Source organism: Eschrichtius robustus, chromosome 16 (genome assembly GCF_028021215.1).
Source record: "Eschrichtius robustus isolate mEscRob2 chromosome 16, mEscRob2.pri, whole genome shotgun sequence".
Taxonomy (NCBI): Eukaryota; Metazoa; Chordata; class Mammalia; order Artiodactyla; family Eschrichtiidae; genus Eschrichtius; species Eschrichtius robustus.
In genome coordinates, this window is record NC_090839.1 from 89926624 (window position 1) to 89986485 (window position 59862).

Below are 59862 nucleotides of genomic sequence, written 5' to 3' on the forward strand. Positions count from 1 at the left end.
CAAAAAAAAAAAAAAATACAGGTTGGAGTGAGCAAAGGGAAGAGGCGTGTGGGGTAGAGCTCCATCCCCGTGGAGGCAGCGAGGACGTGTGACAATACATAGGGAGCACTGCCAACCAGGGAAGCTCACCCACGCCTTGGTGTCCAGGATTCTCACTGGGGGTCAGTTGCAGAGGTGTGGCTGACCACTCATGTGGCTGAACCTGGTCTCCAGTCCTTCCAGTGGTCAAGCTGATACTGTGCGGCCTGGGGTCCCACCCTAAATCACATCACTAGCATAGACTCTCTGGCACAGTTTAAGGCCCCAGATAAACAAAGGCACTCATATCAGCTAGAACATGCTAAGGGCTTAGACCACATCCCAGGAGCCAATCAAGAGCCAAACCTTTAATGTGCAAGTTTGGACAACATGGACCTGCTGATTTAACCCTTTGCTGCCCAGACTCCCTTTCACCAACAGTTACCTATTCATTTAAACTGTGATTTAAACTCTGCTGTGCCATTTGTGCCCTTGATCTGAAGTTCATTCCGGGGCTGAGATGACAAAGAAGAATGTCCTTACCTGGATTCCCTCCTGCTCAGCTGCTTCTCCTATCTTGCTCTTAAATCTAACTAAGAAACTAAGAAGGGGTTTATTTATGACAGATGGTGATGTTCTTCCTGATATGTTGACAGTGGAAAAAGAGATGGCCTAAAACGGAATGCTAGCTACATATGACAAGAAAAATCTTGGATTGTGATCAAAGTATAAGGTAACCATTCAGAATCTGATGGAACCATGTAGAACCGGTACTGTTTAGACTCCCTAGGTAATTGCATGGTTTAACGAATACAAATGTAGGATAATATTTAATAACAATGAAATTTCAGTAGATGTGAAGGAATTGTGATGGTGGTATTGGGGGATGTGACTATTTTTATCAGGATGTTATTATTTATAACTTTAGTATTACAGTGGCTCAAGTCATTATGAGGTTCTCCATAAAAACACTATTTAATAACTGTCACAAATATATTCCCTAGGGAGCTTGAAGAATTTTGCTTGACAAAAATCCTGAGAGTGAACAAAGACTCCCCCAAACCAACACACACCTTCCTAGACCACACACATGGACACACGGGCTTAAGGAATTAAGCATTCAACACCAGACTTTATTTATTTTTAAAACATCTTTATTGGAGTTTAATTGCTTTACAATGTTGTGTTAGTTTCTGCTGTATAACAAAGTGAGTCAGCTATATATATACATATATCCCCATGTCCCCTCCCTCTTGCGTCTCCCTCCCACCCTCCCTATCCCACCCCTCTAGGTGGTCATAAAGCACTGAATTGATCTCCCTGTGCAATGCAGCTGCTTCCCACTAGCTATCTATTTTACATTTGGTAGTGTATATATGTCAATGCTACTCTCTCACTTCGTCCCAGCTTACCCTTCCCCAACCCCGTGTCCTCAACTCCATTCTCTATGTCTGCGTCTTTATTCCTGTCCTGCCCCTAGGTTCATGAGAACCATTTTTTTTTAGATTCCATATATATATATGTGTTAGCATACGGTATTTGTTTTTCTCTTTCTGACTTACTTCACTCCATATGACAGACTCTAGGTCCATCCACCTCACTACAAATAACTCAATTTCGTTTCTTTTTATGGCTGAGTAATATTCCATTGTATATATGTGCCACATCTTCTTTATCCATTCATCCGACGATGGACACTTAGGTTGCTTCCATGTCCTGGATATTGCAAATAGTGCTGCAATGAACATTGTGGTGCATGACTCTTTTTGAATTATGGTTTTCTCAGGGTATATGCCCAGTAGTGGGATTGCTGGGTCACATGGTAGTTTGTTTATTTATTTATTTGTTTGTTTGTTTATTTATGGCTGTGTTGGGTCTTCGTTTCTGTGCGAGGGCTTTCTCCAGTTGCGGCAAGCGGGGGCCACTCTTCATCGCAGTGCGCGGGCCTCTCACTATCGCGGCCTCTCTTGTTGCGGAGCACAGGCTCCAGACGCGCAGGCTCAGTAGTTGTGGCTCACGGGCCCAGCTGCTCCGCGGCATGTGGGATCTTCCCAGACCAGGGCTTGAACCTGTGTCCCCTGCATTGGCAGGCAGATTCTCAACCACTGCACCACCAGGGAAGCCCCACTATTTTTAGTTTTTTAAGGAACCTCCATACTGTTCTCCATAGTGGCTGTATCAATGTACATTCCCACTAACAGTGCAAGAGGGTTCCCTTTTCTCCACACCCTCTCCAGCATTTATTGTTTCTAGATTTTTTGATAATGGCCATTCTGACTGTCGTGAGGTGATATACCTCACTGTAGTTTTGATTTGCATTTCTCTAATGATTAGTGATGTTGAGCACCCTTTCATGTGTTTGTTGGCCATCTGTATATCTTCTTCGGAAAAATGTCTATTTAGGTCTTCTGCCCATTTTTGGATTGGGTTGTTCAGTTTTTTGATATTGAGCTGCATGGGCTGCTTGTATATTTTGGAGATTAATCCTCTGTCAGTTGCTTCGTTTGCAAATATTTTCTCCCATTCTGAGGGTTGTCTTTTTGTCTTGTTTACGGTTTCCTTTGCTGTGCAAAAGCTTTTAAGTTTCCTTAGGTCCCATTTGTTTATTTTTGTTTTTATTTCCATTTCTCTAGGAGGTGGGTCAAAAAGCATCGTGCTGTGATTTATGTCAAAGAGTGTTCTTCCTATGTTTTCCTCTAAGAATTTTATAGTGTCTGGCCTTACATTTAGGTCTTTAATCCATTTTGAGTTTATTTTTGTCAACACCAGACTTTAAAAAAAAAAAAGGCATCTGCTAGACAAAAAGCATATGAAAACATGATCAACCTCATTAGTAATCATGGAAATGCAAATGAAAGCCACAGTTAACCAGGTTAGCAGTACTTAGAAAGGTTGACTCTAGGAAACGTTGGTGAGAACGTGAATCAGTAGGAATACTCGTATACTGCCAAGACGATGACAGTAAGATACAGCGATCCTGGAAAGTGATCTGGCAATATCTGGTGCTGTGACACCCACACTCTGCCAGAGAGCAATTCCAATCCCAGGTACAGATCCTAGAGAAAACTTTGCACAGATATTCACAAGGACTTGGTTGAGAATGTTCATAGCAACAGTGTCTATAAAGACAAAATGATGGGAATAACATAAACATCTGTCACCAGGAGACCAGATGAATGCACTATGCCACACAATGGATGCTGTCGGGTGGTTCTTGTGGGCATGGACCCCCAGCTTCCAACTGAACCTGTGACGGGAGCCTAATCAACCCTTGTCCAGCAAGGCTGGAAGTTCTGGGGTGTTAACTGCCCCCAGCCCCTGAGAGCCATCTTCAAACAATGACTGGTGGAAGCTGGTGGGTAACTCACTCTGGCTCCATGATCCCTCCGAGGCCTCTCCCAGAGCCAGGAGGAGAGGACACTCCCCCTCCAGGCATTCTCCCACAGTCCTCCAGTGGGATGGAGCCCCGGGGTCCACGATGTAAGCTGCTTTCCTTTCCACTGTTTATTTGGAGGTGGCCCGAAGAAGCAAAGGGATATTTATTATTATTTAATATTTATTATCTACTATTATTATTATTTTCACATTTCCTTCCAGGAAAATGATGTGTGCCCCAGTCCTTGCCTCAGGGCTAGGCTTTGGGGGAAACCAACTCTAAGACTTGGCTTGAAACAAGCTATCTTTGGGAACATTCCCCAAATTCTTTGTAAGTGCCCCAGCAGGCTTGCCATCCCTCCAGTGGTAGCAAGAAGCATGAATTGTCCCTTTAATTCACTCATTTCTCTCAGCTGACTCCCTGTAACGTCTTCTCTGTGGCTCATGGGAAAGAAAGAAAGGCTCTGATCTCTGGGATTCGTTCTCATTGGTTTCCCAATGGCTTGGCTAACTCTCACTGACCATGCTGAACAAAGTTTATCCCCATAAAATGCCTCTGCTAAATCTCAGGAGCTCCTGCTGTCCTTCTCACATAACTCATGCCAGAGGACAATGAGAGACAAGATTCCCTTTCCCACTCTCAGACTCTGAGATACCTTAGAACAAATTGGACTTGTTTCTGAACAAAATCACACAATTCTACCCAACTGTTTTGATAAAGGACTTTGTTATACACTTGTCTCCCCCATCATCGTATTCTGGAAGGTCATGCTACCCCACAAATCGGGGCAGGGTTGATTGGTAACTGCTGGGTTGATTAATTTTCAAATTAAAAATGTATAAAGTAAACTACCTGAATGGCACCTGAAGATGGACATTCTCTATGCCATATCTGTAATTTGCTTCTTGGTAGGAAGGAGTAGTCAGATAAATGATAAAATATGAAATAACATAAAAACTATTTAGTCACCCTAATTTTATTTACCATAAAAGCTAATCAAGGTAAAATTATTCTAGCTTGAAACTGGTTACTTTAACTAAAAGCAGGATAAATCCTGAAAAGAACTTTAAGTTCCCAAAATCTTTAGTGAGATTTAGTGATTTAGTAAAGTTAAAAGCTGGGATGGTTCCATATCTTTTTATGTTGCCTTAAATCTCTTCCAGAACAAGAAAGGTTACAAGATGGGGTTACCATATAGTTTTTTTTTTTTTTTGTCCCGACTGGAAAAATTTTGAAGCTAAAAAGTGATGCTAAAATATAAGTAATTTTAAAATTATTTATTTATTGACTTACAAATTGGTTTCATGATATTGGTGCAGCTCTAAAGTAATTCTTTCAAAAATAAATATTTTTAAAAAGTAACCAAAATCTACATGCATTAAAGGAAAAAGAATTTAAAAATGTTTATATTAATCATCTGAACACTAGATAGTAACATGGGAAGAATAATTATTCTTGGCAGCTATTCACGTATTTCCTCAGTTTTTTTAGCTATCTCTACTTCTAACACCATCTCATTGGTATTTTTCTGAAAAAGAAAGTTTTTCAATGTTGTTCTATTTTATTTTTTACAAAATTGCCTGCAATCTTCCTCAGAGTGGTTTTTATGACTAATGCATTTGAAATCGCTGACACCTCCCATCGATTTTTCTCAGTCAATCATAATATTTTAAGTTACAAAAACATTCCTCTCTACAGGTGCTGAGGTATCTGGTAGGCTCAGAACAATTCTGATAAATGGAGGTTATTATCAATTTTATTATTTTTGTGTTAAAATGTGTAAATATTTCAGTCCAAAATTTTACAGAGCCTGTCTTTTTTGCTTCCATTCAGAATACCTTCTGTTATTGAACGGTGAAAAGCTGAAAGCATTTCCTCTAAGATCGGGAACAAGACAAGGATGACCACCCTCACCACTTGTATGCAACCTAGTTTTGGAAGTCCTAGTCATGGCAATCAGAGAAGAAAAGGAAATAAAAGGAATCCAAATTGGAAAAGAAGAAGTAAAATTGTCACTGTTTGCAGATGACATGATACTATACATAGAAAATCCTAAAGACACTACCAGAAAACTACTAGAGTTTTCAATGAATTTGGTAAAGTTGCAGGATACAAAATTAATACACAGAAAGCTGTTGCATCTCTATACGCTAACAACAAAAGATCAGAAGGAGAAATTAAGGAAACAATCCCATTTACCATTACATCAAGAAGAATAAAAGACCTAGATATAAACCTACCTAAGGAGGCAAAAACCTATACCCTGAAAACTATAAGACGCTGATGAAAGAAATCAAAGATGACACAGATGGAGAGATATACCATGTTCTTGGATTGGAAGAATCAATATTGTCAAATGACTATTTTACCCAAGGCAATCTACAGATTCAATGCAATCCCTATCAAATTACCAATGGCCCTTTTTTTTTTTTTTTTTTTTGCAGATCTAGAACAAAAATCTTAAAATTTGTATGGAAACACAAAAGACCCTGAATAGCCAAAGCAATCCTCAGAAAGAAAAACAGAGCTGGAGGAACCAGGCTCCCTGACCTGACTATACTACAAAGCTACAGTAATCAAAACAATATGGTACTTGCACAAAGACAGACTTATAGATCAATGGACCAGGATAGAAAGCCTAGAAATAAACCCATGCACCTACGGTCAATTAATCTACAACAAAGGAGGCAAGAATGTACAGTGGAGAAAAGACAGTCTCTTCAATAAGTGGTGCTGGGAAAACTGGATAGTTACATGTAAAAGAATTAAATTAGAACATTCTCTAAAAATATACACGAAAATAAACTTGAAATGGATTAAAGACCTAAATGTAAGACCAGATACTATAAAACTCTTAGAGGAAAATACTGGCATGACACTCTTTGACATAGATCACGGCAATATCTTCTTGGATCCACTCCTAGAGGAATAAAAATAAAAGCAAAAATAAACAAATGGGACCTAATCAAGCATAAAAGCTTTTGCACAGAAAAGAAAACCATAAACAAAATGAAAAGACAACACACAGAATGGGAGCAAATATTTGCAAACTATGCAACCAACAAGGAATTCATCTCCAAAATATACAAACAGCTCATGCAGCTCAATAAAAAACAAACAAACAGACAGGGGCTTCCCTGGTGGCGCAGTGGTTGAGAGTCTGCCTGCCAATGCAGGGGACACAGGTTCGAGCCCTGGTCTGGGAAGATCCCACATGCCGCGGAGCAGCTGGGCCCGTGAGCCACAATTACTGAGCCTGCGCATCTGGAGCCTGTGCTCCGCAACAAGAGAGGCCGCGATAGTGAGAGGCCCGCGCACGGCGATGAAGAGTGGCCCCCCGCTTGCCACAACTGGAGAAAGCCCTCGCACAGAAACGAAGACCCAACACAGCCATAAATAAATAAATAAATTAATTAATTAAAAAAAAAAGACAACCCAATCAAAAAATGGGTAGAAGATCTAAATAGACATTTCTCCAAAGAAAACATACAGATGGCCAAACGGCACATGAAAAGATGCTCAGCATGGCTAATTATTAGAGAAAAGAAACTCAAAACTACAATGAGGTATCACCTCACACCAGTCAGAATAGCCATCATCAAAATGTCTACAAACAATAAATACTGGAGAGAGTGTGGAGAAAAGGGAACCCTCCTATACTGTTGGTGGGAATGTAAATTGATACAACCGTTATGAAGACAGTATGGAGGTTCCTTAAAAAACTAAAAACAGAGTTAACATACGATCCAGCAATCCCACTCCTGAGCATACATCCAGAGAAAACCATTCTTCGAAAAGATACATGCACCACAATGTTCACTGCAGCACTATTTACAATAGCCAAGACATGGAAGCAACCTAAATGCCCATCGACAGATGAATGGATAAAGAAGATGTGCTGTATAGATACAATGGAATATTACTCAGCCATAAAAAAGAATGAAACAATGCCATTTGCAGCAACATAAATGGGCCTAGAGATTATCATACTAAGTGAAGTAAGTCAGACAAAGACAAATATCATATATCACTTATATGTGGAATCTAAAAACAGACAGAAATGAACTTATTTATAAAACAGAAACAGACTCACAGACATAGCAAACTTACGGTTACCAAAGGGGAAAGGCTGGTGGAGGGATAAATTAGGAGTTTGAGATCAACATATGTACACTAATATATATAAAATAGATATTCAACAAGGTCCTACTGTATAGCACAGGGAACTCTACCCAATAATCTGTAATAACTTATATGGGATAAGAATCTGAAAAAGAATGGATATATGTATGTGTATAATGGAATCACTTTGCTGTACACCAAAAACTAACACAACATTGTAAATCAACTCTACTCTAATATAAAATAAAAATTAAAAAAATTTCTGTGAAGTAAGTTTATTCTATTTATGACTCTTTTAAGTGTGTCACTAATCAAAAATGTTGAGAAATTGTAAGTACTGAGTGTCACTTTATCAAATGAAAAATAGGAGCTCCATCAGAAGATTCTTTCTGCAAGTCTAGATATTCCCAATCACAATTTTAGAATTTTAAAATTAAATCCTGTACATAGTTTGAACTCTCACATCATTTAATTTATTTCCTCGCTTACTTCTGCGGGAACAAATTTCAATACTTTCCTGATTGCAGACTTTATTTTCAATAATTGCATTTGGCTAAGATCTTCAAGTGCTGAAGATCTCTTGGCACTCCATGATTACTTTAAAATTTCCAACGTATTTGGAAAAAAATGGGCCCCAAATTTGGAAGATTCATTTATAAAAAGGCAAAAAAAAAAAAATCACTACCATTGTAGGATGCTTAAATGAAATAGTTTTCTCTAACAGTGGAAACATTTTAAAAATGCATTGATGATGGGAAGCAGAGATAGAAAGTGTTGAAATTTTTTCTTTTAAATTTAGCATCAACATCATTTAAATAATTTTGTAGTTCAGTTACTCTGTGCATAAAAAAACTATCTGTAAATGGTGACAGGCACAGTTTCTGTTTCTATCGCTAGAATCTTACTTCATACTTGGAAACAATTATGTGGGCGCCACAACCAGTTCCAAGTATGTTTTTGCTCCACAGATTTTAATAATTTAGTAAGAATGCTATTTTTACCTCAACATTTTTCTTCATAAAATTTTGTACTGTAAGATTACAGTCCCCTAAATTATTTTATCTTCAATGTTGAACTTTTAAACTGAATTTTCAATAGTATTTATAATACTTTTAGAGGTTTCACCTTCAAATAGATGAATTTTCAAAGGCTTTACTTTGATAATGTGAATTGGATGAAAAAGATCACACTATTACTGGAATGAACTGATTTTCTACTAGAAACATCTCATGATGTTGATACAATACTGGCATCATTTAACTGTTTGTGAAATTCTTCTGCCAATGAAGTTGACAACTTAACAGCTATTCCTTCACTTTTTATACATATGCAGTAAAATCTGGGAGTAAAATTAGCAACACCGATTTAGAAGAACAGTCATTTGATCTAAATGAAAAGTCATGCTCCATGGAGTGCCATAGAAATGGACCTACTGCAGCTGCACGTTTCGTTGTCATCTTTGTCATCTTAAGAAGGCTGTGCTCAATTAACTTTATTAAAAAAATTTTTTAAAAATCATGGCCATTTTCATTTTTATTTATTTTTGGCTGTGTTGGGTCTTTGTTGCTGTACACGGGCTTTTCTCTAGTTGCGGAGAGCGGGGGCTACTCTTCGTTGTGGTGCACGGGCTTCTCATTGTGGTGGCTTCTCTTGTTGCAGAGCACGGGCTCTAGGCACGCGGGCTTCGGTAGTTGTGGCGCGTGGGCTCAGTAGTTGTGGCTCACGGGCTCTAGAGCGCAGGTTCAGTAGTTGCAGCGCACGGGCTTAGTTGCTCCGCGGCATGTGGGATCTTCCCGGACCAGGGCTCGAACCCGTGTCCCCTGCATTGGCAGGCGGATTCCCAAACACTGCGCCACCAGGGAAGTCCCTCAATTAACTTTAAAAAAATTTTATTATTTGGCTGTGTCAGGTCTTAGGTGCAGCACCCAGGATCTTCGTTGTGGCATGTGGAATCTTTATGTGTGGTGTGTGGGCTCTCAGTTGCAGCATGCGGGCTCTTAGTTGTGGCATGCGGGATCTAGTTCCCTGACCAGGGATCAAACCTGGGCCCCCTGCATTGGGAGCACGGAGTCTTAACCGCTGGACCACCAGGGAAGTCCCTTAATTAACTTTTGAAGTAGATACTGAAGCATCTTCAGCAGGTTGGCCTTTTTCTGGTTTTCGCTGGGGGGAGTGCTATCCCCACGGCCCCCGGGGTGAGTGGTAAATGTCAACAAGCATTTTGTGTCAATTATGCATTTGTCATCAATTTTCTGGAGAAATGGAAATTCAGTCCTTAGTTTTTATTAAACATGCACTTTTGCTTTTCATTTCCAGTTTATTATTACTGTAGGAGTTTGTTGTGAAATAAAAAGGCATTACCCAGCCATAAAATACATAACTAGTTGTTGATTTACTCCATGCAATAAATGTCCGTACTACTACAGCAAGAGTGTTCAGGTGGTTCTAACACACTCACCAGCAGGGGCTCAGTCTCTATTTCCCACGTAAATTCCACACGCACCTATATATATTTTCCCCTGTCGCTTACCAGCCTCACCAACCGCTGGCCTGGTAGTTTCATACATTTTGCAGGTCAAAGCACAGGCAGCTATACTGAATACTTCCCCCTCATCCCCAAACTGGAAGGAGTTAGCCGTGTCCAGCCTCTCCTGACTTCACTCCATTGATCAGCAAGCCTGCTCTGTTTTCTCAGTGGGTCCCCTACATGCTCTCCTTGAAAGACAGGTATCAGTTTCTGTTGGAAATATGGGGAAACAAGGGATGGATGATCTCACTTCAGCTTTCAGATTTCATCACATGTGAGAGTGAAAACTCCATCTCCTGCATGTATGTCGCACACACCACCAGACGAGGTGAGGGCTGAAGCGCCACGTACACAAAGAGTGCTTTCCATCTGGGCTTATGCTAATGTGGCGATTACAGCCCTGGGTGCTCAGAAATGAGAAATCTAGACAAGTGCTGACACGGAACACAGGCATAAACTGATAATATTTCAGGCAAATCGGGAAGTTGGGTCACTCTAGTGATGATAGGTAAGAGACTGATCTATATCTGTATCTCTATCTCTATCTATGATAAATAGATAAGTGATAGATGATAGATACACAGATGACAGATAATGAAACCAAGTCCCCCTAAAGCCGAGCTCCTCTGCCGAGGTTGTGATTAACCTCTCTATTCAAAATGTTATTCCCTTTCTTGTCCAACACCTGTTCCCCTCTAGATAGAGGAGAATCAAAGAAAACGGGGGACTGAAATTGAGCAGGACCCTGTGGGGCCCTCCCTGGCATAAAAACCTTTCCACGTCCCGTTTCTTGTTTGTAGGGAACAGACTTTCAGCCTCCTAGACCTTCTCTGAGCTCCAAAGGGCAGATTCAGTTACCAATTAGGGAAATGCAGAAAGAGGCACTTCCTGGTTCCTCCTGTGGGCATGTGCATACCAATCTGATACGTGTCTCTGAGCTCTTACACAGCAACGAAGGCCCTCACCCAGGTGGAGGACGTCGCTTCAGGCTGAGCACAAAGACGGGGACCCCAGCCTGGCTGGAACCAGAAGGCTGATGATTGAGATCCTTGTTACCTCACCACCAAGCAATCAGAGGAGGGTTACACACCCTGTAGCCCTCCCCCCCAAATTTTGTCTATAAAAACTTCTTCCCTGAACCCATCAGGGATTTCGAGTCTTTTGAGCATGAGCTACCCATTCTCCTTGCTTGGTCCTGCAATAAACCTTTCTCTGCTCCAAACTCCGATGTTTCAGTTTGTTTGGCCTCACTGTGCATCAGGCACATGAACTTGGGTTCAATAACAATGATACATAGATAAATGATAGATATATAGATAGATAGATAGGTGATAGGTAGATATAGAGAGATGAAAAATAACGTTAGACGACAGGTAAATAAATGATAGATAACACATAGATGATAGATGATAAATACATGATTCATAGATGACACACAGATATAGACAATAGACAGATGATAGTTAAGTGATAGATGACAGGTAGATAGATGATAGATGAAGATAGACTGATTGATTGTTTTGCTAATTGTCAATGAATTTTAGAGCCAACTGTGCTCAATCTGACCACTAATATTTGGCAAATTTACTATTTTGTGAAACGTTAAGCGCAGTGTGGTTTGGCTGTGTACTGAGAAGCCTTCTACTCTAGGAACTTAGAATTAATCTGAGTTTTAGTTTCCTTATTTTAAAAATGAGAATAACAAGCACTTCTGGCTCATAATACAAACATGTGGTATTGAATAAGGTGGTATCTGGGAGCACACTTTGAAAAATGTGAACTAAAAGCATTGTCTTTTCATTAGAGAAGGATCTCTGATGTAAAACTCAAGTCATTCCAAACTGCTTCCATGTTTCTACCAGTTCCATCAGGGAAGAAAAATATGTTATTTCTTCTTCTGGCGAGATAAGAGACATAGAATAGCGATGACAGTTTATATTCTTATACGGATTTTCTTTTCTTCCAACTCAGAGATGTCACTTATTGCATTTGATTTTTTAATTAAAAATATTTATCAAAGTATCATGTGCATGTATTAAAAAATCAAATAGTATCACAAGGCTTATAAGGAAAATCAGTCCTCCCATCCCCAAGTCCTACTCTTCACAGATAACTGCTTTTAACTTTTTTTTAATGTGGGTAAAATATATGCACCATAAAATTTATCATTTTAACCATTTTTAAGTGAACAGTTCTGTGGCATTAAGCACATTCACACTGTTGTGTAACCATCACCACCGGCCATCTCCAGAACTCATTTCATCTTCTCAAACTGAGACCCTGCCCCCCATTAAACACTGACTGCCCCTGCCCTCCCAGCCCCTGGCACCCACCCTTCTACTTTCTGTCTCTATGAATTTGACTCCTCTAGGGACCTCACAGAAGTGGAATCCTGCAAGATTTGTCTTTTGTGTCTGGCTTATTTCACTGAGCATCAGGTCCTCATGGTTCAGCCATGCTGTAGCAGGTGTCAGAATTTCACTGCTTTTTAAGGCTGAGTAATAGTCCATTTATGTATACCTTTATGTGTAAATGGAATACACTATTAATAAAATACCATATAGAAAACATATAGACCACATTTTGGTTATCCGTTCATCTGCGGCTTGGTTACTTGGGTTGTTTCAACCTTTTGTCTATTGTGACTCACGCTGCTTTGAACGTTTAGGCTTACGAGGAAGCAATGCATTTGAAACACAGCTCCCGTTAGAGCCCTCCCACTGACAAGGTAACTGTTCTTTCAATCCTGACAGAATCTGATGCTTGGATACCCAGCCTTGCTCCTCTGGCTGCCTCTGCAGGAAAATTCGTTACTGTGAACAAAGCCCCATGGAGGTAAATTAATCCTTGTCGAGAGATTGGCAGCGTCAGGAGGTGTGAGTCTAGGTGGAAACTTTTAGTTGCTTCGGGTGAAGAGATGAATCTACTGGTCGCTGACTTCTCTTTCAGGTGTTGGAATCCTACCTCCGAGGTAGGAACCCAAGTGACGCTGTCGAGACTCTGCGTGGCCCCTCCACCTGCTGGACAAGAGAGACATGGAGAGAGGGTGCGGTGCAGCTGTCGGGGAGACCAGCGAGGACGCCCCCTACCCCGGGGCTGAGCGTGCCGCCTCATCTGGGAGCACAGTCTGATGAGATGTGCAGGACCACTCCAGCTTCAGACACGGCGGGCAAAGGATGTTGCCAGCCCTGCCCTTCTGCCCTCTGGTTTCCAGGAGCAGCCAGGGCGACACCACCATCCACTTCGCAAGAGAAAGCTCAGTGGGCAGTAGTAATGCCATCCTGCATTTCTAAGAAGAAACCCCTTCGCTGATGAGCCAGGGGAAGTGGACTTGGAAAGGCCAGGGAAGCTCTGAGCCTCGGAAGACAGAGGCGTCGTGAGCTGGGTCTTGAACATCCGAGAGGACGAAGACAGAGAGTCCTTCGTGGGAGGTGGCAGAGGATGGATGCTGGGGGCCAGGGCCGGTGCCTATGAGCACAGAGGGCACGCTGACCCACTGACCCCTCAACAAGAGCACAGTTGTTTCCAACCCTCCTGCAGAAGTGCTCCTTGGAGCGATGGCAACCGTGGTCGAACAACAGAGACGCTTTCTCCTGGAAGCTTCCTTGTCTGTTGGCTTCTCAGCAGCATCTTCCACTGCATCTCCCACTGCATCTCTGTGCCTTTGCCCATCCCTCCTCTGCAGTGCATCCCTTAGACACTGGTGTTGCCCAGGGCTTGGGGCTCGGATCTCTTTTCTTCTTGCTCTGGTTATGTGGTATCCCCCAACCTTGGTTATCCCACAACAAAAGAAAAAAATCCGAGGGGAAATGAACGTAGGCGGGAACAGTTACACACTGTAAAGCCACTTTCCCCGGCAGACCTCCATCTGCAGTACGAACGCTGAGTGGCCCCTGGAAGCAGCCTTCAAGGAACCGTTGGGTCAAAGCTGCTTAGCTGACCCGCCAAGCCCAGTGGTCACTCGGACAGTCCCCTGTCCCTGACTCTGGGTGCCCCCATCCCTTCCTCTCACCCCTTTCAGATGGGCTGTTACCATGTAAAACCTGCAGTGTCTCAGGTGTGACCCCTCTCAGATGTGGAAATGAGATGCAGCTTCTTTGTTTCCTACCACGGGTCTCATTTTCCTTATTAGGTGACCCCCTGGAGGATGGAAGGGTGGGAGGGAGACAGATTTGTCCAGTCAGCCTCTGCCACCCCAAATACCATCTTTGGGGCAAACATTCAATCTCCCAGCATTCAATCTCCTCCCCAAGGAGGCAGCTGTGGGTCCAGGGGCATCCGCGTCCTCAGGGCATTGGGTCCGGGAGAGCCCCTGGCCTCATACCTGCCAGTCTCCAAGAAGAGGGGCTGCTTTGTCCTTTGTGGGTCCTCTGGCTGCCGTCCACTGAGAAGTGGGGTTCCTCGTCCCATTCCTGGGTGTGTGAAGCTCCTTCCTATTAGGACAAGCATGGTTTGTTTTCTTGTCCCCAGGAAGCTTGGCCATTACTAGCAAGGTCCCGCCTTGGTGGTGTTGGTGCTGAAGACCCCAGATGTGTGGCCGAGACCCCTCACCAGATGTTGGATCCTAACAGCATCTCCTTTTGACATCACTTGCTCCAGGAACTTCTTCAAAATCAACTTATCCGAACCATGGATTTCCCAAACAGACCCCTTCCAGGACACGTGACTGCTCAAGTGGGCAGAGCATTTGCCCACCAAACTGTGTCTTCATCAAAACTCCTCCTAGATCCTTGCCTTAGTGGCCCCATCAAACCTAAGCTGTTATAGTGAGAGCTTTGTCCGATCCCGGTATGATCTCCCCGTTGAAAGACCCACCTTAAACCACTGGTGACACGTAGTGGGCTGAAGGGTGGCCACCCTCAAAGATATGTCCACGTCCTAATCCCTGGACTCTGTGAGTGTGGCCTTGTTCGGAAAAAAGGTCTTCATAGATGTTATTAAGGATCTTGAGATGAGGAGATCATCCCGGGTTATCTCGGTGGCCCCCCAAATCCAAGAGACACAGAGACAGAAGAGGCGGGAGCAGTGTGACAAGAGACAGGAGTGATGTGGCCATAAGCCAAGGAGCACCGGCAGCCACCGGAGGCTGGCAGAGGCAACGTATGGATGCTCCCCTGGCCCCTTCGGAGGGAGTGTGATCCTACCAACATTTAACTTTGGGCTTCTGGCCTCCAGAACCGTGAGCGGAGAAATTTCTGTTGTTTTGAGCTGCTCAGTGTGTGGTGGTTCATTTACAGCAACCACAGGAAACTGATACAAGCCTAGACCTCAAAACCATACACGCGTCAACCCTTGACCCTCTCCCCTGAGAAGCACTAAGACTCCGATGAGCTGGGGTCAGACTTAAATGCTGTGGGTGAGAAACCCAGCTCTGCTTGGCCAATGGGTAAGTCGTCTTCCGGGGAGCTGACAGTCAATACTTCTCTGCTCTTATGTCAGACTCTTTCTCTTCAGCACTGTGTTATAGTGTCTCCCCAGATTCTGCAAAGAAAATACCCAATAGTGGTGTGAAGGGCTCTCTCTCTCTTCCTCCTTCTCTGTCTCTGTCTCTCTATCTTTCTTCATCTCTCTCTCTCGAGCAAGCATGAATGCCTTAGGGTCACACTTTTTCATAAGGATTCTCTTCTTGGAATATGCTGCATTTGTTCTGTGGCATCTTGGTCCAGAAAACGGATGAATTAATTCATTTGTTCATTCTTTATGCATTTACTGTATATTTTTTTGTTTAATTCATTTGTTCGTTCTTTATGCATTTACTGTATATTTTTTTGTTTACATAATATTTTTACCAAGGTCCTTGGGAAACAAGAGTTAGTGCAGAAAAATTGTTGATAGCGTGTAGAGTGGGGAATACTGAAATAAAATAGATTAAGTGGGAAGAAAATACACATCTAAAATGTGTATTATGAGTGTTTACTGCCCCACTCCTGTAGTCGTATTGATGCTTTACCCAGGATGGAGTCAGTTCCTGCTAACAGCAGTCACTCCAAACAATAAAAGAATTACAGCATGCTTAAAAATACATAGAAAAGGAAGAAAAATCACATTTAATAGTACTCAACATGGATGCAATTGTATTAGTATTGATAAAGCTCAGCATGGCACCTACATGCCCCAGAGTTTACATGACAGCTCTGATTTCAAATATTCTGTTTTCTGCTCAGATTCTGTGTTATAATTTGAGCATTGAGCTATAGGAACAAGCCCAGTTAACCATGAAAACTATCTGTTCATCTACTCAAGAAACAGCGGAGTGACACAAGGTGGAAAATCACAGACTTTGGACTGAGGTACCACACTGCCTGTGGCCTTGGGAAAGTCACTTCACCAATCTCTGCACCCATTTCTTCATCTGTAAAGTAAGGATGGTAACTAGTAGGGAGGAAAGGAGATCATTCAAGTTTGGGGGCGATATTGTGAAGAATTTACCATGTTCTTTTTCTTCTGTTAAACCCTCAGTGTTGTCACTTGTAACTAGAGGGCTTCCCTTGCAGCCCTCAGTCCAAGGTGGGGGGGGGCAGGAACATCAAATCAAATCACTGAATTTTAAGTTTGAAAGAACCAAGGCTTAGATATAAGACAGAGAGATCTGGCATAAGCACTGTGGCATCAACACCCCCTAACTTCATGTCACTCCAGAGGAAATAAACCTTCCCTGCACTTGTGGAGGAGGAGACACTTGGAAAGACAGCAGAAGTTTCGATGCTGGCGAGATTCCTGCCCCCTGCCCCCCCAGCAGGTGAAGGTTGCAGGAAGTGGGCGGAGGGTCTGCACGTGTGAGCTCAGCAAAGAAAGAGGACACACCATCACATCTTATTAAAAACTCCCTCAGAGCACGGAGATTTGAATTTTAGATATTGCCTTTTCAAAGGGCTTACCTCACCCCATCGTGGGAACACTGACCACATATAACAAAAAGAATATGGTCATTGCAGTCAGGAAAATTCGGTCTCAAATTCTATCTACAGTAGAGAGATACTGCACCAAGCTGGCCTGGGGGATTAGAACACAGCAGAAGTGATGGCTTGTCACTGTCTAGATCAGGTTATAGAAGACACTGCCTTTTCCATCCTGACCTGCCCCTCTCAGATCCCACACGCTGGGGGAAGCCAGCTGCCTTGTCTTGAGCAGCCCTTTGGAGGGTCCCACCTGGTGAGGAGCTGAGGCCTCCTGCCAACATCCATGACCGAGAACTTGGAAGCCCATCTTCCAACCCAGTCAAGCCTTCAGACAACTTCAGCCCTAGCCGACAGCTTGACTGCATCTCATGAGACCCACCCCCCCCAAGCAAGAACCAACCAGCTGAGCCACTCCCAGATTTCTGATCCTTAGAAACTGTGTGAGATAATCAATGCACGATGCTTAAAGCTTCAAGGTTTGGTGATAATTTGCTACGTGACTACTACACCATCTCTCCCAGGTTCTGTTCGGTAACCTTGGGCACCTTGCTTCCCGTTTTTCATCTGTAAGACGGGGACTGGGCAGTCAGTGCCCACTCCCATTCCCTTGATTCTTCCAGAGGTCCCTGAAAGGGGGTCTTATACACACCAGCAGCTCCCCATGTCTCCTGCCGGAGTCCATTCTCTGGCCACGGGAGCATCCCTGGCCCGTGCGTGGAGGCCAGGCTGGAAGCGCCAAGGAGTTGATACCCCAGGAGAGACCCTCCACCAGTGCAGAAAGGGGCTAGAAGGACAGATACCCTAGCTCCCGCGCCCATGTAAGAGGGCAGTTCTGAGTATCCTACACAGTCTCTCATGTTGATACCCTTCATTCCCCTTCCTCCCTTCCCTGTCTCATCCCCCCACTCCCTCACTGTGCTCCCTGGGACTGCTCTCAAGGAGGATGCCTGTACCCACGTCCTTGTCTCAAGGTCTGCTTTAGGGACAATCCAAACTAAGACAGGGATAATATTAACTAAGTAGGCTTCTGGATGGTCATCCTGATGCACTGAGGGGCCTCCTTTTCCAGGAGACTCGCAATGAGAACTTGGTTGAAATACCTCATTCAGAGATGTTTCATCCATAGGAGGCTTAGTTATGGATTATTTGTTGGACAGTACTCCTTCCTTCTTTCCTTCCTTCCTTTTTCCTCCCTCCCTCCCCTTCTTCCTTTTTCTTTCTTTCTCTTTCTTCTCAAATACATCATGTACTTTTTCTTTCTTTTCTATGGAAGAAATAGTACATAAATATAGATCTTCCAATCTGAATGACAATTTGATGCATAATTACCATGAGCTCAAGAGACAGATTCTAAAATATCTAGAATTAAAGCCCCATCTTTCCTTGGTGGTCCCTCTTCTGAAGAAACAACCTGCACCTGAATGACTGTAGAAAAGGCTTTGCAAACTCCATGAAGAAAGTTATGAAAACATCTGGACATCCAGGCCACCCCATGGTGAGGAGAATTACCTCAGGGGGCGGGGGAGGAAACAACTAATGGAATAAATAAGCTGAAGACAGGCCAATGCATCTCCTTCAGACCAAACTGGGATCAAGCTTCGGTTGATTCTAGTTACTCATGGTAGTTACATCCTATAAACTCGCCGCGAACGTGGAATTAGTGAATATGGAACCATTTCTCACAGGGGAAATACAGGGTCAGGTTCCTGTGAGCCTCTGGTCACAACATTCTTGCCAAACAATCAACACGTTCCTTTGTTTTATGTGTGTTTCTCTTTCAGGACACCTAATTCAGTGATTTTTTTTTTTTAAAGGCAAAGAGACATTTTATTAATTAATTAATTAATTTATTTTTGGCTGTGTTGGGTCTTCGTTTCTGTGCGAGGGTTTTCTCTAGTTGTGGCAAGCGGGGGCCACTCTTCATCGAGGTGTGCAGGCCTCTCACTATCGCGGCCTCTCTTGTTGCGGAGCACAGGCTCCAGACGCGCAGGCTCAGTAGTTGTGGTTCACGGGCCTAGTTGCTCCGCAGCACGTGGGATCCTCCCAGACCAGGGCTCGAACCCGTGTCCCCTGCATTAGCAGGCAGATTCTCAACCATTGCGCCACCAGGGAAGCCCAGTGATATTTTTGATTCATTAACATCGGACTCACGACCAGCAGTGCTGTAACGTGCACCTGAACATAGCTCATGTAACACGTGTGTTTCCTCCATGGGGCCCATCACAGCCTTCCTGGGCTTGGGAATACCAGCCAGCCCTTCAGCATCAGGCTTGGGGCCTTTTTCAACAAGCAAAATCACCACCAGAAAGCACAGAAATGTGAACAAGCTTCACTGGGTAGACCGTGGGAAGCATGCTTGTTTGAAGTGTGAGCTGAACTGAGAAGGCAGAGCGTCACCTGTTCAACCTCAGCTGGAAACGTGTCACCAGGTAACCAGCCTGGGCTCAACTGTGTCCTCTCCAATTCACGTGTTGAAGCTCTAACCCCCGGGACCTCAGAGCGTGACTGTATTTTGAGATGGGGTCTCTAAAGAGGTGACCCAGTTAAAATGAGGTCATTAGGGTGGCCCTAATCCAACAGGACTGGTGTCCTTAGAAGAAGAGGAGATTAGTACGCAGAGAGACTCCAGGGGCACTTGTGCCCAGAGGAAAGCCCATGTGAGGACACAGGGAGAAGGTGGCCGTCTGCAAGCCAGGGAGAGAGGCCTCAGGACAAAACAACCCTGCCAACACCTTGATCTTGGATTTCCAGCCTCCAGGACTGTGAGACAACAGACTTCTGTCGTTTCAGCCCCCAGCCTACGGTATTTGGTTCTGGCAGCCCGAGTAAACTAATACAGAGACTCGAATTTTTGCTGCTCTGCGTGTGTCCACGATGGCTGGGAAAGCACTGCCAGTACTGGCCTGGGGTTTCACACGCATCTTAGCGAGCAGGCAAATTCCCAAATACTGAATCCATGAAGCGGAGGGTGACGAGACTGTCACCAAGCCCGCGTCTGGTCTATTCCTCACGTCTACAATCAAATATCCAGATTTTGATCGAATCACAGCCCCACCCTGCAGAGAACAGGCCCTGGATCTCAGAGGCATAAGTGGGTAAAACGGAGACGGAGGAGAGAGATGTCTCACCAAGAACCCAGCTCTGTTCATGCTCTGTGGGCCGATTTTTTCTCAACTCAGTTGTATCTCTAATCCCTTACACAAGTTTCACTGACTCCTGGTTTTAGCGCTGAACACGTTGCAGAGGCTGACGGAAGCAGAGAGGATGACTGGAACCCACTGGGGCTGCCCGGGCTTTGCTGCCTCGCTGTGTGAACTGGTGCCCTGTGATAGACCAGTGGTGCCATCGCAGGATGAAGCAAAGCCCATTAAAACCATGACACCACTGACCCACATCAGTGGGACCCGGAGCCTCTGTTCTTTTGCCAGTAACGACCAACGATTTACACTGAGACATTTGCCCTCTCAACGGGCAACCCCTTGGATCACTGGCTGGGATTTAAAGGATGGCTGGAAGGGGTGAGCAGTCCTTCTTACAATTCCCCGAAATACTGACCTCATGACACTGGCCTCATTAGCAGCATGCTGTAAAACCAAGGGTGTGGCCCAGACAGAATCCCTCCTTAGCAAAAACTGGCCATTACATGTCCCGAGAAAGTGAAGAGGCTTTTCCTTTATTCCTCCTGACAATACCTCTTAACACCAATTTTTGATAGAATGGTACCTAATGTTTTAATTGATTATTGTGCATTTCAGGGAAGTTCATGAATTCTCATCCATTTAGTGAGGGTCTCTTTTATGGAAATCATTATGAACAACAATTGTTTTACAATCATGGAGATACAACAACCTTAAATATATATTTTAAAGTTAAAACTTTTTCCTCTTCAAAGTTGATAACAGTTTTTTGAATAGATAATACATTTATGTGGTTCAAAATTCACAAGCCACAAAATAGGACATAGTGAAAATCTTCCTTCTACCCCTGTCTCATGCTACTTAGTTCTTTTCTCCAGATGCAACTGATCTTATTTGTCATCATACATGTGTATGGTCAGCTCTCCGTATCTGCAGATGCAGAACTACAGATACAGGGGGCTGACTGTTCAACATCATTTATACAAGGGACTTGAACATCCGTGGATTTTGGTAACCTCCGGGGGTCCTGGAACCCATGCCCCGTGGATACTGAGGGACAACTGTATATATTTCCAGACATATTTTCTATGTACAACCAACCAGGTGTATGTGTGTGTATATATGTGTATACGTACATATGTGTGTATCCACGTATGTGCATGGAGATATATATACACATGCACACACGTGTGCATATAGTGGTGGGCAGAGGGGATGGGCTGCCATTGAGGGGATGGGCTGCCACATGCTGGTGGGAGCTGGTGGGAAGGAGACCCTGGTTCCGGGGTGGCAGAAAGCTTAGCTGAATGGTTGCTATGGTAACATGGGAAACAGGAAATGTCTGTAATGAACGGATGGATCCGGCTAAGATTTCCAGGCAGAATGGCAAAAGCGTCTACTGGTTTCTTTGCACTAAATTTCCTCTTTGAACTGTCTCTTCATAGCCTTTGTCCTTTTAAAGTTTTTGTGACTAGTGTCTTCTTATTAGGGAATTTAGACCTTTGTGATACAACTTGCAAATATATTTCTAAGTTTGTTGTTTGTCTCATGGGTCTGCTTAGGGTGGATTGTCATACAGAAGTTGTGATTATTATTGTTATTATGTGATCAAATCTGGTTTTTTATCTTACAGTTTCTGAGTTTGTATCATAGATATACAGCTCCCCAAATCCAAGATTATTTTTTAAACCTAATGTATTATTCTTTATTACTTTTGTGGTTTCCTTTTAAAACATAATTTAAACCTTTGTTCTAACTTATTATTTACATGGATGTGAGAATGGCTGCCCAGTTGTTCTAAAACCATTGATCGAGATGCCAACCTTGTCATAAATGAAATTCTCATAAATGTTGGAGTTTATTTCTGGACTTTTTATTCTGTTGCATTGATTTTTCTGTCCATTCACATGTTAGTGCCACACTGTTTTAGGGAAGGTAAGTTTAAAAATATGTTTTAATATCTGGTAGGACTGATTTTTCCCTTCTTTTTCAGATGTTCCTGTCAGTTTTTAACTGGTTTTCCACATCAACTTGACATCAGCTGTGCATATTGGACACACACACACCTTCTTGGTATTGTTATTGGGGTTATGGTAGATTTACACACTAATTTTGGAAGTATGGGCATCTTATTATGTAGATCTTCCAATGTAAAAATGTGATATATTTTCCCATTTATTCTAGGCTTATTTTGTGCCCCTCAGGAGCATATTAAAGTTTTCTTCATAATGACCTTGCATATTTTATTCTTAGGTATTTTATCTTTGCTGTTGATGTTCCTGCCTTTTTTTAGGGAATTACTTCTTCTGTTATATATTCTAATTAGTTGTTTTATATGTTAAGACATTTTTTATGTATTAATATTTTTTCTTTTCTTTTTGCCTGCAGTTTTATACAAAGCAAAAGTCTCTCTTCTATTTGTGATTTCCACTTTGTCCCACCTGCCCTGCTTCTCGCGTTCAACCTTCCCTTTCAGGGGGACCTCTGTCTCCAGGGCAGGTATCTGATTTATGTTGCTGCAAACAAGGGAAGGCCCCGCTTTTGCCAGAAGTGTGCTTGGAGGCTCCTCCTGTGCTATGCAGTTGCTGTTGCTCAGACGTCTTGTTATTTGCAGTCAAAGACGATTCTAGTCAATACAGAAGATAGCATGGTGAAAGTAGAGCTTAGCAATGGAGCCGGGCTGGGCCTGATGACACCAACCCTGGATCAAGGTGAGGTCTCCCCTTGGATTTTTTGGTTATACACAGCAATAAATACTGTTTTGTAAGAAACCAGTTTGGCGTGAGTCATCTGGCCCCAAATCTTCCCCCGTGACTCAGGGAATGACCCCTCTCTATCCTCTCAGTCACCATTCATTGAGTGCCACTTCATGATGGGCACGTGTCACGGCCCATGGACATCCATGGTCAGATACTGGAGATTTATTTTGTTCTCTTGTTTTCCTGATTCTTTGTGTTGCTTGTAGCTTTGCATTGGTGTCTGTGTGTTTGAAGAAACAGCTGCCTACCTCAGGTGTTATGGACTGGCTTTGACTGGAAAGACCTTTACCAGTCGGGCTGGTAGAGATCTGGGCCTTTGTTCCTCACTGCCCAGATGTCCCATCTTTTTTTTGAGGCGGGGGAGCCTATAATCTCTCGTTCTGGCTGGTGTCCGACTGCCAGCTTGGCCAGTGCCCCGTATGAGGCAAGGTAGAAACTGGCCCCTCAGGTCCCCTGACGGGCAACTGGAGCTCGAATGACTGTGGCCATCTCTCCTCTGTCTGCTTTGTCAGTCGTGGAATGACTCAGGCCACCAAGGCAGGCTTGACCACTATACAGTTTTAAATGGTTTTAAAAGTTTTAATTGTGTAATTTTACATGGCTGTCATCCTTAGCCACAGCTTAGAGCATACATGGACCAGACCATTGTTCAAAGATGGGAAGCATACTGAATGCTGAATTTTAAATACAGTTAAATAGGAGAATAAAAAAGAAATAGGGAGACTTCAGATTTGTCTCTAGATGACACTCAGTAGCTCTATACAAGAGCCATAAATTGCTGTCTTTGTATCGAAAATGACACATTGAGATTCCTTTCTCTTTTAAAAACGTGTCACAAAGAGTGAAGCAATAGTCCTGCCTGACTTGACTCTTCCCGGGAGAGTCCTTACCCATCTCTCTCCGCTGTGCTCTTTGCGAAGAGATGCCAGCAGCGAGCACTTGAAACCATCTCTCTCATCTTTTCACTTAAAAATAAAACACGAAACTTGTTTTTAAAACCGTTAATGATTTTGAAATCCAAGATTCAAGAATTTCAAACATCTAGCCAACTTTTGTCCATTTTTAGGATGTAACAGGTAGTTGAAATTCAATGTAGATTTCAACGTTCATTTTTTATTTTAAAATTTTAAGTAAACAAATCAAGCTTTTTGTATAGCTTATTGGAAAACCCCACCTATTTCCCTACATTTTATGAAGTAAATGTTTATATAATAACTTGTGTTAAATATGCTTTCAAAATTATACTGACCTAGATAAAGTGTTTTAACTTCACTGTATCATTCACCATGCGTGCAGAATTACCTGACCACCTCGGCGGAGGCTGAGAACTACATTTCCCAGTCTCCGCCCTATAAGCTTCTGGTTAGAGTTGGTGGGAAGAGGAATTTATGGGAGATTTGAGGGAGGGTCGAGCAGCAGCTGCCGTTCCCAGTACATCCTGGTCGGACGTCAGAATGCGCAGACGCAAGGTGCCCCTGGGGCCAGTGGTCCTCACCCTCTCCACTCTGCCCGGGGCGGGTGCGGACATCCTCTGGGCTCCACGTCACAGCACCCTCTACTCTTTTCACCTGCAGACCCTTGGCCGTGGTCCAGAGGGACAGTTGCCACCCAGGTGTGTGTCCCACCATCCTCTCCATGGAATTCCCAGCCAAGTCCGCTAAAGTTGCCGCGTGTGCTTGACTTCTTTTATTTCCCCCAAGGACCCACCTTGCCCACTGCTCCGTGTTCCGCGGAAACTGCTGAATGACTTTTCTGTGATCTCCCAGAAGCACCTTCCAAGCCTTCACTTCCCGGGTGTGTAAAGGTCCAATGTCTAGAATAAACCCCTAGTTCCAAAATTCTCATAGTGGCCCTGCTTCCCTGATTGAACCCTGACAGATACACCAAGAAAAAGTTATGAAATGGTTAAGACCCCTGCAATGGTTCTCATGATGACATAATACTGTGAAAAAGGCTGGTATTCAGAATACATAGGGAAACCCTCAGGTAAATTCATAACTAAATGCGATTTTGTTTTTATTCCTTTGTATGATACTTCTACAAACCCCAAACCAACAACTCCCCTGCTCCCCCAGATCCCACAAAGCCACATTTGGAGGAAAACATGGTCACTGTATCTGTATTTTATTCTCATGACCTGGCACAGATGCTTCACAAATACTTTGAAGCCAGCTGATATTTTCTGCTCTTGCCTTTTGTGTTCTTCCTCCCGAGGTTTTACAAAGCCTTTCCTAGTCTGACTCTTAATGCAAAGGAGGCTTTTGGATTCCAGGTAAAATCTGGCTCTTCTTGAAATCCTATGCTGGTAGCGAGCCCTTCCATTCCCCTTGGGATTTAAATGAAAACTTTCAACTGCTGGCCAGCAGTTGGGACTTAATCTTTCCAGGTTTTTAATTTGACACATGCAGTACTTATCTGTTTTTTTGTTTGTTTGTTTTTAAATTTGAATTGTTAACAGCTTTTACACATTAAGTGAATCTTGATTTCTGACCCTGCCAAAAATCTTGATTTCTGACCCCTCCGAAAACAATCAGAAGATACAGCATTACAGGGTCCTGAAACCCGCCTGCCCACTGGTGGGTGGGGTTGAGCAGCAGCTGCCCTTCTGGGCTGTGAGCCCCAGTCCCCACCAACCCCTACTGTCCTGCCCTGAGCCTGCTGCCTGTATTTATTCTGGCTGCCAGGCTCCCCTGGTGGGTGGTGAGTCTGTGCCTCGGTCCTTCCCATGGACACCTTTCCAGGCACTGACCCTGGACGTAGTGAGCTGCAAGGTGCTCTTCTTGGGCTGCAGGATCCTTCAACACACTGTCCTGCCACCAGCCCTGGGAGCTCTTCATATACTTACTGCTGTCACAGACGAGATAGGGTGAGCAGGGGACATCACACCCAGCGTGCAGAAGCTTACATTTCAGTCAACTGACATTTTTTCTGTCTGGGAGATTTCAGCCCACTTATAAGCTTTTTATCCTTCTGGTGTTTTTCTCCAATTCTTTGTTGACTTTCACAGCCTGTCGGTCTGGATGATATTTTCTGCTTCCATGACCCTCAGTTTGCCCATTATCAGGCATAGCTGAAAAATCAAGTCTCATCTGGAGATGCCAGCATTGTCTAAGGTTGCTATTTCATTTATTATTATACTCATTTCACATTGAATTTTTCTTTCACTATTTCAAAGTCTCTTTTTAATCATTTTCAGGTTTTTACATCAGATTTTTTCCACAGGACTTTAGAAGCGGCTACTGGTCTGGTTGCAGTGGGGTACAGGGCCCCAGTTCTGGCCCCATTTGTCAATATACCTGCCCCTAACATCCCATACTCTGGCCAGACTGAATGCCAGCGGACCCACGGACACTGCACCCACTTTTTCTCTTTGCTTAAAAGCTCTTTCCCCTCCCTTAGTTGCCTGATAAATCTCAGTTTGCGCTGCCTTCCCAAGGAAGGGTACCCTGATTGTAACAGGGAAGAATAAATCTGACTCCATACTGGATCTGTTTCTTTTACTTTAACCTTTGTACCCTATTGCTTTAGCTTCCAGTTAAGAATGTTGCCTATAGCCTGAAATACACAGGAGAGCCCATTCTCAAGGCTCTGACCTTTAAGGGTATAACACTTTTCCATTTAGATAGAGATAAAAAGTTGCAGAACAGAGAAAGACATTTGTCCTGTTGGAGGTTTACAGGAACACGGTGACCTGACCTACGTGCACAGCTGCAGGAACAAAGGGTTCTTGACACCAAGAAGTCTGCCTCGACCAGGCACATCACCTTCCCTTTTTAGTATAAAAGGAGCCTGAATTCTGACTTGGCTAAGATGGCTCTTCGGGACACTAGCCCACCATCTCCTCGGTCTGCTGGCTTTGCAGATAAAGTCGCTCTTCCTCGCCCCAGCAACTCGTATCTTGATTTACCTGCCTGTCGTGTGGTGAGTAGTACGAGCTTGGACATGGTAACATGATCTCTTAGAAGGAGCACGGCACCCTGCCCTGCCTCTAGGTTCCTACGACCCTGGCTCATACATCTGTAACAGCACCTCTGTCAGTTTTGCATCAGTTTACAAGTCTGCACCCCTCACTCAACTTCAAGCCCCTTAAACACTGGGATCTTCTTTTATAAAACTTTTTTCATCTTTGCGCCCTGAGTTTGAGAGTACTATAGGAGTGTATTGGTCAGCTATTGCCACAGTAATGCTGTGTAACAAATCAACCCCAAACTCACTGGTGAACAATGGCAAGCATTTAACAATAACAAGCACTTATTTCTGGCTCAAACGTCTGCCAGTTGGTGGGGATTTGGCTGATCTAGGCTGGGTTTGGCTCTGCTCGGCCAGAGCTTGCCTGCTCTGTGCTTCTTATTTTGGGATTAGTGGGACACCAGAGGCATGCAGCGTGTAGCCCACTGGATGAGCACATTTTAAGCCTTAGCATCTCGCCTGCTAACACCCTATTAGCCAAAACGTGACATACGGCCAAGGCCAGTGTCCAGTGGTGGGGAAATACTCTGCCCAGTAATTCAGTCTACCCCAGGGTACGTAAATATTTGTGGAATCAGCAAATATGGTCTATTCAAGAAATTATGAAAGATTCCTCATTAACTGTGTAGAATTTAGCAACTGCACATTTACCCACATGGGAGAACGAACTTTGGGAGGCTGTTTCCCAAATGTGCCTTTACATCACCCCACCCATTTTTAAAAGCAGCACTGACTGTTTCAAATCCACCTGGAGGGTCCATGTCATAAATGGACAGCAGCCTTGACTGGGATGTTCGGTTCCCTCGTGAACTGAGGCAACACGGGGCCATCTGGATGAACCCGCCTCCAGTCCCCATCTCCGTCTGCTGTATTAACATTCACTCACGCGTCAAAAGGGAGCAAAAGGCTGAAACCTTATGAAATTCTTGTCGACTGTCGTGTTTTATTAAACCAGCACTGTAGGGTGAGTGTGGGCGTATATACGGGAATTATTAACAAAGTTTATGAAGGAGAAAATGTTTTGGCCCATTATTGTTCCTAATGTTTGTTCTTTTGATTATTTGCTGAATTTCATTACAGAGACCCGAGGGAGATGGGCCCTTTCCAAGCTCTTGCCCATGGAAGTTAATCCTGGGGATTTTTATGCAGTGAAATTTGTTTTTAAGGTTTGTCTTTGTCAGGTTGGTGCAGAATATTCCTTTAACATTTGAAGAGAGGCAGAGGTCAGGAATAATATGCATAAATATGTTTCCTAAACAGTTAGTTCTTTCCCTTAAGATGATTTGGGAAAGTGGAGGGGAATAAATTTTCATTATGTAGCAGAAAATGTCGAATAATTTAATGGGCATTTTCGAATACCTGCCTGTGAAATAAAGGCAAGGCACAAAAAGTGAAGGGATGCTTGGAATCGTTCAGGTAGGGACATGTGCCCAGCACAGAGGGGATAGGAGAGGGACAGGAAATGACAGAAGGGCGCTGTGGGTCAGTGAGGGGCTGTGGTCTGCAAATCCCATTGACCTGGTTCTTATCACTTGAGGCTGGAGATGCTGAATTACATGTGGGCAGTCGTACTGCTAATCACCGTTGATAGGAAGTCCTCACTGCCACTGCGGCTTGTGTAATTCATACTAGAGGGCAGCTCTCCAACGCTCGTGTACGGAGATGAGGTTTTGCTGAGAAATGTCTCATCATCATGATTTTCTACAAAAACCACATGCGTTGTTCTAGGCCGCGCTCAGTGATGGGTTTCGTACACTATATTTGCCTTCTCCCTGGTTTCTCAGCTTCGGCCCCACTGACCTTCTTTGTTGTGGGGTGTCCCGTACACTGTAGGATGTTCAGCTGCATCCCTGGTCTCTACCCACTAGATGCCAGGAGCACTGCTCACCCAGCATGACAACCGAATATGTCTCCAGACTTTGCTACATTGTTGCTGGAGGGGATACAATCGCCCCTGGTTGAGAACCACTGCCTTCATTCAATCCACAAACAATTATGTCGTTGTCATCCAGGGAAATGGAGATGAAAACAACAATTCAGTACTGTTTTCCTCACGAGCTTTGCAATAGCATCAAGTTGGAGAACGCAGGGTGTTGGCAAAAGAACAGGGAGACAGGTTCTCCGAGTGGAGTGTTCGGACAAGTACTGGGGAGGAGCGGGGCAATTGTTAGATTCTATTCAAACTAAAAATGCACATTTCCAGTGACCGAGACCTCTTTCAGTATCAACCCAGCAGAAATCGTGGCACTTTTACAAGAGGAAGCATTTAAACGATGTCTGTAGCAAAATGACTTGGTAGAGTGAAAAGCGGAAAACCTCCTACGTGCCCATCAACAGGAGACGAGCTCGTTAAGCAGCAGTGACTGCGACGCGGGGCTATTTTGCAGCAGCTAAAAATAATTAGGTGCATCTGTGTGTACTACTGTGGACAGACCACTGAGACAAAGCGTTAGGAAAATAAAAAGCAAATTACCAGATGAAAGGTCCAGAATAATTTCATTGATGTTTCCCTCTCACTCCCTCTCTCTCATATACACACAGTGTTTCCTTCAGTTGCATGTTTGTGTATGTAAATAGAAGAACATAGAAAAAGGTCTGGAAACACTCTCTGCGAGCGGCAGGGCCACTGTGCCTCCATTCTCCCTTTCCTCAGGGCTTGGCGAGGGCTTTGCTGGTAACCGGGCTGGGAGTCTGGAGGGGATGGAAGGACAGGGCGGGGGTGAGTGGAGAGGTGGCACAGGCCAGTGTTTGTTCAAAAGTAGGGCATCTACACGTGTGTTCACAGCATCGCTATTTACAACCCAAAAGGGAGATAAACCCAAGTGTCCAACAGATGAATGGATGGTATAGTTACACACCCAAAGGAATACTATTCATTCATACCAAAAAAAAAATACTGATTCACAGTACAGCATGGATGAACCTTGAAAACATGTTAAGTGAGAGAAGCCAGACACGAAAGGCCACATATTATATGATTCCGTTTATATGAAAGGCCCAGAATAGGCAAATCCATAGAGACAGAAAGCAGATTAGCATTTGTCATGATCTGCGGGCGGAGGGGTCGGGGGGGAATGGGGAGTGACTGCTTAAGGGTACAGGGTCTCCTTTTGAGATGAGTAAGTTCTAGAATTAGAGGTAGTGGCTGCACAACCCGGCGGATGTACTAAATACCACTGAACTGTTCATTTTAAAGTGGGCAATTTTATGTGATATGAATTTCACCTCAATAAAAAATAAATTTTAAAAAAGTAGGGCAGCACTTATTCTGAGAACCAGGCGGAATCAACCGTGAGCACAAGTGCCCACATCTGCTCCTCCAGAAACGACTCTTCGTCATGACACCAGGGTCAGGACGACCCCTTGACGAAGTGCATGTTTGCTGTCAAGGACGTGGGAAAATGTTCACTCCTAATTGACAAAAGTCGAATACTTGGATTTGAGACACAACGCTAAGGTAACAACTCAGCTCTGCCAGACACGTGGTAGAAAAACATGAAGAAGGCACTGACTTGGCCTTCAGGGCCTCTCGGAGTTGAAACAGTCCCCAAAACAAATCATTAATATGTGGTAAATCAGTGCCAGAAGGATGCTTACCATTTTGGGAAAACACAAAGAAGGGAAGGACTACCTTCCTGGGAAACGTCGAAAAGAAGCACATCCCTGAGATGGTGGGTCTTTCAGGCCCCCCCTCCCCCCCCCACCAGACAAGGGAGGGGAGCTCAGAAGGAAAGAGCCTAAAGGCACCTTTAAGATGCAGATAAAGGGCTTCCCGGGTGGTCCAGTGGTTAAGACTCTGCACTCCTAATGCAGGGGGCCTGGGTTCGATCCCTGGTCGGGAAACTAAGATCCCACATGTCACACGGCACGGCCAAAAAAACAACAAAAAAAAGATGCAGATAAAAATGCCCGTTTCGAGAGGGTGTGAGGAACAGACTTCCTGCGTCTGCAGGCGGCCAGCATGACCGGCTAAGGGCCAGGCCCTCCGTGCCCCCAGCACGCCCTCCAGGTCCTCTCATCAGCTCCCACGGCTGTGATCCCATGTTTGCTTTGACTCTCAAACCCCGCATCCGCCCCGCCCCATTTTAAGACAATGACTTCGCATCCTTCTCCACCTAGAAAACGGAAGCCGCCAGTGTGAGACTCCGTCACCTTCCCAGGCTGTGCCCACAAGGCCCCGACGCCTGGGCTGCCTCCTCCTTCCCACCTGCTGCTCGGGGGTGTGGGGGGTGCCCAGATCAGGGCCTGACCCTCCCCTGTGCCCTTGAGCCCCTCCTTCATTCCCCCCTGTTGTCTACATCTTATTTGTGCGAGACGTTTGCTACAACCGATGGACCAATATCGAGGCCTCGTCATTAACCGAGCCCCCAGTTTCACTCTGCACCCAACAATCCATGGGTTTTGACAAATGCATCCACCGTGCCTGCATCAGACAGAGTCCTCTCGCTGCCCTGAAAATCCCCTGTGCTCACTTATTCGTCCCTCCCTCCTTCCTTCTCCCAGCCCCCGGCAACCGCTGACCTTTCGACTGTCTACATAGTTTCCCTTTTTCCAGAATGTCATGCGCTTGGCCTCACAGTCTATGGCCCTTCCGGTCTGGCTGCTTTCGCTCAGTGACACGCATTGAAGGTTCCGCCACGCCTGTCCACGGCGTGACAGCTCATTTCTCTTCTGTGCTGAAGAATAATCCGTCGATTGGATGAACCATGTGCCTCCATGCGCCTGCCGAGGGCACCTTGGCTGCTTCCAATTCCTGGCGACTTCGGTGAAGCTGCTACGAGCATCCAGGGGCAGGTGTTTGCATTTAACACGGGCAAGTCTCGACGCCTCGTTCCGTTCCCTACGGCTCCTTCTCCATTTCCTTCCTCGTCTCCGCCTTTCTTCCCTCACCTCCCACTCGCTTCTCAACTCAAGCCACTCCTGCTTCCTTCCTCAGAGCTGTTACCCAACCAGGTCTGTTTTGCCCGCGCACATCAAGCCCAAACGCTGCGGTGCCTGGGTTTGCGGCAAAGAGACGGGTTCTTGGCAAGGCAGCCAAGCGAGGGGACAGAACAGGTCTCAGATCAGCGCCCCGAAGGTGAGGCGCTGGGGTGTTTGTGGGATGGAGAAAGCAGCAGCAGGTCAGCGGAGGCGTGGGCAGCCCGGGGAGAGGTGACGGGAAAAGGTGCGGGCGAGGTCCTTCTGCGCAGGCGTAACTAAGCCACGGCCCTCAGCACGACCTGAGGGTGGAGTTTTCGGCCCGCTGACGTCAAAAGGTCACGGAGCGGACACTCGCGCATGCCCAGTTGGAGGGTCTTAGCCGGCTCAGCTGGAACCAGACACAGCTGACTCCAAGCTCCCGGCCCACAACTCCGGCGAACACCTTATTGTTTAGGCTCCGTGCTGCTGGGAGGACGTGCAAGTCTTCGGTAGACGACCTTAATTAGTGAAGGCGGGGGAAATGGATTTGAGTGATGATTACCCACAGCGTCAGTAGTTCAGCAAAGTGTGGTCTCGGGAGCAGCAGCCGTCACTTGAGAACTCATTAGAAATGCGATTCCCGGCCACCCCGGACCCGCCGAGTCGGACAGTGGAGCGGGGCCCGTCTTCCGCATTTTAATCTCCCTGCGTGATGCTGATGAACGTTCAAGTTTGAGAACTGTAGCACTAAACCACAGCCCTGGACGGTCCTGGCGTCTCTGAGCTGAAAAGCACTCAAAGACAGTGGGATACCTCCTCACACCCTCCAGAACACGTAGATCAAACAGTCTGACAACAACAAGTGTCCACGAGGAGGCGAAGAGACTGGAACCCTCATCCACTGCTGGTGGGAACGTAACATGGTGCAGCCGCTGAGGGAAACAGTCTGGTGGCTGTAGGACTGACCACAGTTACCGTAGGACCCAGCAGTTCCACTCCTGGATGCCCATGAGAAATGAAAATGTACATCCACACAAAAACTTGCACACCCGTGTTCACAGCAGCATTATTCACAGTGGCCTAAAGGTAGAAGCAGCCCAAGTGTCCACTGATGGATGAAAGGATAAACAAAATGTGGTCTATTCATACGAGGGAATATTATTCAGCCATAAAAAGGAATGAAAAACTGACACACGTGCTACAACATGGATGAACCTTGAAAACATGATGCTCACTGAAAGAAACGAGTCATAAAGGACCACACACTGTACGATTTCATTTGCATGTAATGTCCAGAATAAGCAAACCCATAGAGATGGCAAGTAGATTAGTGGTTGCCACGGGCTATGATGGGGGTGGGGAATAGTGGGGTGATGAGTACATGTATGGGACTTCTTCTTGAGATGATAAAAACGTTCTAAAATTGACCGTGGTGATGGCTGCACATGTCTGGAAATATCCAGAGAGCCATTCATCCTGTACACTTTAAATGGATGAACTGTAGCCCAATAAAGCTGCTTTAAAAAAACACACAGGGCTTCCCTGGTGGCGCAGTGGTTGAGAATCTGCCTGCCAATGCAGGGGACATGGGTTTGAGCCCTGGTCCGGGATGATCCCACATGCCACGGAGCAACTAAGCCCGTGCGCCACAACTACTGAGCCTGTGCTCTACAGCCCGCGAGCCACAACTACTGAAGCCCATGCGCCTAGAGCCCGGGCTCCACAATGAGAAGCCACCGCAATGAGAAGCCCACACACTGCAATGAAGAGTAGCCCCCGCTCGCCACAACTAGAGAAAGCCCGTGCACAGCTACGAAGACCCAACTCAGCCAAAAATAAATAGATGGATTTATATAAACACACACACACCATCCCATTGCTTTTACTATCAAGTTAGGAGTCTTTCCAGCAGGCTACGGAACACTGAATGGCTACAGAGTGACCCAGGGGAGGCTGTCTCCCCACTGCGATGCTTTTCTGTGCTCATACTTTTTCTCAGATGCAGCTCACGTGGGTCTCTGCTCGGGTCTGCCCCTCCCCCGACCAGCCCCGCTCTCTCAGGGTGCCCTGCCTTTTCCTTCATCATGCTTATCACAGTTTGTGAAGCATCTTTGCTTTTGTTTCATCAGCATCTGGTTCTCTCATGAGACCCTAAGCTCCACTAAGCCCCGCACCAGATCTCTTCTGTCTGCAGCACCGAGCACGGTGCCTGGCATGGAGAAGTAAATATTAATCACGTTAACTAATATTAATGGAAATGCTAATTAGCTTCCATACACCTGTGGGGAATGCATCAATATTCTTCAAATGCATGCAAAAATCATTATAATTGCTTTTCTTCTTAGCTGAGCATAAATTTCGTATAATTGCCCATCTTTTTTGAGTTGGAAGTAAACTTGGAGAGGTCGCTGCCATTGATTGCATAGGTTAAAAAGCCCATAATCCCAGCTGACCTTTCGTCTATAAACCCCTGCTGTTGGGGGGAGGGGGAGGATTAAGTCAGAAGCTTCGTAGAAACCCAGACAGAACTTGGGAATATCCACCTTCATTATCCTGTCTGAAAGGCAGGCCTCTGTCGGTATTTTGACATAAATTTATCCAAGTTGTCCGCTCATGTCAGTCTTGGGTTTCAAGATATTTATTATTTCTTTAGGGGTTTGTTACAAGAAGGTCAAAGAAAAGCATGACAGTGGGAGACTGATGTGAGGAGAACAAGATTTTCCAAGGATGAAGTCAGGTGATGCTTATCAATGATGTTCTGTGACAGGGTCCACGCCTGTTTGTTCGGGCTCAGACTGGGTGGCTGAGCCAACAGAAATTCATTTCCTTACAGTTCGGGAGCCTGGAAGTCCAGGGTCAAGGTGTCAGCAGGGTTGGTTCCTTCTGAGGCCTCTCTCCTTGGCTTGCAGATGGCCGTCTTTTCCTTGTGTCCTCACATGGTCACCCCTCTTTGTGTCTGTGTCCTAATCTCTTCTTATAACCAGTCATAATGGGTTAGGGCCCATCCTAGTGACCTAATTGTACAGTCATTGCCTCTCTAGAGACCCTGTCTCCAAATACAGTCATATTCTAAGGAACTGGGGGTTAGGACGCCAACATATTAATTTTGAGGTGGGAGTGGAACACAATTCAGCCCGTCACACCATCCATGTGAATAAAGGACAAGTTCAGGAGGACTCAGCATTTGTAACTCTTTCCAGAGTAGTAATGCCAACATTAGATATTCCATGAATGATATTTTGATCAAAAGTACAGAAAAACCACCATTACTCACAAGGCACACGCTCTCTTATCAGTATCACATTTACTTATTGTCTAAACAAATTTGAGACTAGCTCTCACAGTTTTGATAAATCTGACCACACAGTCCTGGTACAACACAGATGCTTAGTGACGACAGCCATTCCAACAGGTGTGAGGTGATACCTCATTGCATTTCCCTGATGATTAGTGATGCTGAGCATCTTCTAATATGCCTGTTGGCCATCTGGATGTCCTCTTTGGAAAAATGTCTATTTCAGTCTCCTGCCCATTTTTTTTTTTTTAATTTAAAATTTAAAAAATTTATTTATTTATTTATTTTTGGCTGCACACAGGCTTTCTCTAGTTGTGGCGAGCGGGGGTTACTCTTCGCTGAGGTGCGCGGCCTTCTCATTGCAGTGGCTTCGCTTGTTGCGGAGCACGGGCTCCAGGTGTGCGGGCTTCAGCAGTTGTGGCACGTGGGTTCAGTAGTTGTGGCTCACAGGCTCTAGAGCACAGGCTCAGTAGTTGTGGCTCATGGGCTCAGTAGTTGTGGTGCACGGGCTTAGCTGTTCCGCGGCATGTGGGATCATCCTGGACCAGGGCTTGAACCCGTGTCCCCCTGCATTGGCAGGCGGATTCTTAACCACTGTGCCACCAGGGAAGCCCCTCCTGCCCATTTTTAATCAGACTTTGTTTTTTGTTATTGTTCTGTAAGTTCTTTATCTATTTTGGATATAGTTATCTATTAACTCCTTATCTGATATATGGTTTGCAAAAATTTCCCATTCTGTAAGCTCTCTTTTCATTTTGTTAATTGTTTCTTTTGCTGGGCGGAAGCTTTTGCATTGGATGTAGTCCCATGTGTTGATTTTTGCTTTTGCTGCTTGTGCTTTTGGAATCATGTTAAAGAAAATCATTCCCAAGACCAATATTGATGAGCTCTTGCCTACATTTTCTTCTAGGAGCTTTATGGTATCAAGTCTTACATTTCAGTCTTTGGTCTTTTCACGAATTAATCAAAGATGTTTTTCATCAGCAGTTGTTTCATGCTATTATAAACAAAGACTGCTTCTCATCTTATTGTAGGGCTTGATGCAGTCCTGTTCTTTTTGATCAGGCATCCTCATGTACTTTTGGAGACAATTCCTCCCCTCCTTACTTTTCAGCCCACTGAGTGGTGAGAGTTTTCAAGCCCTGAAGATCGACTAAGAGAGATTTTCGGGCAAACAGGGCCATTGGACTTGCCTTTGATCTTTTCTCACCAGAATCCTAAGAGCTGCCTTCATAAATAGCGCTTCATCTGGCTAGTGGCTGGGGCTAAACTATCTTACTTGACATGTTGTTAGTTTTTTTTAAATAATAATTGTTCTTTTTTAAAAAAATTAATTTTATTTTTGGCTGCATTGGGTCTTTGTTGCTGCACGTGGGCTTTCTCTAGTTGTGGCAAGCGGGGGCTACTCTTCGTTGCGGTGCGCGGGCTTCTCACTGCGGTGGCTTCTCTTGTTGTGGAGCACAGGCTCTAGGCACGCAGGCTACAGTAGTTGTGGCACACGGGCTCAGTAGTTGTGGCTCACGGACTCTAGAGCGCAGGCTCAGTAGTTGCGGCACACTGGCTTTGTTGCTCCGCGGCATGTGGGATCTTCCCGGACCAGGGCTCGAACCCACATCCCCTGCATTGGCAGGTGGATTCTTAACCACTGCACCACCAGGGAAGTCCTGTTGTTAGTTTTTGATTTAATAAACAAACAAAAAATTTTGCCTGTAGGATTTTCCTTTGCAGAAGAACTAGAAAAAAACCCCATTTGTTCCACTCAGTTTATGGAGCCATTTGTGTTTGCCAAGCATGGTGCAAGGTGCTGGCTTGGCTGGAACTTATCTTTGATTCCAGATCAAGTCTCTCCCTTCAATGATGAAAAATTTCTAGATGTTTCTCAAAGTGTGGCCCAAAGATTTCTTTCAGTCAATTGAGACACTTGTTAAAAATTCAGATGAGAATTATCTTATGAACATATCTATGAAACTCAATTTCCCCCATACTCCAAAAAAAAAAAAAAGTAAAAAATGCACACTTCAATTTCAGCCAATGAAGATAAACTCTAGCATATAGGTAAATGCTGCCAAAAGCAACTGAGCTCCTCCTAGAGCTGGCAGAAGGAAATGCAGAAACGCTGAGGAGAGATCCAAATGGTGACAGCGCAGGTGCTGCCAATCTCAGGAAATACCAGCAAAAATGCAGTTCTGTAAGGTAAGAGAACGGATGAGCAAAAGCTTTTCACCTGCTGCTGCAATGTGGACAGAGAAATGGAGGGTGACAAACGCTCCCACTGGAACCATTCCAATTTAGAGAAGTCTACACAAAGGATCATGAAGACAAGCCATGTGAAAGGAAGAAATCTGTTCTTGCTGCAGTTGACAAAAAGCAAGACTTTGCATCATGAAACCCTGCAAGGCTAGAATGCTACCTGAACTTCCCATCCCACCTACAGGATTGTCTTGACAGTGGTTGGTACAAAGCCCTAACTCATTTGGTAATGAGTAATAAAAATAGATATAAGCAGCACAACATCTACATAAATGTATTAAGAGGAAAAACTGAGAAAAACAGCAGCAAAACTTTTTACAAAGAGTACTCAGATATTTTGCAATGTGTATTAGTTTCCTATTGCTGCTATAACAAATTACCACAAAATAAGTGGCTTATTTTGAAGGCCAGAAGTCACAAAATGGGCTAAAATTGAGATGCCAGTATGGCTGTGTTCCTTTCTGGAGGGTTGAGGGGAGAAGTGTTTTCTTGTCTTTTCCAGCTTCTAGAGGCTGCCTGCTTTCCTTAGTTCATGGCCTCTTTCTCCACATTTAAAGCCAGCAATGGCCAGTTTAGTTTTTTATCATGTTGCATCACCCTGACCTCCTCTTCTACCTCCTGCTTCCACATTTAAGGACCCCTGTGAGTACATTAAGCCCAACCAGATAATCTAGGGTAATCTCCCCATTTTAAGGTCATCTGATTAGCAACATTAATCCATTTGCAACATTCATTCCCCTTTATTATATAACATAACGTATGCACAGTTTCCACTAATTAGGACGTGACTATCTTTGGTGGGGGCTGGGGTCATTATCCTGCGGACCACACCAGAGTATACAGATGAAAACTGCAAACAAACATTTCACCAGGCATTTTTTTTCAAAAAATTCATGAAACAACTGCAACTAAGGAAGACGATAAGTAAAATATTCAAAATCTCAAGTGAGAGAGAAAGAGGGATAAAGCAAAAGCTGACAGCACTTGGGAAAGAAGTAGAAGAAAAGAGTAAAACCATCTTGGAAATGTAGATGGAGTCGGAAGGAGAAAGGGGAGACTGCCAAAATAAATACTTCCCAAAATAAAGATAATAAAAAATAATAAAGTTGTAGTCTACAGCTGACATAGAGAAGCAGAAAGAAAAAAAAAAAAAAAGGAAAAACCAAAAAGAGACCATTTTAAAATAGAGTATGGAGGGAATGATGCACAAGCTATGTAAGGTGACCCCTACATCCAGGTAACTGGAGTCCCTGAGGAAGAAACCCAGAAAGGAATAGAAGAACTATTAGAAGATACAATTCAAGAAAACTTCTTTGAAATAAAGGGAGACTTGAATGTATGTAATGAAAGAACACACTACATGACTCAAAGCAGTCAACACTGAAACATTTCTAGTTTGTTACTAAACTTCAAAGATAAAGAAAAAATTCCTTTGGGCAGCCATGCAAGTAAAGGAAGACTCTTAGAAGGAAAAAGTCCAAGTAGGTCTCAGATGTCTTCACAGTAACACTCAAAGCAAAGGACAGAGAGGGAGAGGGAGAGGGAGAGGGAAGGGGAGGGGGAGGGGGAGGGGGAGGGGAGAGGGGGGAGGGGGAGGGGAGGGGGGAGGGGGAGGGGAGGGGGAAGGGGAGGGGAGGGGAGGGGAGGGGGAAGGGGAGGGGAGGGGAGGGGGAAGGGGAGGGGAGGGGAAGGGGAGGGGAGGGGAGGGGGAAGGGGAGGGGAGGGGAGGGGAGGGGAGGGGGGAGGGGAGGGGAGGGGAGGGGGAAGGGGAGGGGAGGGGAGGGGAGGGGAGGGGGAAGGGGAGGGGAGGGGAGGGGAGGGGAGGGGAGGGGAGGGGAGGGGAGGGGAGGGGGAGGAATCCTTACAATATTCTCATGGAAAGAGGGTGTGAGCCATGATTTTACATCCAGCCAAACTATCCTTGAAGTGTAAAGACTAGCCACAAAAATGCTTTTCGCTAAGAAAATATCATTCTATGAGTCCTTCTTGGGGCAATTGCTAGCAGATCTACTTTAGCCAAGCAGCTTGTGACCAGAAAAAGAAGGAAATGTTTCAAATTCTTTTCATGAAAAGAGCATAAGCTTGATATTAATACCCAACAGACTGCAATAGTAGCAGACATGATACAACCATCACTAGTTACCACGAATGATAATAGTAACAACAATAATAAACTATCAGCTACTCTCACTCATGAATGTAGATGCAAAATTTCTAAATAAAATATCATACTAGTGAATGAATCTAGTAACATTTTCAAATACATCATGACCAAGTACTTTATTATGGAATATAAAAACAATCCAATTTGAAGAAATCTAACAAAATAATTTAAAGGGAAAGGAAAAGATCAACTTCATTTTATGCTAAAAGGGTATTTAAAAATTTTCAACATCCATTCTAATTTTATAAAAGGCATCCAAAGAAATAGTGATAGCTGGATACTACCTTATCCACCGCAGACACCTAATAAAACATATTTACCCCAGCTCAAAATCCAGGGTCAGGGACTTCCCTGGTGGTGCAGTGGTTAAGAATCCGCCTGCTAATGCAGGGGACACAGGTTTGAGCCCTGGTCCAGGAAGATCCCACATGCCGTGGAGCAACTAAGCCCGTGCGCCACAACTACTGAGCCCTCGTGCCTAGAGCCAGTGCTCTGCAACAAGAGAAGCCACCGCAATGAGAAGCCCGTGCACCAAAACGAAGAATAGACTCTGCTTGCCGCAACTAGAGAAAGCCCACACGCAACGAAGACCCAACACAGACAAAAATTAAAAAAAAAAAAATCCAGGGTCATTCTTTCTTTTTTTTAAATAGCAAGAAGATTTTTAATTTATTTTTTATTTGTATTTTTTCCCTTGTCTATAAATAATGTTTTATTGAAACACAGTTACACTCCTTTATTTACATTTTACTGTGGCTGCTTTTTGGCTACAATGACTGAGCTGAGTAGATATAATAGAGATCGTATGGCAAATCTAAAATATTTACTCTCTGGCCCGTTATACAAGTTTGCCAACCCCTGCTCTAGAAAAGCAGATTTTTTTTTTTTTTTAAAAACATGTATGCTGGGAGTTATACTTTTTTTTTTTAAACATCTTTATTGGAGTATAATTGCTTTACGTTGTTGTGTTAGTTTCTGCTGTATAACAAAGTGAATCAGCTATACCTATACATATATCCCCATATTCCTTCTCTCTCGCGTCTCCCTCCCACCCTCCCTATCCCACCCCTCTAGGTGGTCACAAAGCACCGAGCTGATCTCCCTGTGCTATGCGGCTGCTTCCCACTAGCTATCTATTTTACATTTGGTAGTGTATATATGTCCATGCCACTCTCTTGCTTCGTCCCAGCTTACCCTTCCTCCTCCCCGTGTCCTCAAGTGCATTCTCTACGTCTGCGTCTTTATTCCTGTCCTGCCACTAGGTTCATCAGAACCACTTTTTTTGTTTTAGATTCCGTAAATATGTGTTAGCATACGGTATTTGTTTTTCTCTTTCTGACTTACTTCACCCTCTATGACAGACTCTAGGTCCATCCACCTCACTACAAATAACTCAATTTCGTTTCTTTTTATGGCTGAGTAATATTTCATTGTATATATGTGCCACATCTTCTTTATCCATTCATCTGTCGATGGACACTTAGGTTGCTTCCATGTCCTGGCTATTGTAAATAGTGCTGCAGTGAACATTGTGGTACATAACCCTTTTGAATTATGGTTTTCTCAGGGTATATGCCCAGTAGTGGGACTGCTGGGTCGTATGGTAGTTCTATTTTTAGTTTTTCCAGGGTCATTCTTAACAGCAATCCCCCAGAAGCATTTTCACTAAAGTCAGTAACATATTAATGATGGCTGCTTTCACTGTTACTGTGATTTCACAATGCACTGGAGATTCTAGCCCATGCAAGTAGAGGGGGAGACACCACCTAGAGTCTTGCCGAAGAGATCAAATGTGGGTCTAATCAAGCCTCTGGATCCAGCTGCCACTTTGCGGGAGATACGGAGACCGGAGCGTCCTGCTGAAGGGCACTGCAGGGACGCAATCGGCCAAAAACACCCTGGAGTTTCCCGCAGCGGAACTGCAAGAAAGAGGGAGGGAAGGGAAATCCCGAGGTTAAATGAGACTTAAACATAATTTTTAAAGTGGACAAGACTGAGTTATAGGGTCCTGGGGATGCACTCTGGGTGAATCAGTCTTTTCCAGAGATGCAAGGAAGCCCTAGGAACACGCCCAAGAAACCCCTGCCCACGAGCCCAGGAGACAGACGTGTATGGGGGTACTCCCTGCCGCGTTGCCGGTAAGTGCCTCAAACTGCGAATGAGCTAAATGCCCATCAATGGGAGAACCGATAAACGGATTGCAGCTTCTTCACCCAGTGGAATATTACGTAGCAATTCAACAGAGGAACTAGAGCCACACATGTCAGTATGGATAAATCTCAGAAACAGTACAGAATGAAAAAACGTGCAGAAAGGTTTGTACAGAAGGCTACCTTCAATAGATGGGGTTGTAAAAATGGAAAAGAATACCCTATAAAAGTCACGGAAATATCTCTGTGTATTAATAGCAAAAAACATAAAAACAGGCCCCCGAATGACGCATACCAATTTCTGAGAGTGTCCGCCTATGGGGAGGGGAAGGGAGAAGGGTCAGGGGGAAGATGTGGAGGGCTTTGGTTACAGGCATACGATGTTCTCTCTTTAAAAATGAAAAGACCTGAAATATACACGGCAAAAAGGATTTGACAGAGATCAAAAAAAAAAAAAAAAAGAAGGAATGCAAGGAAGTGATGGCCATACGAGCCAGGAGGGGGGTCACTTTGTGGGGAGAGAGGACCTGCAGTCCACGTAGATGGGGTGTTTCTAAGGAGGCTCTTCCTGACCTGGGTGTTCCGCACAAGGGCCTTGGCCTTAAAGTCACTCACGAAGCTGTGCAGCTCTTTTGTGTGTTTTTCTGCGCCCATGTTTTATATTACAATAAAAATGTTGAAATCTGCATGGCATAAAACACCATGCAAGTCAAACGTCAAAGTCAGACTGTGATGCCACGTTGGCAACTTGTATCAGAAGCAAAGGGCTGACTGATTGTATAAAGAGTTCTTCCAGATTAGTAAGAAACAGAGCAGCTGTTTATTAGGAAAACTGACAAACTATACGAAGAAAGAGTTAAAACATCGTTTACATGACACTCAGCCTCACTCGCCGTGGGACGGGCGATGCTGGTTGTCGGCCTTTGTGGGTCCCCTCCTTTCTGGCCCTGGTGCCTCTGAGGTCACGGGACAGGCTCTGGCAGAAGTGGAACATGTCACTTGCAGGTAGCAGCATTTAAATGCCTGTAGGAGGGGCTCCAGGGCCCTCTTCCACACCCATGTGAACGTGGCAGCACACTTACGACGGAGGCACAAGAGTGAGCCATCACACAGAGGGCAGCTGCCTGGACGGTCACTGAGGTCCCCCAGGCACTTCGGGGCAACCAAGACACCAGCCCTTTCCATCTTCAGCACTGAAGTTTTGGGGCTGTTTGTTGCCGTAGCCTAACCTGGCCTATCCTCGGAAGTGTGCGCACGGGCTACAGACGTTCTTGCCTTTGACAATGGTTATCTTGGCCCACACTCGGGAGAAAAATGCTGCTGTTCTACAAACTGGGGAGGCTTCTCAATGTAGCTGATAAGAGGGAAAAAATGACAACCAGGTAAGCAACGCTGAAGATCTTCATGTTTCAAATACACCACAGACAATTCATTTGGATGACCACACGATTTCCATTTATTTTGTGATCCCCACAAATGCACTCTATTATGAAAGAAATAGGTGACACTGTTTCCCTCCACTTATTTATTCAACAAATATTTATTGAGTCTGGCACACTTCTGGGTGATAGATGGGAGAATAAAGAAAGTAAAAATTCCTGCTGGTCTTGAGTTTACATTCTAGCAGGGGAGACACAGACAATAAACAAGCACAGCACACAAATAAAGGGCAGAGCATGACGGAAGGCGTTAAGGGCTACGGGGAAAATAGGGCAGGGTAAAAATGATGGGGAACGCTGGTGGCAGGGCTGGTATTTGGAATGAGTGGTCAAGAGAGAATTTATTGAGAGAGGTGACATTTGAGCAAAGATTTGAAGGGGGAGAGATGCTGAGCGATCCAGCTGTCAAGGAAGTGCGTTCTAGGGAGATGAAGTGGGCTGTGCAAAGGCCCCGGGGTGTTAGAGGGACAGCGAAGAGGCTGGAATGGGGTGAATGAGAGCGCATGGGAGAAAAAGGGCAGAGAGAGAGAGAGAGACAGACGAGCGGGCGGACCTGGTAATCCAGCACGTGGAGGTGGAGATTCTGTCTCTCAGATTCTGGGTTCACACTTTCCAAGTGGGAGCTACAAGATTTCCTGATGGTTTGGCTGTGAAATCTTAGAGAAAGAGTCAAGAGTGTCTCCAAGGTTTCATCCTGAGCAGCTGCAAAGAGGAGGCAACATCAACGCAGAGGGGAAGGTTCTGGGTGCCGGGGCCTCAGAGGAAGACCTGGGGCTCAGTTTTGGACACGTCAACGTGAGTTGACCATTAGCTGTTATACTTGCCTCGTGGCTGCCCTAACAAATTTCCGCAAACTATTCCACAACAGAGATTTCTTCTCTCACAGTCCTGGGGACTGGAAGTCCAAGTCTGGCGGGGCCACGCTCCCTCTGGGGGTGGATCTGTTCCAGGCCCCTTCTGACTCTGGTGGCACCAGCGTTTCTGGGCTTGTGCCGGTCCCACACCTGTCTCTGCCTCTGTGGTCACATTGCTTCCTCTTCTTCTGTCTGTGTGTCTCTCCTTTGTGTGTCTTGTAAGGACACTCGTCATTGGATTTGGGGCCCATCGGGACAATCCGGGATGATCTCCTCATCTCAAGATCCTTAATAACACCTACCAAGCCCTTTTTTCCAAATAAGGCCACACTCACAGAGTACAGGGATTAGGACATGGACATATTTTTGAGGTGGGGGCACCCTTCAGCCCACTACGTGTCACCAGTGGTTTAAGGCGAGTCTTTCAACAGGGAGATCATACCGGGATCGGGCAAAGCTCTCACTATAACACCACAGGTTTGACCGGCACAGTAAGGCAAGGATCTAGGAGGAGTTTTGATAAAGACACAGTTGTTTGGTGGGCAAATGCTCTGCCCACTTGAGCAATCGCGTGTCCTGGAAGGGGTCTGTTTGGGAAATCTGTGGTTCAGATAAATCGATTTTGAAGAAGTTCCTGAAGCAAGTAATGAGGCCCTTTACTGCATCACAGCCATACGGCTGAGCAAGAAGTTCCAGTTCTGGGCTTCCCTGGTGGCGCAGTGGTTGAGAATCTGCCTGCCAATGCAGGGGACACGGGTTCGAGCCCTGGTCTGGGAAGATCCCACATGCCGCGGAGCAACTAGGCCCGTGAGCCACAATTGCTGAGCCTGTGCGTCTGGAGCCTGCGCGCCCAACAAGAGAGGCCGCGATAGTGAGAGGCCCGCGCACCGCGATGAAGAGTGGCCCCCACTTGCCGCAACTGGAGAAAGCCCTTGCACAGAAATGAAGGCCCAACACAGCCATAAATAAATAAATAAATAAAATTTAAAAAAAAAAAAAAAGAAAGAAGTCCCAGTGTTTAGTTCTGATACTTCAGCCAAGGGCCTAGAGATGGACTCTGCCCACAAAGGGGCAAGATGGGCATCCCGACCTCCCTTCTCTGGGCCAAAGTCTTGGCGGGGGGTGGAGGTGGGCATGTTAGACAAAGAGAAGGCTGGTGACAGATAGCCTTTGTGGCACTGCTGTTGGGACCCTCGGGGATACTGCTTCTCCCAGGGGCCCCCCACCCCCTCAGGGCAGGCGCCCTGCAGCAGGGGGACAATGACATCACCATTCAACCCAGTGCAGCCATCCAAGTGGAGGCATCAAGTACTATTAGGAATGACTTTCACGTCTGTGATGCCAGGTGAGACCTTCAGATCACTTGCTAGAACTCCCTCATTCTTAGGTGAGGAGGCCCAGAGACGTAAAAACAAGGATCTCGTTACGGTTAGACCCTGTGCAAAGGAGGGAGCTGGGTTTCAAATCCCAACCTCTACCTCTTCTTGACATCTGTGCCGCGGCTCCCTTCAAACCCAAGGGACCAACCCTCAAAGCAGAAGAGTGTTCTGGGTGAGGGGTTTGACTCACAAGCAACAGAGACGGAATCTGGTTCACGCCCTGGAGGCTGCTTTGCTGAAAACAACACCCTAAACTCTAAACAGCAAGGACCTCCTGACAGCACAGGGAACTATATTCAACATCATGTAAGAACCTATAATGGAAAAGACTCTGAGAAAGAATATACGTATATATAACTGAATCACTTTGCTGTACACTTGAAACTAACACAACATTGTAAATCGACACTACTTCAATTAAAAAAAAAAAAACAGGGCTTCCCTGGTGGCGCAGTGGTTAAGAATCCACCTGCCAATGCAGGGGACATGGGCTTGAGCTCTGGTCCGGGAAGATCCCACATGTCACGGAGCAACTAACCCCGTGCACCACAGCTACTGAGCCTCTGTGCCACAACTACTGAAGCCCGCACGCCTAGAGCCCGTGCTCTGCAACAAGAGAAGCCACTGCAATGAGAAGCCCACGCACCGCAACGAAGAGTGGCCCCCGCTTGCCACAACTAGAGAAAGCCCTCGCACAGAAACGAAGACCCAACACAGCCATAAATAAATAAACAAACAAACAAACTTAAAAAAAAAACAAAAAAAAACACTGCTAAAAAATGCCAGCCATCATCTGAGCTTTCAGCGAGTCCTAAAGTTTTTGCTGGTGGGGGGGTCTTGCCTCTGCGTTGGTGGCTGCTGACTGATCGGGGTCGGGGGGTTGCTGAAGGCCGGGGTGGCTGCCGAAATTTCTTAAAATAGGACAGCAATGAAGTTTGCCACATAGATTGACTCTTCCGTTTACGAACCATTTCTCTGTAGCCTGCAGTGCCGTTTGAGAGCATTTTACCCACAGCAGAACTACTTTCAAAATTCAGTCCTCTCAAACCCCGCTGCTGCCTTATCAACTAAGTTTATGTAATATTCTAAATCCTTAGTTGTCATCTCAACAATGGATTAAGTTCAGCATCTTACACGGGCACAGTTCCTGGCGCCCCAAAACTATGACAATAGTAACATCAAAGACTGACCACAGATCACCATAAGTATAATAATACTAAAAAGTTTGAAATACTGCCAGATTTACCACCATGCGACGCAGAGACACACAGTGAGCCCATGCCACTGGAGAAGTGGCACCAACAGACTTCCGGGACTTGGGGTGGCCACAGACCTTCAGTGTGTAAAAACCCACAGTACCTGCAAAGTGCAACGAAGCAAAGCCCAATAGGACGGGGTGTGCCTGTGCAGCGTCGGTGGTGTCACGCTCTTACACTAAAACTCAGTGCATCCCGTGTCATGCAAACCAGAGTCCCGTCACCTGGTGACGGCTCGGTGGTGGGCTCCAGCCGGTCTGTCGGGGCTCAGCTCTCGCTGTCACCTCCCACCCTCACTCTGTTCGGCTACAACAGGCCACTTGCTCTGCCCACCCTCAGCCCTCAGGCTCCCTGTTTGCTGATGCTGCTTGTTTTTTTAGGTAAAATTTACATCCAGTGAAACGCACAGGTCTTAAGTGTTAGGATTTGAGGAGCACTGACAAGTGCACACACCTGTGTGAGCCAAACCTCTCTCAAGACATAGAACTTTCCATCACCCGGTCATTCTCTCAGGTCCCTCCCCATCTCCATCCACCCCCAGAAGCAACTACTGATTTACTTCTGTCGCTCAGGATTTGTTTTGCCTGTTCCAGAATCTCACATCAGTGGATGCAACAGCATGTACTTTTGGTGCCTAGCTTCTGTCACTTAGCAAGACGTAAGTGAGATTCATCGCAGCTGCTGTGATCATTAGCAACTCGTCTGTGACTTCTACTCACTGCGACAGGATCAAGGGGGTCCATAATGGACCCACAGAGAGGCTGGGAAATACACTGCTTTGAACAAGGATCTTTCTGATCCCGGAGACTGGCTGAGGAACGGGGGATGGGGGCCCTTGTGCCCTCCAAACCCATTACAATCAGACCCACTTTCGTCTCTTTTTACACAGTGACGCTTTGGCTAAGACTGTGTTTCGGGAGAAAAAGAAGAGTTTCTTCTCCAGAACATCATTTGAGAAACACGGGCTGGAAATGTCAGGTCAGCTCTTTTGCTCTGAACCAAGCACATCCTCCAGCTAGAAACCATTTCACAGTCAAGAGCTCGAGATTTTAGAAAATCAACGAACAAACGTTTGGCCGCCCAGCGTGGGCGCAGAAGCCCGTGAGACTCAGCGGAAGGTCCCCCAGACCCCAGCACAAGGCTGTACCTGCAGGGGCCGCGGTCCGGCTGGTGACGCCGCTTGCCCGGAACATTGCCGCTTGTCTCCGGCGAGCTGCACTCGTCCTGCTCAGAGAGCTCATGTCTCGCGGAACATTCTGGAAGCCTGAGGAGCCCTCCCGGAGCTGTGAGATAGGAAAGGCGGGGAGATTAGAGGCAGCTGACAGTGCAGTGTTCACAGCGGGGGTGTCGCAGAGAAAACACTTGCGCGTTTCAAAACAATGTTGAGCCTTTCTGGGCAAACATCTCTGAAACATGGGATCCTGAATAAGAACAAGCTTTGCAAGTTAACTGGCAACTGTGTAGAGGGTGAGAGATTCCCCTAATCGTGCAGGGGGAAGAGGCGGGCTCCAGGACCCGGAGACGCTGGGCTTCCGCGGCCCCTGGAAGGGGGGGATTCCATGCAGAAGGGCCGGAAGGAGGCCCCGGCTCGCCCCACTCCCCTGGGGCCCCTCCCAGGCACTATCCGAGGTTTTTGCCATGGCCACACCCCACTTCTGGGTGCACATTTATATCAAGCATGTATCACGTAGGGTGTGGGCTGAGGATACAGGAAGCATGGCTCCCGTGAGGGTCTCTCTTACACAACGGTCCGTGGCTCTCACTCCTGGCTGCTGCTGGGGGGTGGGAGGGGTCTCCATGGTCCACGACGTCACTCGGGACCCAGGGTCCTTCCGTTCTGTTGCTCCCTTCCCCTCAGAGTCCGTCCACTTCCAATACCGTGGAAGCGGCACTGCTCCCACGTCTGCCTTCCTGCCTTTGGAGAAGAAGGAAAAACGCCGACCTCCGAAACAGGTGCTTTGCCTTAGGCCGGACCCCTGCACGCCCCTTCTGCTCACACCCCATTGGCCCCTCAGAGTCACATGACCACGTGGAGCTGAAAGGGAGGCTGGGAGATGTAGTCTCCGTGGGTGGCCGTGTGCTCATGGCTAAAGCTCCGTTTACACGGGAAAAGGAGAGAGAATTTGGGGAGACAGGCAGCGGTCTTTGCAGGAAGTCCTTGAGGAACGGCTGAACGATGTCAGCCCCAGGCAGGTGTTTCTTCTCTCCTGACAGAGTGAGGCTACTTCTCATCCATTTTTTTTTTAAATTGAACTAAAGATTCTTTAAATTCTACAGTGCTTTACAATTTTCAAAAGTTTCACCCAGATGATTTCATATAATCTCATAACAACCCCTTTTTCCTGCTACCCCTATATTGCTCCTCCCCCTTCCCTCTCCTCACTAGTAACCACTAGTTTTTTCTATCTGTGAGTCTGTTTCGTTTTTGTTTTATTCACTGGTTTGTTGTATTTTTTAGATTCCACCTATGAGCGAGATCATACAGTATTTGTCTTTCTCTGTCTGACTTATTTCACTAAGTATAATGCCCTCCAAGTCCATCCATGTTGCTGCAAATGGCAACATTTCATTCTTTTTTATGACTGAGTAATATTCCATTGTGTGTATGTCCCACACCTTCTTTATCCATTCATCTGTTGATGGACACTTAGGTTGTTTCCATACCTTGGCAATTGTGAATAATGCTACAGTGAACATTGGGGTGCATGTATCTTTTCAAATTAGAGTTTTTGTTTTTGTTTTTGGATATATACCCAGGAGTGGAATTGCTGGGTCATATGGTAGTTCAATTTTTAGTTTTCTGAGAAACCTCCATACTGTTTTCCACAGTGGCTGCACCAGTTTACATTCCCACCAACAGTGCAAGAGGGTTCTCTTTTTTCTGCATCCTCTCCAGCATTTGTTATTTGTGTTCTTTTTGATGATGGCCATTCTGACGGGTGGGAGATCCTGTCTCGCTCTGGTTTTGGTTTGCATTTCCCTGCTTCTCACCCATCCTTTACAGACCTGCCTCCTCTGCTTCTCTGAACCAAACTGGGGCCGAGGGAGCTTCCTCCACCGCCTCCTGCCCCAGCTCCCACGCTCACTGTTGCCGACATCGGTGCAGCTGTTGTGTTTCAGGGTGAACCCCTCATCTTAGGGGTGCATTCTGCACAACTGGTGCATTCCTCCACTGCCACTGGTGCCCCTGCACTTCTTCACTTCCTTCCCTCCTGTCAGGTCCTGCTCAACCCCGGCTGCTTTGTCAGTCTGTACACGTACTTTGAAGTCTGTGGACTATATCTATTTTCTGGTTTCTCCGAAAATGGAGTTTATGGGGTTTTTTAATTCTCCTTGCTCCTTATGCATGATTTCCAGGAGGAGACATAGAAAAATGTTCTTATGCAGCCATGTTCATTCTGAAAGGCGATGGGATAGTTTAACGAGTCACTTTATTCTGGTTAGAAGGAGCCAAGAGGCTCTTGGCCTCTTGAGAAACGGCAGCAGAAGGGATTTCTCTGGAGGGCAAAGAGACGGTGGCGAGTAGCAATTTAGGCCGGTGACTGAAAATCAGCTTGATTGACGACAACAAGAGCAGATGAGGAGGAGAGGATGGGTCTAGGTTCATGCCTTCCTGACTGCCAGCCCTGGGGACAGCCTTGATAATATTGCCCTGGGCAAAATATAAGCCTGGGCTCTCCACCGACAATGGCCGAGACGCACTTTGGAGGTAGGTAATGATTCTACAAAAAAAGGAAAAACTCCAAGGAAATCAATGTGCAAGTGCCACTGAGTAAATGCAAAGAGGGATGTCGGTGGGCACCGCTGTCCCCTGCTGGGCATCGTAACCGCGGGATGTAAATGAACGGAGCACAGAGAGCTGACAGAAGTGCTGCTGGGCTGTAAGTCTGCCTCCATCTGGGGTCTCCAGCCCGATAAAGACAGAGAAAGTGCAGCTCACTTCATCTCCTTACATGATTGTGACTTGCAGCACTAAGGTTTCTCTGGAGCACCCAATATTGTTGTTGTTTTTTCCCTTTTGAAGCAGATTGCTGGTCTCAGAGCCAGAACCGTGAACACTTCTGTGTCCCCACAATGTAACCCATCACCAGGTTAATTCTGGATGGTGTGTGATGTATTTGGACAGAGGACACAGCCAGGCTTTCTTCCAGGGATGCCTTCATTCAGGACATCCTTCGAAACCCAGCCACCCCGCTGGGGGCTAAGGACATGGTGTTGTTCCATTTCATGGACAAAGAACAGGCTCACAGGGCTCAAGGGTCTTGCTCTACGTCACTAAGCCATAACCTGGTCAGGTGGCTCGAGTGGACACTGCTCACTGGACACCTAAAGCTCGTCATCCCCTGCTTCCTTGCTAAGAGGAACTTCAGTTTAATACTGCAGTGCACCCAGCCCCAAGTGATGACTTATGAGACTTATGATTAGCTAAGACGATCATGGGAATCAGCTGTTTCCCAATTCCCCAGCCTCTCCTGCAGCTAGGGGAAGCCATGTGATCCAGTTCTGACCCATGAAGCCTAAGGAGAGGACTGCTACATGGACATCTGGGAAACCTTTTGCTTTTGTGTTAAAGAGAAAAAAAAAAGGAAGGATGTGGCTAGCATGACTTCTCATGCTTCCTCCCTTCTCACTGCCTTGTTAGCAGAAGTGATATCTGGTGCTACTGCAGCCATTTTGTGACCCTGAGGCAAAAAAAAAAAAAATCACGAGTCTTGGAGCTAACGTAGCCTGAGCCCCTGATGACGTTATTAAAGCAGCTGAAGCAATGCCAGCAAAAGCCTACCTCCAGATTTCTGTGAGAAAAAGAATTCCCTCTTTTAAAAACCCTGGTTATTCAAATTTTCTCTTAACTGCAGCCAAAATGCATGCCTGATAAAGTAGCAGAGCAGAGCTAAAATGTTTTCAGAGCCGTGTACCTCCAAAGTCCTGTGGTTTCACTTTACCATGGAAGCTCCTTGGCAAAAGACTCTGAAACAGGTTTCCCAAATCCAGTGGAATACAGCAAACATGTCACGCAATGAGGTCGGGCATAAGGATTCACATGCACGATGCTGAGTCTCACCTCGCTGGGCGAGAGTCATCTGAGCCCTTTCTGCTCATGTGTTGCCATCAGATGGTGGGGATGTTCAGTTATCTGGGGACTGGATTGGGATGGACTTCCAAGATGGCGCACCCAAGCGGCTCGCCCATGGGCTGGTGGTCGTCGGGGCCAGTGGCCTCCCCAGCCTGGTGGAGTTTGTCCTAACATGGCATCTGGTTTCCTCTAGATGCCTCCAGAGCAAACGTTCGAAGAGAATGGTCTTTTTCTGCCTTGACCTTGGAAGTCACCCAGCATCACTTCTGTTCCGTCACAAAGAACCCACCAAGGTCAGCCTCGTTCTTACTGGAGGGACAAGAATCAAAGAATTCTAATGAAGTGTTTTAAAACCACCACAATCATCTGGAAGGAAATCCTGCTAGAGAACCACCTAGAAGGGCAGCGTTCTGCCAGCCACCAGTGCTGTGTTGAAGGCACAGATGCCAGTAAATTGTTGACCATTTTTTGAGCAGCTATTGCCTCCTTGCTGATTAGAAAATAATACATGTTAATGGTAGGAGCTCTGGAAAGCAGAGAGAAACTTGAAATCATGCCATATATCATCTCATCAGAGATAAGCCACCATGTTACCAGTGGTTGTATTTCAGTTCTTTTAGTTTCAGATCACACTTAGTTCTATGTAAGAAATGGAACAGGATAAGGGCTAGAACAGGCCTGGGGTCTTGGGATGCACTGGCTTAGATGGGGTTGTTGGAGAGGACTCCCAGAGGGGGTGATGTTTCTACTGAAACCAAAATGGCAAAGGACTTGGGGAAAGAGCGGTCCAGAGGAAGGTGTGAGCTGGTGCAAAGGCCCTGAGGTAGCAAAGGATCTGGTATGGCTGTGGATGAATAGGGCGTCTGGTGAGCCTGGAGTGCACTGAATTTCAGGGAGAGACATAAAATGGGGTAGATGTCAGCAAAGGGCAGGCTTTGCGGGGCTTGTCTGCCTTTGTAGGGAGGGTGAACTAATTCCTAAGTAAAATGCTAAGCATGAAGCGGCAGGGAGAAGGGATCTGATTTAAAAACCGTTTCTCTGGGTGTATTAGTTTGCTAGGGCTGCTGTAACAAAATACCACAAATTGCGTGGCTTAGTAACAGAAATTTAATCTCCCCCAGCTCTGGAGGCTACAAGTCCAAGATCAAGGTGTGGGCGGGGCGGAGGGACCCTGAGGGACCGTCTGTTGCAGGCCCCTCCCTGAGCTTCTGGGATTTTGCTGGCAGTCTTTGGCGTTCCTGTAGAAGCATCACCCTGCTCTCCGCCTTCATCTTCACATGGAATTCTCCCTGTGTGTGAATCTGAGTCCAAATTTCCCCATTTTATGAGGATACCAGTCATATTGGATTGGGGCCCACCCTAATGACTTCATCTTAACTGGATCCTCTGCAAAGAACCCATTTCCAAATAAGGAAATGCACCGGGGTTAGGACTGTGACATCTTTTGAGGAAGAAGTCACAATTCAACCCGTAACATTGGGGCTGCCTGGTAGGTGAGTTTGGGACCAAGAGTGGAAGGCAGAACTACTCACTGAGTTCACGGAGAAAGTTCTCCTCCCTCCCTCCAGGGTCTGAGGCCCAGAGGTGGGCGGAGTCCCTGCCCTAGGCTGTGGGCATCCCCATGGCGCCCTCACCCCCAGGCTGAGGTTACGAGGCTCCTGCGAGCAGATCGGGCCTATCAAGGTCAATATCCATCACCTGCAGGGCCGCCCAAGGACTCGGGGTCCAGGTCTTCCGAGTGGACATGGCCTTGTTCTGGTCCAGCCTGGGGTGAGGCTGCTTTTCCTGGTCTCCCCAGTGACTGACTTGCACGGGAGGAGATGCCCGACACTTTGCTTGGAGGTTTGTTTTGTCTGCTTTGCTTGAGATCTTCATCTTCATTATGGGCCCAAACCTGGTACCCTGATCCCGACTCTGATTAGAAGGAAGTCTGTTCTGCTCACACTTAAAATTCAACACAGTAGCTCTGAGAGGGGGAATATTAAGATCCTGACATCTTAAATTGAGACGGTAAATCCATGTGGCTTAGCAGGGACTTGAGGGAAGGGACTGTTACGGGTTTAACTTTGTCCTCCCCAAATTCACATTTTATAGTCTGAATCCCCCAGTATCACAGAATGCACTGGTATTTGGAGATAGGGCCTTAGAAGAGGTCATTAAGGTAAAATGAAGTCATTGGGAGGGCCCTAATCCAGTAACATGGGTGTCCTTAGAAGAGTAGATTAGGACACAGATACACACAGAGAGAAGATGGCGTGCAGACTCAGGTTGACGACAGTCGTCTACAAGCCAAGGAGGATGGCTTCGGAATGAATCAGCCCTGCCGGTACCTTGATCCTAGATTTCTAGCCTCCAGAACTGTGAGAATATAGATTTCTGTCGTTAAGCCACCCAGTTTGTGGTGCTTTGTTATGGTGTCCCCAGCAAACCAATACGGAGACTCAAGATGGAGAGATTTGGATAAGAAAGGTATAAAGAGGTTTAGGATATAGAATTCCTCCTCGTTATTCACGGATTCCACACTTACAAATTCACCGACTCCTTATAATTTATTTGTAACCCCGAAGTCAACACTTGCGGCACATTCATGGGGTCATAAAATGGCCCCAACCTTAGTGCTTGTCCCGTGTCCCTAAACGCAAGATGCATATGTTAGGTGAGCTTCGTCCAGGCATGAGATAGAGGGCTGTTGGCCCTCTATTCAGTGTTAATGAATAAACAATATACGTGGATTAAATAACGTGTCTTTAAATGGAAACGCACCTACACTAGGTTTTGCATTGATCTGTTTTGCATATGCTGTGCCCAGAGGCTCCCTGGGGACTGTGTATTTCCCCTGGGAGCGACGGTTCCATACTGGCCGAGACTTTACAGGACATAATTACTGGGAATGATGAGAATCAGCTATAGATGCTTCTAGGCTAAGTTGGTAAGGTGCTAACGGGGCAAGGGTTTGAGGGGCACCTTGGGGGTGCTTCTACTTAATGGTTTTTTGGGAGTTGGGCCTCAAAAGGTGGAGATAGGATTAGAAAAGGGATCAAGGGGCATCTCTCGACTCCCTGTGATGATTTCATCAACCACCCTTTATTCATGGCCACGGACAACAGAGATGGTAACTTCCCCTTCCTCCCCATGAAGCCTAAGTCCCATGATCAACATTTTGGGCTTACCTAGTGGCCTTCATTTTCTCTTAATGACCATTAGTGGAGGAAGACTCTTGTGCCAGGCTGGAGGCGGGCACGTCTTCATTTTCTGGTGGCCACGAACCCACGGCACCACATAGTACATTTGGGGAATAAACACCTGAAGTTCTGGGAAAGTGGAGGCACCTGACATCTATTCTCTTTCTAAATTGGACAAAAAATTATTTTCTCTTTAAGAAACGGGGTTTTGGGGGGAAGTTATTTGTTTGAACTTTACTCTTACTTTTGGGCAACGTTCTATTTCCATAAGATGAACCATATAAATTCCCAGAAGATAGAAGACATGTAGCAGATTTCCGGAAGGGAGGGCTATTTTAAAACGAGGAGGGCGTTTCACTGAAAAGGGATGGAGAATAAAGTCCTTTTATCCTTACATTTACTCTAGATTCTGAAGTCTGAAAAGAAAGTACCGCCAAGGTCTCCCCATCTCTCCCAGATAAAGGACCGGGAGCCACGTGACTACTGATTACAGACCTTGGCCAGACGGGGAGGGAGCTGAAGGTCAAAATGAAGGAAGGTCCGAGAAGGAGAAATACATTTTTCCGCTATTGGAATCAGCTCTGTAGTTTAGTCCCGCACTCATCTGGAGACATAATTAACGTGGGGAGGGAGGACAAGACAGATCACAGCAAACTGATTCAGCAGAAATCAGAGCTGGTTACTGACCTCGGCAGGGGAGAGAAAAAACAATCAGGGGGGCTGGTGGCAGCCAGCGAATGCAGGGAGCCTCCCAGCCCCCCACGCGGCCCTCCACCTGGGATGAGCAATTGTTCATCTGCACGCAATAAGAACCACACATAAACAATACTCAGTGTCTTAAAAAATGAAACCATTAGTGTAACTGCATATGTCACTCCTCCTTCCCCTCCTGAAACGTATGAAAAATCCCTTCGCCGGGGCCAATTAGGATCCTCCACTGTTTGCTCAAGCAAAGCCACTTATTATAGGTGACAGCATAATGCTAAAAAGACGCTTAGAAATAAAACCCAGGCTGTAATCATTTGGCTGAATAAGGCTCCCTGGCTTTGGCAGCCTTGTACATCTGCTAAAAATTCTTCTTTCCACAAAGGTTATGTCTCTGTTTACTATTTATTATTGTGCAGGTGGTGCTGGGAGTGGGAGCCTGGTGGAGGGGAATCTCCGTCCACAACTCGTGTGTGCCAGAAATGTCTATGCCTTCAGGGTCTTTACATCAACTTAATTTTGTCTCTGAGTCCCCGTCCTGCTTGGCTGGGTGGGAATACAAGAGGCACTTTGATGACACGCTCCCACCCTGGCTTCTTCTGGAAATTGAGCCTAGGATTTGGAGTTCCAGGTGGGGCAAAGACAGCTGGGGTGTTGCTTGGGTCAGAGATGGGTGAGAAGAGAGACCCTCAAGTACCAGCTCCTATGGACCCTCCAAGTCTGGAGCTCTCTTTGCTGCCTCTGAACCAGGTTTGGGGAAGCTGGTGGTCCAGGCTGAGATCCGCACCCCAGGGACATCGTGAGGCCATGCCTCTGGGGTCTGGGCACCATTTGGGGTATAAAGGTTGACACAGGCCCCCGCTGTTGAGGGGAACTGTAGCCACTCCTGCACATGCCCAGAAGATGCTGCCTTTTTATCTGAGAGAAACTCTCCCTCTGCTTCTGTGTTTCCCCCAGAAACTCACTTCTCTCTTCAAACTATACTATCAATGAGCTTAAGCTTTTGAAACTAAACCAGGTACAGAAAGAAAGTATCTGGCAAACCCCTCCTGTCTCCCTCCCTGCCCCAAATCTTCCGATGCTGATAGCATCAGTAAGGGGAGCAAATCAGTATTTTAAACAATATTCTCTGATGTTTGACTGGGGGAACTATGGTCTCCGCCATATGAATTCTGCATTTCACCGAGGCGAGGGCTGAGCGAGGTGAGCGACCTCTCCTTGTGTCTTGCTAGGCCAACTCTTAAAGAATCAATAGGGAGTATCATCCATATGCCTCTAATCAACGTGATTTAGTGTTTTTAATTCATGTGTGTGGAGTTAGCCTTGCCATCAACTTTATCAATCATGGAGCTCAATATTTAAGACAGTGGGTTGAGATAATCCCTGAAGAACCCCAGCCGTAGAAATGAGAAGAATCCTAGAGTATGCGGGCTATGAAATATCTTTTAAAAGAAAGTCTCCAAGAGTCATTTATTCAACCTAGTCTAGGAGCAGCTGGAAATGTCAATGAATTTGAATATTCTTTCACATAAAGCAAAAATAGATGAAGATATGCTTGGGGCATAAGATTTAGATGGTAACGAAGCTGTCCTTTGCAGGTGAAGATGACGTTTTTAACCTACCACCAGGAAACAATGCGCTTAATTATCTTTCTAGTAAAAACAGTGGATTTGTGCTAATCTGTGTTTTTTTAGTTTTGGTTTCTAAAATCCAATTCGGATTCCAGTCTGGATAAGATGGAACAATATCTCACCCCTATTTTCCACTGTATGTAATTATAAAACCTGCACAGAACGCACAGAGCAGCTACTGGAGGACTTTGAAGAGAAAGCAGTAGCGATCAGATTGGGGAAGAAGACCAGAATTTAAAGTACCACCGAAGGGGTGGTGGATTTACCATTTTCCCCCTCCACTGTCCCCAGCCTGAATTTAATACAGCTGGAAACCCAGAAGTGAGCCGTGGGGAGAGGGGGATGGGGGGGGGGGGAGAGAGAGAGCGCGCGCGAACCCAGGGAAAGCGGCTGATTCCAGCTCTAAGACAAAACAGGAACTCCTATCCTCAGACAGAGAGAGAACATAAATCCCCTGGGTTTCCTTTTCTTCCTTCTCTCTTGTTTTCTCCATCCTCTCACACCCCAGCTCTCAAGACAGCCCCAGCGGGAGCCAAGACTCCCGGAGAGGGGAGCTTGTTACAGAACCAGCTCCGTTTTGCCCGATGCCAAGACGCCCAGGTTTGCAGCAAAGAGACGGGTTCTTGGCAAGGCAGCCAAGCGAGGGGACAGAACAGGTCTCAGATCAGCGCCCCGAAGGTGAGGGGCTGGGGTGTTTGTGGGATGAAGAATGAAGCAGAAGGGCAGTGGAGGCGTGAGCACCCTGGGGAGAGGTGATGGGAAAAGGTGTGATCGAGGTCATCCTGCGCAGGCGTAACTAAGCCACGGCCCTCAGCACGACCTGAGGGTGGAGTTTTCGGTCCTCTGACGTCAAAAGGTCACGGAGCGGACACTCGCGCATGCCCAGTTGGAGGGGTCGGTGATCCTATCCAGTCTCAACCTGCTCAGCTAGAAGCAGGCACAGCTGACTTCAAGTTCCTGGACCACAACTCGGGCAAACGCCTTATCGTTTAGGCTCCGTGCTGCTTGGAGGACGTGCATCGTGAAGACCTTGATTGGTGGAGGCGGGTGAGATGGATTTGGCTAATGATTACTCACAGCTTCACTTTCCTCTACATTCACGGAGGTGTGATCCTAAGAGGAGGAACCAACCAAGATTATGTGTTTCTCTCTCTGTCCTCCCCGCTTGGGCCCAGATGCAGACCTGGTCACAGAAGTGCCCAGCAGATGGTTGTGCCTGGAGCCTTAAGCTCTGGACAGAGGACCTACAAAGGCGGCAGCAGGCAGATGGAGGAGCCGGGAAAGTGTCTCCAGTACACTGCGAGCCCCGGGCTCCCCTCGGGGTCTGTGGGGGCATGTCGGGTCCTAGTTAGCATACCCCAAACCTGAGACGTGAACTGGTGGATAAGCCACCTTTCAGGCCCCAGACTCACCACCCGGGGGGAACACACCCAGGACAGACAGACGACGTGAAGAGCATGGTGAAGGCTTTGAAAGCTGAACGACATTGGAGCTGTGGCCCCCGGAACTTGCAGCTTGAACCTCGTGAGGTTGGTTGTTCACTGAGCGAAAATATCAACATTCTCCATAGGATTTGAACAAAGCCAGAGTCTCACAGCTTATGGTTAAAAATGTCTGGGATATAATCCAGAGTTATTTAGAGTATGAAGAACCACAGAAAGTTCAACTCTCATGATCATCAAATGAGCAACCGCAAGTATTCTTGGAATATATATTGAAATAGAAGGTCTCAGTAAAGAGATAGAAGATATTTTTAAAAATGGAAATTTTAGAAATGAAGAAGTTACAATCATTGAAATAATTTCACTGGGTGAACTCAGTGGCAGAATGGAGATGACAGAGGGCTTAATGAACTGAAGATAGATCAATAGAAATAATCTAATCCCAACAATGGACAAAATAAAGGGTTGAAAAAAAATGAATACAGCCTCAGGGACCTCTGGGATAGTAACATGTTTGTTTATTTATTTATTTATTTATTTATTTATTTATTTATTTATTTATTTAATTTATGGCTGTGTTGGGTCTTCGTTTCTGTGCCAGGGCTTTCTCTACTCGCGGCAAGCGGGGGCCACTCTTCATCGCGGTGCGCGGGCCTCTCACTATCGCGGCCTCTCTTGTTGCGGAGCACAGGCTCCAGACGCGCAGGCTCAGTAGTTGTGGCTCACGGGCCTAGTTGCCCCGCGGCATGTGGGATCTTCCCAGACCAGAGCTCGAACCCGTGTCCCCTGCATTGGCAGGCAGATTCTCAACCACTGCGCCACCAGGGAAGGCCAGTAACATGTTTAACATTCATGTCATCAGAGTCTCAGAAGGAAAGGAGAAAGAGGGTGGTTGGTGCTGAAAAAATATTTAAAGAATGGTTGAAAATTTCCTAATTTTGGAGAAACACAAACACCTACAGATTCAAAGGCTATGTGAGCCCCAAACAGGATTAACCTGAAGGAATTCAGACACATCATAATTAAAAAACCCCTGAAAACTAAAAACAAGAAGACATGTTGAAAGTAGCCAGGAAAGCCAAAAATAAAACCATGCAATACCTATAGAGGAAGAAGGATTTGAATGATTACAGATTTCGCATATGAAAACATGAAGGCTAGGAGAAAGGTCCAACACCTTTAAGGCGTATTGCTGAGCCTACAATATATATGAATATGGTGTATTTAACAATAGCAGCACAGGGGAAGCAGTGGGAACCATGCTGTACTGGGGTAAGGAAATGACATCAGGTGACACTATGAGACTGCAGAAGAAATGAAGACTCAGAAGTGATA

The 59862-nt window shown here is 45.8% G+C and overlaps 1 non-coding gene across 1 annotated transcript; it reads left to right on the forward strand.

Annotated features, from left to right (window-relative positions):
- Positions 1–30576: 30576 nt before the first annotated feature.
- On the forward strand, positions 30577–30650 carry TRNAR-CCU (transfer RNA arginine (anticodon CCU)). Its single transcript has one exon. It is a non-coding gene; the product is annotated as a tRNA-Arg (tRNA).
- Positions 30651–59862: the final 29212 nt, after the last annotated feature.